The sequence below is a fragment of the Populus trichocarpa genome, chromosome 4 (genome assembly GCF_000002775.5).
Source record: "Populus trichocarpa isolate Nisqually-1 chromosome 4, P.trichocarpa_v4.1, whole genome shotgun sequence".
In the NCBI taxonomy this organism is placed as follows: domain Eukaryota; kingdom Viridiplantae; phylum Streptophyta; class Magnoliopsida; order Malpighiales; family Salicaceae; genus Populus; species Populus trichocarpa.
Window position 1 is genome coordinate 18,405,699 of NC_037288.2, and position 72,089 is coordinate 18,477,787.

The 72,089-nt window shown below is 35.5% G+C and overlaps 9 protein-coding genes across 9 annotated transcripts; all 9 read right to left on the reverse strand.

The window, feature by feature from the left end:
* Positions 1–972: 972 nt before the first annotated feature.
* LOC7477848 (auxin-responsive protein SAUR50) lies at positions 973–1,722 on the reverse strand. The gene has a single exon (XM_002306111.4). It carries the CDS (start codon positions 1,609–1,611, stop codon positions 1,297–1,299), a length of 315 nt encoding a protein of 104 aa, XP_002306147.1. The 5' UTR covers positions 1,612–1,722; the 3' UTR covers positions 973–1,296.
* A 4,912-nt stretch (positions 1,723–6,634) lies between these two features.
* On the reverse strand, positions 6,635–10,512 carry LOC7453610 (transcription initiation factor TFIID subunit 14b). Its single transcript, XM_006384472.3, has 6 exons — positions 10,278–10,512; positions 9,261–9,349; positions 8,953–9,174; positions 8,069–8,256; positions 7,866–7,987; positions 6,635–6,972 (listed from the first exon to the last, which is right to left on the reverse strand). The coding sequence occupies exons 1-6, from the start codon at positions 10,398–10,400 to the stop codon at positions 6,886–6,888; spliced, it is 831 nt and encodes a 276-aa protein (XP_006384534.1). The 5' UTR covers positions 10,401–10,512; the 3' UTR covers positions 6,635–6,885.
* Positions 10,513–17,122: 6,610 nt separating this feature from the next.
* Positions 17,123–17,419, reverse strand: LOC7453611 (auxin-responsive protein SAUR21). Its single transcript, XM_002306113.3, has one exon. It carries the CDS (start codon positions 17,417–17,419, stop codon positions 17,123–17,125), a length of 297 nt encoding a protein of 98 aa, XP_002306149.1.
* An 8,684-nt stretch (positions 17,420–26,103) lies between these two features.
* On the reverse strand, positions 26,104–26,619 carry LOC7477849 (auxin-responsive protein SAUR21). The gene has a single exon (XM_002306114.4). It carries the CDS (start codon positions 26,517–26,519, stop codon positions 26,229–26,231), a length of 291 nt encoding a protein of 96 aa, XP_002306150.3. The 5' UTR covers positions 26,520–26,619; the 3' UTR covers positions 26,104–26,228.
* Positions 26,620–35,248: 8,629 nt separating this feature from the next.
* On the reverse strand, positions 35,249–35,806 carry LOC7477850 (auxin-responsive protein SAUR23). The gene has a single exon (XM_002306116.3). The coding sequence runs from the start codon at positions 35,703–35,705 to the stop codon at positions 35,406–35,408; it is 300 nt and encodes a 99-aa protein (XP_002306152.1). The 5' UTR covers positions 35,706–35,806; the 3' UTR covers positions 35,249–35,405.
* Positions 35,807–42,419: 6,613 nt separating this feature from the next.
* Positions 42,420–42,825, reverse strand: LOC18097894 (auxin-responsive protein SAUR24). The gene has a single exon (XM_006384476.3). The coding sequence runs from the start codon at positions 42,823–42,825 to the stop codon at positions 42,541–42,543; it is 285 nt and encodes a 94-aa protein (XP_006384538.2). The 3' UTR covers positions 42,420–42,540.
* A 3,222-nt stretch (positions 42,826–46,047) lies between these two features.
* Positions 46,048–46,780, reverse strand: LOC7453616 (auxin-induced protein 15A). The gene has a single exon (XM_052452135.1). It carries the CDS (start codon positions 46,541–46,543, stop codon positions 46,271–46,273), a length of 273 nt encoding a protein of 90 aa, XP_052308095.1. The 5' UTR covers positions 46,544–46,780; the 3' UTR covers positions 46,048–46,270.
* A 13,082-nt stretch (positions 46,781–59,862) lies between these two features.
* On the reverse strand, positions 59,863–60,285 carry LOC127905200 (auxin-responsive protein SAUR24-like). The gene has a single exon (XM_052452134.1). The coding sequence runs from the start codon at positions 60,265–60,267 to the stop codon at positions 59,983–59,985; it is 285 nt and encodes a 94-aa protein (XP_052308094.1). The 5' UTR covers positions 60,268–60,285; the 3' UTR covers positions 59,863–59,982.
* Positions 60,286–67,064: 6,779 nt separating this feature from the next.
* On the reverse strand, positions 67,065–67,745 carry LOC7477851 (auxin-induced protein 15A). The gene has a single exon (XM_002306120.3). The coding sequence runs from the start codon at positions 67,589–67,591 to the stop codon at positions 67,298–67,300; it is 294 nt and encodes a 97-aa protein (XP_002306156.1). The 5' UTR covers positions 67,592–67,745; the 3' UTR covers positions 67,065–67,297.
* Between the last annotated feature and the right edge of the window lie 4,344 nt (positions 67,746–72,089).

A 72,089-nucleotide genomic window follows, 5' to 3' on the forward strand; every position in this document is an offset into this window, starting at 1 on the left:
ATGAACCAATGTAACCTCCTCTAGCGAGCAAGTTCAGTTTTTCTCTACTACGAATGACACACACACACACATGACTTTTTTCTAAAAGAAAACTACTTTTTTTTATATGATATTGATTTAATTATCAGAGAGTTCTTAAACTCGAAGGAAGGTATTTTTTCTACGCATCGAACATGATCTATCAACTATTTTGTCAAGAAAAGATGAACTAAATTATTAAAATAATGATATTAACAGTCTTATCCTACACATCTTGTCCTTTAAACCCATGGGATAGAATTGAGTTTCATCATAAGTTTTCTAGGAATAGTTTTTGATGAAATGATTTTTTATCTTGTATCTCTATTATTTTTAAATTTTTTTTATTATAAGATAGTAAATAAATTAACTTCGCATTCGAGATAGTCTCCAAAACAACTTTTAGAATTCCAAGGGCTTCTCCAATGGGAAAGCCATACGAAGAGCTAAAAAAAACTATAAAAGTAGCTCTTTATTTATTAATTTTAGATCTTTAAAGTAATAAACTATACGGGATGCTATTTTTTTGGTAACAATAAATAGTCATTCTTATATATAAAATAAAGGAAAAATTTAAACTAACTTTTCTCTTTAAACTTCACTTGTGTTTTCCTAGCTCATTCCATGCAAAATATAAAATAGTTTACTAAAATGCTTTTTTCCTTTGGACCACTAACAATGTTTGTTTATTTACCATGATATTAAATTATTTTCAAGAACAAGCTTGCTTCGTGAAGTGTGTCTTAAAATTCAAACCTCAACAGTAAAGCGATGATCCGTACATGCCAATGTACCCCCACATTCTCTGACAAAATTATGCTGTTGGAGTGTGCTAATGGATGCAGTTTTCTAAAGTCATACATGTACTTGATGTTATTTGACAGAATGTCTTTCTCTACCCCTATGTTTTTCAAGCCATGCACAGATCTTAACTAGCAGAGAGGAAGAGAGAAATTTGTGCAGCTAAACAGGCAAATCACCCTTTGCATTAATCCTTGCTTCTCTCACAGTGGTGTTAACAACTAACATCTGTGAGGAAAACCAGACTTTTTACATCTCAAACCCATGCATTCTTTTCATGGGTTCTAAGTTAGTAATTAATTAGACATAAGAACCCAGCAGGGTTTCAAAGAGAGAATACATGAAAAAAAAACAGGATCACGAATCACAATTGAGAAGATGTTAAAAAAAGAGAAGCTAAATATAGTGTAGCTTCATCTTAAGCCATCTTCTCCAAGCAAACATGCACCGCCATCACCCTACTGATCATCGATCTTTTCATCTGAGCATTGATGTTAGAGATCGAAAAACTACTTCTTCACAAGGGATAGTAAGGCCCATATCATGATCAAAGCCAAATTCCTCTTCTGCTCTTTGAAGCAAGGATTGAAACTCAGGGTGGCTCAAAAATGAGATTGGAACAATGTATCTACTTCTGTTTTCACCAACATACACAGCAAAGTGCCCTTTTGGCACGTCAAGAGGGAGGCCATCATCATCATAGCCATGTTTCTTGCCTAAACTGGAGCATCTCTTGAGGATTTGCTTGAGGACTGCTGTTTGAGGTAGTTTGTGTGATTTTCTAATAGCCATTTGGAGTTTGAGAGAAGATGTGGTGAGAAAGGGTAAGTTTGAAGAGAGATAAGAGTGTTTACTTGTAGTAAAAGGTGATGGTGGTGATGGTGGGATTGCGGGTGATGGGGGTATTTATGAAGAAGTCAGGGGGGAGAGAAAAAGAGAGATGGTGTGAGATAGATAGGGAGAGGGGTCATGTGGAGTGTGGGGGATAAGGACATGCCACGGGTGTTTTGGGGTATGTGTATGTGAGGCAAGGACATGGTGGGAGCAAGCTTACTGGGTTTGCAATTCTATGTTGGCCTTCCTAATGACACTATGGACCCCCCCCTCGCTCTCAGCTTTAATTTTCAACTTGCCTTGTTGAAAAAAGGAAAAAAAATATAAAAACTTGCACTTAATTAGATGGAAGACGTTTAATCTGCTTGTGCTTCTCTTATTTTCATATTTTTCAGCATTTTCAATCACGGTTCAAGTTCGAAGTTCAATCCTTCATGCAAATTGCTAGCAACCCTTTCAACTCACCTCCACTTCGCAATTGATTGCCATCTTTTACACTCTTTCAAGTTCACAAAAACCCAGCTCATTTTGCCTCGTAGTTTTCATTTCCATTTCTAGTGAGAACTCACATATATCATCTTCGAGGAATCTCCGTACGTCTTCTCAACTGCTTTGTCCACAATACCTTGGTCTTATGTCCTTGGTTCACTTAAGACAAGATAATGTATCGAGAATAGGGCTCCTCGGTTTTTCAATCTCTACCTATAAGAGTCTTCACTCTCAATCTTCCCTACATATATAAAACCATAAAAAGACATCTCTACCTATAAGATTAATGTTTATTAATCTCTCTCTCTCTCTCTCTCTCACACACACACACACACACACACACACACATGAAATCACGTACACACAATAAGTGTACTGGAGAGTACAAGCCTGTTGACGCTTTGGTTTCTTGTGGTTGTAGGGCTTGTGATTCTGTGGAGCGTGGACTAAAACAACAGCTCCTACACAGTACAGTTCGTGCGTCCAAATATTCGAAAACCCATGTGTATATCATCACCGCAAGCTATTCAGTTTTTTTGATCTTTGCATCTTTACCCGCATATTGTAGCATAACACCTGTAAAGGGGTTAAACTTGTAACGGGGTATGCGGATGAAAACAATGCTGGAACGATACAGTGGACAATGATATATAGCTCGTCGAACAATGTCAAACTCGGTAGTATTGACGAAATCGATATCTTCGACAGAATTAATAACAGGGTTAACAATAAGTATGTACGATGGATAGTTCAAGACTTAACGAAAACACTACTAGCATGAATAACAATATATATAAATAGTGACAGTGTGCATGAGCAGTGGTGAATTCAGTAACAGTGTATGTTTAATGATTCGACAGAACATGGGTTAATGTTCGTTGTAAATTTTGACTTGAACTACAGAGAGTCCAAGGCATGCAGACACATCTATTCTTGCAACTTGTGAGTTGGCACAATGAACAACTAGTTTGTTAGGTGGCAGGCCAGGGTGAGAAGCAACAATTGGGGAAGTTTTTGGCAGTTGATTGTTTTGGGAAAAACTGATCAGGTGTGTTCTAAGTCTTGGGGGATGATTTTTGTTATAATTTTCCATGTTATTACTCTTTAAATTAGCTACATATAAGTGTGTGGCATGTAATTTTTGTGTGTAGGTAGAACCATTGTGCATAGCACACATACGGATTGGTATATTTCTTTTGTTGAGATTAATAAAAGGTTATTATGGTTTCTGTATTTAAGTGTGTTAAACTATGCATATCCTCTCTACTTGTGTATTTCTGCTAGTGTGAGAGAAATTTTTTGATGAAGAGAAATACTTAGTTAATAGACAAACACAGGTAGATTAATAAAAAAAGGGTTAACAGGGAGCTGGGCTGCCGCATAGAAGTTGAGATTTTGATGAGAAAATCGACCCTGTGACAACACCCCTTTATTCTTGAGTATTCGATCTGTTAGTAATCTAATCTCCATATGATTATGAGAAAGGTCATTAGCTGAACTTTCATAAAATATTGGCAAGTACAACTGGCTTCTCTGAATCCTATATAATTGCAAAGAAATGATTTGTCGGGCATGGAACTGCAGCGGAACAAGAGTTGAACTGTCGACGTTCCATCATATGTTAGATACTAAAGCAGCAGGACATAAGCTTTGGTTTCTGAAAGATCCACCATGCGTACTTAAGCTTGTTTTCCATGATAATCACGATTGTTGCAAAGGGAATGAAGAAGCCAAGGCGGGCTCTAGATGGCCTGATAATAATGGAAGTAATTGTGCCTTCTTGCTAAATTTGCAAACCTATCTATTAGATTATCCAGAACAGAAGTACGTACTGTAATGCTTGTAGAAAAAAACAAGGGCTAATATCTCAACAATAGAAGGCTTCCTACATGGTCCAGCACAAACCACCATCACTAGAATAGGAGGTATGTATAAATCTACTTAAAATCTGTACCACTGGTTTTTTCCTAGCCTGGCTCCATTTCAGAAAAGTTGTGTCTCCATGTTCTAAGGCTGAGAAAGCGATCTGCAAAGAACTAAGTTTAATGCACAATACGGAAATGTCCAGTATATCTGTCACTCTCTCGTTGTTTTCTGAACCTCCCAATGTCCATGACAGTGTCTTAACTCTCAATTCACCAACTAGAACTTTATCGTCGTTCGAATCCCATACTTGGAAGTTAGAACCATCAAAATTTCAAAAAGTTCTCACACAAAAAAAAGAAGGAAAATCAACCAAAAAGTTGGAAGTCAAAACTCAAAAGGTAATAACCAGGGAATAACATTTACCACTGTCCATTAGTAACGTGAAGGCCGAAACCAGCATGAAATTTTTTCCTCTGAATGGACCACTTGAAATAAATCATAAATACCCACATAGAAATAACAGGCGTGCACAGTACACCGCATGCATACTATATATGTGTGACACATACTGTACAAATATAATATACACGAGTGAGACGGAAAAATTGTTGTACAACCAAACCAACTAATTAAGAGAGGGAAAAAAAAAAAAATTACCCTTAACGTCGCCGTCTTTGAGAGAAGCTCTCCCATGTTCTGTGAATGAGATTGATTGAGAGAATGGACAATGGAAATATGCGACTGCAAAGGCCTACCATTCTCACTGAAATGCGGTGCCCCGCTAAACCAAGAGACTAATGTATTTTCTTTATAGTTGATAATGACCTTGCCTTTTTAGGAGCACATGAAGGCCATGTTACTCTTGCCCCCAAACTCCTGTAAAGACAACATAGTAAGGTCTTTTGACATCATTTCAACTGCTGCACACGGCTACTTTACCAAGCAAATCATGTCTCAAACTGTAACTGCCTAGTGCCCACTTGGGATCTTTTATGAACAAACCCAAGTTACGTTAATTCCTTTGTTAGTTGCATCAGTCCTCTCTACTAGCTATTGCCAGAAATTTGGCAAGACCTGGAGTCATGACAGTAAGAGAAACAACTATATAAGATGAAACTGTTCATCTCCACATCCACATGTTATTGGCATCTGATAGCAAGTAGCATAAGAATCGAATGGCATTACATCAGTTTGCCATCAAGATGTGAAAAAGGGGAAAACAACTGACCCTGATATGGAATGGAAGAAAATGCGATTATAAACTTGAATAATCATGTCAGCACGCTCAGGATGGTTCTTTAGTAGAAATTTTATTTAACACAGCAAGTTAACCTGGTTCATAAGAACAACAATATCAGCTGAAAAATTTCTGTGTTGTCCTCTTCTTTCACGTACTCTATGGTCAGGAAACCGATGGTGATGCAATGGAAACGTCAACACGCAAAACTAATTACAGTCACATGGGTTGTAAGGAAAGTAGTCAGAAACAAAGGGCCCAAGAATTAACGCAGACGTGCAAGTAATACCCAGCTAAGATTATCAATCAGATACATATTGAGATATTGATCGGTGAAAGCTAAGGACTTCAAATATGACAACCAATTAAAAAACGATTGAGCAAGCATTAATAATTAGATTAGGCCCTTGACTGCAGAAACCTAGATAGAGATGGAACGTATGGGTTTAGGTGAGGAGAATATTATTTAGCCGGGTCCGCTTCAGAAGAATTGAAAACAATTGCAAGAATTAAGGATATGCTTGTACCTGGTATGCTAAACCAAGGTGAGAGTGACAATGGAATTGAAATCACCACGACACCGTATGTACGATCAACCCAAAAGCCAAAATGGATGCCCATTTTCACATGCCTTGCATAATAAAGCATCAAAAGGACAGATAGAGGTGGTTTTGATTAATGCTTGGGAAGGGCTCTCAGCTTCATTAATATGCATTATACAATTCATTTGAGAAGAGTTTCAGCACAAGAATACTCTGAACAAATCCGATAATCATTGAAGTCTCAAAGCCAAATTCAGCCAAGTACCTCATTGTTGTCAGGTTGATGTATTCAGTGGTAAACATCCCAAGGAACAGTGTGATACAAACACAAATCAAACATGAGGAACAGTGCTTGAAAGTAACATCAAGCTGATAATTTGATAACAAAATAGTTGCAAGGCCAGAGATAACCTAATCAGCATACCCTTGCTGTTACCCAAAATCTGACAGTATAAGAAAAGGAATATCAGACATCGGCAGGAGATAATCTAAAAGCTGTTCAAACAGCAAAAAACGTCGTTCTTTTCTCTATATTAATTTAAGAAAGATAAAAAAATGATTGTGTATCTCATTACAGCTAGTAATTTACTCGCCAATATGCTGTTCTAAGCATATGTATTAAATCATAAATTCTAATCCTATATATGCCTTCTGTGCACCACAAATCTGATGAATCGAAAGGCATCTATAAAAATCTAGCTCATGTTCTCAAATCTAAAAAAGCAGAAAAGTTTCATGCCTGTTGGAGTTCCTGCATATTGCTTGGAACAAATAAGCACTAGTCAATGTGTTAACGTACACATATCAAATACACTTCTGAAAGCACTTAATGCAGACAACAGATATCTGGAGTTAACTTAATTCTTAATAAAATTTAATCAATTGATACATCATTTTTGTTACATTTTCATGTATAAGCACAAAAAGGGGGAAGATGGTAAGAAAATACAAAAAAGAAGAAGGGGGGGGGGGGGGGGGGGCGTGTGTGTACAAAACTACCCTCTGCAACAATAAATATCATTGCTACATGCCTATGCCACTGTGTGCTTCAGCCTAAGCCAATGTGAAGTAGAAATCTCAAAACTCTGCAAAGTGCATTCACTGGTCGGAGGGAGATTTCAACTGTTGATTCTGCCCATCTATCAAGCTTATCTGTCGTCGGAGTTTTGCTATATGAGCTTGCACCTAACACATTGAATCCAAACTGTCAAAGAATAGCTTTACAGTTTTCCATGCAAAATGTGACTCATTGGGAATTAGTGAAATTAAAAAACACGCTGCTAATGCAAAAAAGAACATAGAATTCAACAGCTCTTAAATGTTCAAACATAAAACCCATCCATCAATGATGGAAAAAGTTGGGGTTCAATCCACAATCAATTCCAATTTATTTTTTAATTCAATTTTAAATAAACAAAAAAGGACAGCAGTTCAGCACAATTGAATAAGAAATTGTAGAGTGAGAAAGCAATGGATGGCAAGAAATATTCTCTATATGTTTGCTTCAAGGACTAGTTTCTGATCCGCAGAAAAAAGGTTATTAATTAGCTTAGTGAAAATTGTCTGTGACTGAGAAACTATAGAGGTCATCAAATAAATTTACTATTGCTCGCCAACTACTTAGAAGTTCAGGAAATTGTTAGAACTTTTAAGACAACCATATATCTGAATTATGCTTTCTTTTCCACTAATTCCCAGCTCCTACAAGATCAAAATTTCCATGAGGTATTGATCTACCAGTTTAATGTATTTACTCTGTAGTAGAGAGAGCCATTATTGCAGGAAATAGTGCCCTTGTACTGTTTTTTTTCATTCCTTCTGTCCCAGCTGACAGTTTATTACTAGTTCAAATCCTTCAAACAGGCTAGTCCATTAATATGGCATGTCTTACACCAAGCCACTGTTGAACAAGCATCAAAGGAAGTGATACTTCGAAAATATTACCACCAAGACATTTTTTTATTCATACATAACAAGCCCGAAAGCTAGTTCACATACCCCTGCTTGCATTATTATATTCTTCCTTTCTAATTATTTTTTATATATAAGAAAAGAGAGAGAAAGAAATTCTTTCTGACCTGCTGACGAGCTGCGGCAAGCTGTAGTAGCTCGTCTGCTTCAGAGAAATTCATAAACCACTGGGATAGAGGATGATCTTTAGTGTCACCTCGCTTCCTTTTACTTGTATCTTCAACTGGCACTGTAAGAAAACAGAAGTTAATTTATTCATCCAAAGCAAGGTGAAGAGCATTTACTGGCAGAAAACAGCTAAAATACAGACCAGGTGGAGGCAAAGTAAAACCAGAAGGTAATCTGGGCAAGTTTACGGCTGGATGACTCTGTATGCGAGCTAAGAAACCTTCTGAAGGCTCAGGGAATACAATCTCATCGTATGATTCTACAACAACTGGCTTCTTCATTGACAAGGAGCCAGATTCATCTTCTGGGTACAACTTCAAGTGATGATATCTGTAAAAAGCTTAAACCCTTCAACAATGCAATTCTAAAATTTGACCAATTTTAAACTTTTCATTATATTAGAAAGCACAATATTTTTTGGTTCTGACTGACTAGAATTCATTCAATTGAATCACCACCAAAATAGACTGTCTCACCACATATTTCCACTATCAGCAGCCATCACAGTCATTAAACTGGAAATCAATTCAGTTTAGATGTTCGGTCAACTATTTGATTATTCCCAAACAAGTGATTGGAGAAAGGAACATTTGGTTTAAGCTACATGCCACTAATACCTTGCAGCTGATCAATCGACCATGTCCAAGGAGACAAACACACACACTTTCGGTCTAAATTCCCACATTTCAATCTGAACTGCTTGGTCAGAAATTTCATATCTTTTGACATGTAACTGAGCAATCTCCCTCATATGGCAATGCTCTCTCTCTCTCTCTCCACACACACACACACACACACTTAAATATGTTATGGTGAAAAAGGGAGGTGCCAAATATGAAGCTGAGGGGGAGTTAATACATTATATATGGCTCTATCATACCTTTCCATAATTTTACAGCAGTTCATTTTAGCTATGTACTCCAATGACACACAGAATGTCTTGTTACAAAATCATTTGGCCAGGTCACTAGCTTCTGAAAACATTTTATACAGAAATCAGAACCACATAAAGACAAAGGAACTTACAAGTTCAAAGGCTTATCACAAACATCACTGTGGAAATACAGAGTAATGGCAATCTCAAATTCACCCCAGCCTGCTTCTGATAACTCAAAAGGTGGTGCCTCGATGACTCTTGTAGGATTATTGAAGCTAGAATGAAGCTGAAAAACAGCTCGTTTTATTACTACACCAAGATCCTCATTTGTGGCCCCACGTACATATACAGTCCACTTATGAGATTGATACCTGATTAACAGAATATTAAAATCATGATCCAAGCACACAACAGGCAAAAGAATGGGCATTATCCTGAAGATTATTTAACAACTTACTCGTTTGCCTTTTTGCCAAGCCAGAATGCTATGTTGCCGTAAACTATTGGAACGCTAATCTCAACATCTTTGAGCTTCTTATTCAAAATCTGTGCCAGACCATATACAATAACACAAAGAAAGTAACAGAACTAACAAAGTAATGCCTCATGATTCCTAGTTTATCATTACAAGTATAATGATAAACAACACATCAAGCATGCACTCGAAACCAAATACCATTAGCATAAACCACCCAAAATTCACGACCATACACAACACCCAATTGAGATAAAAGTTAAAACAACAAAGTTCAAGGCTGGGATAAAAAAACAGCCTTTGGTTTCTAAGTAAGATCATTAATTTAAGAATAAGCAACCTGTCATTTCACATATGCAATAAAATTTGACACTAACATCTCCTATCAACACTCAACCAGTCATGGAAAACAGAGCTTTTTACAGAGTTCCAAAAACCTGCTTTCTAAGAAAACAAATTTTACCTTTCTAGGAAATTAAGTAACGGGAAACAAAGAATTCACATTCAATCACTACACAAACCCCATTAACACTAAATTAAGCATCAGTCACAAAACAGTGTTCTTTTCAATTTGGTTAAAAAACTACAAAACAAACAATTTTGAGCTTTTTTTTTCGCAACAACTGCAATAAAATTTACACTAACAAATCCTGGCCACACTAAAAAACCAATCATTAAAAAACAGAGCTTTATTTTTTTTATGGAGTTTCAATATAGAGCTTTCATAAAAACAAGTTTTACCTTTCTGGGCTCAATTATTTTACTAATTACAGTAACTATAACTATCCAAATCAAAATCAAAAAAAAAAAAAAATCACATTCGATCATGACGAAAGGCTAAACCCTAATTAAGCAAATCAGAAAACAAAATCTTTCAATTGGGTTACTAAAAAACTGCATCAAGAAACGATTCTGAGCATCCGGGCATCATTATTTCATTGATTCGAGAGATGGATGGTTGTCAAAATTGGAAAAGAAGATCACAAAAAAAGTTAGTACCTTCTTTTCAGTGTTCTCTTCAGTTTTGCTCATTTTGATTCTCTGTGATTTTGGTATGGGTCCACTAATTTCAACAGGATGATCTTGACCGTTCTTTTTTGATGACGATGAACTGTTTGTCATGCCCCTTTAACACCACCTTCTTGTTACTAATTTCAACATTGGTGTTGTTGGTTCAATAAAATTAGGGTTTTGTTTTCGGCTCAGTTACAGTGATCGATTGGTTGAAGAAATAAGATTGCCTACTGCAGGTTTTAATTATAGATCTATTCCCAGCAAATCAGATGGAGAGGTATGATGTTAGTGAGGGGTAATTATGTCAATCAAGGAGACATTATTAAGTAAAGTTACTAACGAGCCCTTCTTCTAAAGTCGTGGCAAGTTTGATCTGGTGGTTTTTACAACTGTATGTTAATGTAGTGTATCTGATTCTTAAGTCTTGTTTGGCTTGTTGGATCGGGGAGACAAAATGAGGAGGATTTGTTTCCAACCCTGAACAGAATTTTTGAGCATGGTGACATCATAAACTGATTTAATAATATTTAATTTTCTATATGTCTAACTCCACTCAAAGTTATAGCATAGTAATTGATTTGAACAAATATTATTACTAATATTATCTTAATCTAATCTTATTTTATGTGTATTTTTTTATTAACGTGGGTGTCCGGACCAGCTTGTGTGTACCTCGACTAATCCTACGGGCTCTAAAGTTAACGATCATTTAAGCCTCTAGTGATCCTAAAGTTTACAGTACTCAAACTAGTGATCTCTAGAAAATAAATTTAGAATTTCACCAATTAAATTACACACCTCAAGTTTTTTTTTTTTTCCGTGTACTTGTATCACATGTTAGTAGCTTGATTTAACTGTTTTTGTTTATTTATTTAGGAGAAGAATCTTGTATATCCTGATTTTGGAATGCATATCATTTCTTTTTCTTTTTCTTTTTTATTCGCGAGAGCTTCCCAGTCTATTCCTCGTTTTATGAACTGTATTTATTGGGTTTGTTGTATATATTTGTTTTTAACTATAGCTATGCTATTATAAAAGGTTTTGGATTATAAATTTTGATATGTACATTCTTGTTTTAGGATACAGGCATGCAAAAAACAAAATACACAACTCAAAAGAATAAAATAAAATAAAAAATAAAACACACAAGAATTTACATAGTTTACTCAAATTTAGCTATTTTTACAGACAAGTATAGAAAGATTTTACTAAGTAATATAGGAATTATAATCACTCTCTATTAATTAGAGAACAATTAAAAATCTCTATATTAATAGGAATAAACACCTCACACTCTCTGTTACAAATACCTTATAATTTAGTGAGATTCCTCTCCTTTCCTTTACATTTTTTCTCTCACACATTTGTGTTTTTCTCTGGTATGGCATATAGAAAGGCTTTGGATGCAGCCTATTTATAGGCTGAACATCCTAGACTCTCCTTATTTAAAAATAAGGATAAAAGAAAGTAGTGCACTGAAATTTATCAATTATTAGGTAGCTTTTGATGCCAACCATTTAATTGGGATGACATTTAATAGGATGGCAAACTCCATATTTTTCCACTTGATGACTTTGATTTTAATCATGTCATCACACCTGATCATCTGTAATTTTTCTATTCTTTTTATACTTGTCATCTTCATGTTGTATGCATTCTTACTAAGCCATATGAGGATCTACACCATATATACATATCATTGTTGATTGGTTTGGTCAAAACATTTGCGAGGTTCTTTTTGGTGTGAATCTTTTGAAAATCCACACTTTCATCTTTCACCACTTCATGAACAAAATGATACTGAACATCTATGTGTTTTGTTCTTGAATGAAATGTTGAATTCCTTGCAATATGCAAGGTACTCTAATTATCACAATACACGATAATCTCTTCTTAGCCATATTGCTTCTTTACAAGCTTGGGTAACTACTATGAACTCAATTTTTATTGTGAATAAAGCTACAATAATTTGTAGTTTAGAGACCCACTCACAACTTCTCTATAATTATGACATAACCTGAAATTGATTTTTTTTTCTCAAGGTCACCTGTAAAATCTGAATCAACGTAACCTCTAACTGTCAATTCTGATCCTCCATAATATAATGCAACATCCGAGGTACCCTTGATGTATATCAAGATCCTCTTAATAATGTTCTAATGCTCTTTACCAGGATTTACCAAGTATTGACTAACTGTTCTCATTACTTGTGCAATGTCCGTCTTGTATATATCATGACAAACATTAAACTTCTCACTAAAGATATATACAGTACTCGATACATCTCTATCCTCTCTGCTAATGACTACCTTATGGGTAGTGAGATCTAACAAACAATACCCCTTCATTCCCTTAACATATTCCAAGAATATACATTTTCTGGATTTTGAATCCAATTTGATAACTTCTTGTGTATTGCACATCACATACACAAGAATTCCAAATATATGCAATTAAGAATAACTAAGTGGTTTTCTAATCCACATCTTTATTGGTGTCTTCAAATCAATCGCGGTTAATGGAGATTGGCTGATCACATGACATATGGTTTTGACTACTTCTGGCCAGTATGGCTTTCCTAAGAATGCAGCCTTTAACATTGCTCTTGTTATTTCTAAATGAATTTTGTTCATTTGTTCTGCCACTCTATTTTGTTGTGGAGTGTATGTTGTTGTGAACTGTCTTTTAATACCTATTTGTTGACAAAAGTTATCAAATTCATCACTGGTATATTTTCCTGCATTATCTATAATCAGAAACTTGATCTTTTTTTTTTTTTTTCAGATTCAAGTTCTAACCACGCTTTAAAGGTTTTAAAGACTGAAAGCACACATGCCTTGCTTTTGATTGGATACACCTAACATCTCTTAAAGAAGTCATTTGAGAATGATACAAAGTATCTTGCTCCTCCTATAGATATAACCAATGCTCGTCAAACATCAAAATGAATTAGGTCTAAGATATAATTACTTTTAGCCGTTCATATGCAAAACTTCAACTTGTGTTGTTTACTTGTAATACAATGCTCATAAAAGGTAAATAAATCTTTGTAAGCCCATGAAGTAACTTCTGATCAAAAAGAATTTTCATGCCTTTCTCTAACATGTGGCCTAACTTTTGATGCCACATCATTGTCTTATCTTTTATAGAATTGGCTGATGCAATTGATGCATCTGCCTTATGATATGTTTCTCCTATTAACATAAACAAGTTTGCAGCTATCTTTCTTGCCTTTAATACCACCAACATCCCTCTAACAATTTTGATGATGCCATTGTCTGTATGAATCTTACAACAAAGACTATCAAATTGTCCTACCGATAAACAAAATTTCTTTAAGCCTTTCACATATTGTATTTCTTGAATGGTACAAATTGAGCCATTGTGCATTTTTAGTTTCATGGTGCTAATGCCAACAATCTCTAAGGCATGATCATTACCCATAAATACCAAGCCTCCAAAGATGTGTTCATATGTATAAAACAAATCCTAACGAGGAGTCATATGCCATGTTGCTCCTGAATCCATCAACCAAACCTAAGTGAGCTTTATTCTATCTTTAAAGACTGTAGCTATGATAAAATTTCTCCATCATCTGAAGTGTTTGCAACACGTTCTTGAGGTTTTGATGACTGAGTATTGTTCTCCATACCTTTTTTATGCCAACAGTCCCTTTTATAATGCCTTTTTTTTGCCACCATTGTAGCATTTCATAGTCTTTTTACTTCTTGATTTGGAACTTCCTTGCCTTTGACTTCATCTGGAGCTGCTTGATGCGAATTATTAATTCTGTCTTCTTTATTCTTGTGCCTACTTTCTTCTTCCAATATAGCGACTGCAATATCATTGAAGACTAGATAGTCTGTGAGGATGTTATTGGTCAAGTTAATAATGAGTTTATCCTATGAATAAAGAAAAATTCAAAGTAGAAGCTCTACATGTTCATTTTCCTATATTTGCTGACCTAACGTAGTGAGTTATGAAAATAAAATTCTTATTGTGTTAACGTGGTTAGTCACCAATGTGGTTTCTGCCATTTATAGAGTATAAAGTCTCTTTTTTAAGAACTTATTATGCAGAGACTTAGACTTGTATAACTTTGTCGGAGTATCCCAAATCTCCTTCGCAATTTTCTTCTTTGCCATACTTGTAATACTTTGTCAGTTAATGCTAAATGTATGTTAGCAATAACATTGTCATCCATCTCAATCCACTTGGCATTATCAATGATTTACATGGGCCTATCTCTAATTGCTGCAGGCAATTGTCTTTTCTTAAAATTGCCTTCATTCTCATTTTTTCATAATGAGAAATTGTTCTTCTTGAACTTTTCAATCTCGTACTTTGTTGCCATTTTATTCACTATGATCTATTCAACTATCATTGTTTCACTTACGAACTGCAACATATATGGAAATAGAATTGTATAAATAATACTTCTATTAAGTAAGTTCCCATAAAAGATTGGAGAGATCACAAACATCCCGCTTAAAACTCAATCTTCTTAGACAAAACTTTCTAGACGGTATTTATTCACCACATTGACTTTCCCTATATATAGACAATAATGTATATGTGAACAGTGCTGTATATAAACAAAAACAACCAGGCTACTCTGATACCACTGTTAGGATCCCAACATGCAAAACAAATTACACAACTCAAGAGAATAGGAAAAATGAGAAATGAGACACATAAGAATTTATGTGATTTACCTAAATTTGTCTACATCCACAGGCAAGCATAGAAGGGTTTTACCAAGTAATGTCGAAATTACAACCATTCTTTATTAATAAAAGAACAATTGAAAATCTCTATAATAATAGAAGTAAAAACCTCACACACACTCTTACAAATACCTCACAATTTAGTGATATTTATCTCTTTCCCTCTCCCTCTCATTCTCTCACACTCTTGTCTTTTTCTCTTGTATGTCATATATGTTGTAAATAATAAAGACTAATTCAAAAGATTTTTATTTCACATTGGAAAAACACGACTAACTTCTTATGAACATAGAGTATATATAGAGCTTTCTATTCCACATAAAAAAATAAGACCTTCATCTAGTGTTTATATAGTAAACTTTGAAATGAGATAATAATCAACAAGGAAATGATAGTGGGCTGGCGCACATAAGGTTGAGCCGAGTAAGAGAAAAACCTCTGATTGTCCCCCCTGCGTGCAAGACAATACTTATACTTTCTGAACCTTTTGTTTCTAGTAATAATTTTTTTTGGCCCTTAAACCAAAACCGTAATTTTTAAACATAATTTTATGGCCAAGAATCATCAGCAGGGCTTTCCTTCAGACATAGTTCATGTAATATCACATGGTTCTGTCTTCCAACTACTTGATGAATATAGAAATTTTTTATAAAAACAACTTGCCCTACATGTACAGAGTTAGGCTAATCGAGGACTACCTAAAAAATGGAAATAGACAGTTGGATTTAGATATCAATGCTGATATAAAAGCAAAAACTAAGTGACCCCATTGGATATGGACATGTTTGAGACGATCAGCCTGTGAGATAACAAGTTAGTCTCTCTAGGATTAGGGACATGCTTTGGACAACTGAACAAGGGTGTGCTCTCAGAAGAAGGAAGAAAAATCAAGCAATTGGATGTGATGCACAAACTGGCCGGCATATACACGGTTTTTTTTTTTTAAAATTCTTTTCCAAGTTATTTCCTATTTAGTTTTGATTTATGATCTGATCCTAACAAATTACAAAGTTTTATATCCTCTCAAAATTTTCTTTCTCATTTTACAGCTTAAACATGGCATAGAATATAAAAATAGTTCCGACATCTCAAAAGTCAGAGTTGGAGGATCTCTAAGGGAAAATTTTACGCAAAACCGTCACATTATCAATCCCCCAATTCTCCTTGTACAGTGAGGATTTTCACGACCAAGTGATTAGTAATGAGGTGTATGAGAAGTGATAATAATTATTTTTTAAAATATATTTTAATTACAAATATATTAAAATAATATATATTTTTAATTTTTAAAAGTTATTTTTGATATTTTCATATCAAAATAATAAAAAAATAAAAAAATTAATTTTAAACAAATAAATTAATTTTTATTGAAATTCTAGTATAAAGGCAACACCAAGTGGGGTCTAGTCTAGCAATACAAAGTAAAGCGAAACCTGAACCGAGTATTTTTAATTTGAAGATTTGACAGGAAGATTGGAAAAAAGTATTAATTTCTATTCTTAATTTCCCAAACCATCTCTGCCTCTGCCATAAGTTCCAGCAGACATTGCACATTAATTTACAAAATTGTCAGGACTTGTCAAATTTAGGTTGGTGTATTATGATCCCCTCAACTGGGATATAATATTAATGAAGATATCTTCTCTGCAAGGAAGTGTAATCGTGTAACACCGCCCACTGGATTAAACCCAAATTCTTCCTCAGCATTTTCTCCACTATATATATGGAGATGGAGTGAAGGATCTCTAATATCCAGATTGATCATACAACTTGAAATTAAAGCAGAACTTCTTTCTTTTCTTCTTTTAACAGATATATATATATATATATAACTGAACAGGTATAAGAATATTCTATTTAGAACACTATAAGACTGCAATTTAATTAGGGATTAAGAACAAGTTTTTTCATAGGAGGGGAATAGGAAACTAAATAGGTCATTCACTTTGTGACAGAGCATTGCAGAATATGAGAGTTGAAGCAACAACTTCTGTGTAAAAATATTTTTCATTTGGTAATATGTAGTCAAAAAATATTTACACTGAATCGGCAATTCCTGCCTATACAGATTTTTTTTTCTTTGGTTAGTTTTGTTGCATCTTATTATCTACTCAAGCTAGTAGTGACATCAAGGAAAGTATCTTCTGCGCGGGGAATCGTCAATCCTCCCATTGGATGATCAAAGCCGAACTCCTCTTCAGCTCCATGTAGCAAATCTTGAAATGAAGGCTGTTTCAAATAGGATGTGGGAACCACAAATCGCTTCTTCTCAGGTTCCCCAACGTAAACTGCCAGGAAACCTTTTGGAACATCTAAGGACCTTGAAGCAGCTTTATAGGCGCCGGAAACAGACCGAGGGAGACTTTGTTTAGCAGGAGCAATGGGCAAACGAATAGCCATTGTCGCTTTGTTGACGTATCTAAGGAAGAAGAAACTTGCTGCAACCTGCTTGATTCTGCGATTAGAGACATGCTTGCAACAATTAATTTATAGCTCGTAATCAGATGGGACGCAGATTAGAGAAACTAGATGTAAGATGTTGCTATAGAACCTAGTAGTTGTACAAGCAAAAATTAGCAAGAGGAAAAAGGTTGAATTGCTAGAAGTTGTAGCATATAGTATTGTGATCCAATTGAATGGAAATAAGCTTTCAACCTGTCAAAATAAGTCCAAAACGGAATGCATCATTAGCAGAGCTTTCTTTTGACCAAATAATTACTAGGTTCAAGGAAATGATCAGCCTGTCACCAATGTCCCTCTCCCCAAAGCTAAAATTAACCTTTTTGTTCAATCATTTAATTCCCTACTGGAATTAATGCAGAATAACGTCTTGTTTCTCCACTTGGAATAATTTGAATCCCTATGAACAAAGATTCTAGTTTTCAAACATTGACAGATATTCATTTTGAGAAATTAACTCGGACCGAAATTACCAAGAAGAGAATCTTCAACAGGAACAAAAGTCACCAGCTTACATATCATAAATTTAAGTACGAGAATGAACAATTGGCTAATGACATTTGTCTATAAAAAAGCAAAGCATTAGCAAACATTAAAAATACAGCAATCCTTCTGACGGCATATGAACTTCAAGTCTGTGCATGTTTGTACATCTTGCATGTTATAATACAGATCAACAAGGGCGATAATTATCATCATAACTATTATAGTGGATCATGGGATTAACCGGATGCGATGGTGGAGCTGGCAATGACGTCCCATATGGGGGCAACATCGGTGGCCTTGGCATATGCATAGGATAAGGAGGTACAGGTTCCATACATCGATGGTATAAGGAAGTGACCTCCATTAAATGGCCTCATGTATCCAAATCCATTCATAACCACTTGGCTTCCATAAAATGGCATCGATGATCCAAATTCTTGCATAGCTAATTGGTTTCCATAAATTGGCTTATTTTATGACCCGAATTCATTCACAGGTGTCCTTGGAAACTGCCACTTATTGTCAACAGGAGCTTTTCGAGCCAGAGATATCTAGGCCTCTGCTTGTTTCCAAGAAGTTTTTTACCAAGCCAACTGCACCAGTTACCCTTCTTGTTGTCTCTTGGGACGTACTTATTAGAGTTATAATCCAGAAACCCGTTGGCGGGTGCGCCGCGATCTGAATCTCTCTTCCTATAATAATTTTTATTCAAAACAGTGTTATCCTCGTCGTCACTCTCCATGAATTCTTTTCGGGAGGATAGAAGTTCTGCCCTTTTGCCCCACTTAGTAAACTTCTCTAGAATTACCTAAGGCTCTACGCTGCCCGAAAGCATTACCAAATCTTTTGCGGTGTCGATGGTAATAGAATCCACCCCTGGCAAGTATTAGAGACAATTTTTAAAAAGGGAAATTTTGCAAAAATATTTTTATGAATTACTGATAAAAATGTTGAAAGTTAAGCTGGTTACTTGTCTTTAAAGCTTCAGAAGTAAATCCTGAAGTTATAACGTGAAGAAAGAAGAATGAAGTAATGGAAGAAGTTTCTGTTTGAAGCAGTTACAGCAGTTAAAGAAAACAGTTAAAGCAGTTATAGCAGTTATAGCAGTTTTTTCTGTTAATTTCTGTTACAAACCGATTCTTACATGTGTAAGAATTGTAGCCCTCAATTGATGAAAGGTTGAGATGAATTGATTCCTAAAATCTAGGAGTCTGTTATTAATTACATGTAACGTGTATAAAAGCAGGATTCCTGCATTGGAAAATTAAGAGAAAAATAACTACAAGAATTTCTTCTCATCTTCTCTGCAAAACTCCTCTACAAACTCTTCTAGAGAAACATGAAAATCAAACATGGTATCAGAGCTGTTGAAAACTGATTCCTAAGAGGGGCGTAAACTGTGAAAACAGCTTGATTAAACTGTTGCTTACTCAAAATGGTAGGATCAAACTCTGCTGGAGGAGATCTAAGAACTCCACAGTTCAATGGCACAAATTATGATTTTTGGGCTGTAAAAATGGAGACAATCCTCATAGCATTCGATCTATGGGACGTAATAGAAGGTGGACTACAATCTCATCAATCACCCGAAGTTGCAACTGGATCAGGCGATGAAGAGAGTGAAGCAGAGCAAACTACATTGCCAACATCCACTATCTCCAGAGAAAACAAAATCAAGAATGCAAAGGCATTAAGCCTCATACAAGGAGCATTAACAGATGACCTTTTCCCACGCATAAGAAACGAGAAGACTGCAAAAGGAGCTTGGGACATTTTGAGCAGAGAATTCAGAGGAGATAAAAAGGTTAGAGCTGTGAAACTTCAAGCAATTAGAGCAGATTTTGAATACATAAGAATGTCAGAAGGTGAAAGTTTAGATGGTTATCTAACAAAATTCTTTGCAACTGTGAATAATCTGAAATCATTAGGAGAAGATGTATCAGAAACCAAAATTGTGCAAAAATTGCTGATGAGTTTAAGTAGAAGATATAAGTCCATTGTGTCTATTATTGAAGAGACACGAGACCTTGATGTTCTAAGAGCAGAAGAGGTCATTGCGTCTGTCAAAGTCTATGATAAGAGGGAGGATTTGCATGATGAAAGGGACAAGTTAACAGGAACAGAAAAAGCCTTTAGCAGTCTAAAGGTTGGAAGCTATCAAGTCTACAGCTCACATAAGGGCTTCCAAGGCAGATCTACTCAAAAATGGCAATCACAAGACAGGAGGGGATCAAATTGGACTCCAAACAGAAACCTGAACAGCTATAACAACACAAGCTGGAATAACAATACTGGGGGGGCAGTCAAGCAGGTGTGAAACCACAGTGTCAGGTATGCCAGAAGCATCATTTTGGATTGTGCAGGCACAAAGGAAAACCAAGATGTGGAAGATGCAATCGATTTGGCCATATTGCAAAGGACTGTGATAGTCACAGTCACAAACAATTAGCCAACTATGCAAAGGAAGAAGGAGTAACCACAGGAACCATGTTCTATGCTTGTCATTCTGCAAGTCTGCAAGATAGAAATATATGGTTTGTGGACAGTGCCTGCAACAACCATATGACATATCAAGAATCTGAACTTATCAACATTGATAGAACTGTAACCTGCAAAGTAAAGATGGGCTCTGGAGACCTTGTGCAAGCAACTGGAAAAGGCACACTTGTGGTGAAGACTCAGCATGGAAAGAGATACATACAAGAGGTGCTACTTGTTCCAGGATTGGATGAAAACTTATTGAGTGTAGGCCAGATGATGGAGCATGGGTATTATATCCTGTTTGGAGGGAACAAAGCAGTGATATTTGATGATGAAAGCCTCAATAATATTGTAGCAATAGTAACCATGGGAGGAAATCGCTGCTTTCCCCTTTCACTTGAGTCTATGACACCTGCAGCAAGGAAAGCATCAGTGATTGAAGATTCCTGGATATGGCATAGAAGACTGGGACATTTGAACTTTGCTAGCATGAAAAAGATGCAGCAGAAGGAGATGGTATGTGGACTTCCTGTGTTGACAGAAGTGGAAGATGTGTGTGCAGGCTGTGCTTCAGGAAAACATCACAGGGAGAAATTCAACAAAGAACAAACATGGAGAGCAAGCTATCCACTGGAGCTGATGCACACAGACCTGTGTGGACCAATGCAGAACGAATCAGTTGGGGGGAACAGATACTTCATCACATTCATTGACGACTACTCAAGAATGTGCTGGGTATACTTCCTCCGAAATAAATCTGAGACACTTAATGTGTTCAAGAAATTTAAAGCTCTTGTTGAATTGCAAAGTGGGTATAAACTAAAGAAGTTGAGGAGTGACAGAGGTGGTGAATATACCTCAAATGAGTTTCAAGAATTCTGTGTAAAACAAGGAATGGAGAGGCAGCTGACAATTGCATACTCTCCTCAACAGAATGGAGTTGCAGAGAGGAGAAACAGGACAATCTGTGAGATGGCAAGGTCCATGTTGATAAAGAAAGAAATGCCAGTAAGATTCTGGGCAGAAGCTTTGAGTACAGCCGTGTATCTTCAAAACAGATGTTATACAACATCAGTTATGGAAAAAACACCATTTGAAGCCTTCACAGGAAGAAAGCCAGGAGTCAAGCACCTGAAAGTGTTCGGATATTTATGTTACACACATATCCCATCATCCCTAAGGCAGAAATGGGATAGCAAAGCTGGAAAAGGAGTCTTTGTTGGATATGGCAGTTGTGAAAAGCGATATAGAGTGTATGATCTGAAATCTGAGAAGATTGTACTCTCAAGAAGTGTGATTTTCAGTGAGGACAAGTCATGGAATTGAGGAAGAAATCAGATGAATCAAATGCAAATGCCTCTCAACCTTGAAGGAGATGAAGCTGAAGGTGAAAATCCTGAAGAACATTCTACTGCAATTCAACCCGATAATGTTGAATGTTCTTATCCAAACTCTACAGTTGAAGAGTTAGTTGAGAATACTGACAGTGATAACAGTCAACAATCAACACCTAGCTCTACTCCAGTAAAGTTAAAATCCTTGGAAGATATATATGCTAGGTGCCACATGTGCATCATAGAACCTGAGAGCTATCAAGAAGCAGCTGGAGATAAAGCCTGGCAGGAGGCTATGAAGGAAGAACTGGAAATGATAGAAAAGAACAATACTTGGGAATTGGTGGAGAGACCGACTGATAAACCTGTGATAGGAGTGAAATGGGTGTACAAAACCAAGCTTCATCTTGGTGGAACAGTACAGAAACACAAGGCTCGCCTTGTAGCAAAAGGATATGCACAGAAATCCGGAATTGATTACAATGAAACTTTTGCACCAGTAGCAAGGCTGGACACAATCCGGACTCTCATTGCACTTGCAGCACAGAAGGGATGGAAGCTGTTTCAGCTGGATGTCAAGTCAGCATTCTTAAATGGTGTGCTTAAAGAAGATGTGTATGTAGAGCAGCCTGAGGGGTTTGAAGTAAAGAATGCTGGACACAAAATCTACAAACTCAGGAAGGCTTTATATGGATTAAAGCAGGCACCAAGGGCATGGTACAGTGAGATTGATGCGTACCTCTCCATGTGCAAATTCAAAAGGAGCACAAGTGAAGCTACTTTGTATACAAGGTTTGATCGTGAAGGTAATTTGATCATTGTCTCAATTTATGTTGATGACATTGTATACACTGGTAGTAGTGAGAGGATGCTGAGTGAGTTCAAAAGAGAAATGATGCAGAGATATGAGATGACTGATCTTGGACTTCTTCACCATTTTCTTGGCATGGGAATACTGCAAACCGATCAAGGAGTATTCATTCATCAAAGCAAGTATGCCAAATCCTTGCTTAGCAGGTTTGGACTTGAAGACTGCAAACCAGTCTCTATCCCTTTGGCCACTGGTGAGAAATTGAAGAAGGTGGATGGGAGTGAGTTGGCTGATGAAGGTCTTTACAGAAAAATAGTAGGAAGTTTACTATATTTGACAGCAACAAGACCTGATCTGATGTATGCTACAAGTTTGCTGTCACGGTTCATGAATGGACCTACCAAAATTCATATGGGAGCTGCAAAAAGGGTTCAAAGATATGTGCAAGGAACTCTCAGCTATGGCATTGAATATGTGAGAAACCAGTCAACAACTCTTATTGGATTTTGTGATGCAGATTGGGCAGGAAGTGAAGATGACAGCAGAAGCACCTCTGGTTATGCATTCAGTTTTGGAAGTGGAGCATTCTCTTGGGCTTCTGTGAAACAGAACACAGTAGCATTATCAACTGCAGAAGCTGAGTATGTCTCAGCATCTGAAGCAACAGCTCAGGCAATTTGGCTAAGATTTGTTCTTGATGATTTTGGTGAAATGCAAGCTGAAGCAACACCTTTGTTCTGTGATAATATGTCAGCAATTTCAATGGCCAAGAATCCTGTTTTTCATCAAAGAACAAGACACATAAACAGGAAGTATCATTTCATAAGAGAAGCTCTGCAAGAGGGAGTGATAAATATGAAATTCTGCAGAAGTGAAGAGCAACTTGCAGACATCTTCAAGAAAGCATTGCCCAAAGACAGATTCAAGCAACTAAGATTGAATCTTGGAGTTAAACCAGTAAGCAGCTTAGGAGAGGCTGTTGAAAGTTAAGCTGGTTACTTGTCTTTAAAGCTTCAGAAGTAAATCCTGAAGTTATAACGTGAAGAAAGAAGAATGAAGTAATGGAAGAAGTTTCTGTTTGAAGCAGTTACAGCAGTTAAAGAAAACAGTTAAAGCAGTTATAGCAGTTATAGCAGTTTTTTCTGTTAATTTCTGTTACAAACCGAATCGTAGCCCTCAATTGATGAAAGGTTGAGATGAATTGATTCCTAAAATCTAGGAGTCTGTTATTAATTACATGTAACGTGTATAAAAGCAGGATTCCTGCATTGGAAAATTAAGAGAAAAATAACTACAAGAATTTCTTCTCATCTTCTCTGCAAAACTCCTCTACAAACTCTTCTAGAGAAACATGAAAATCAAACAAAAAAGCCATGCAACTGTAACAAAACAAAACAAAATATAACCTTTGATTTTCTGCAGCTGTTCCTGGGTTCTCGACGGCCATTGTGAACAACAACTTATATGCACTTTCACGTTGAATATCAATGTTTATAATGATTTGAAACTAAGTGATAATAAAATGCTCAGGATAATTAGTTGATGCTCTCACCTCTTAGAGTCTATTTGTTTTTGCATTCTAAAAATATTTTAAAAAAATAATTTTTTTTTCAAATTAATTTTTTTGTGTTTTAAGATCGTTTTGATACGATGATGTCAAAAATAAAATTTAAAAAATAAAAAAAATATTATTTCAATATATTTTCAAACAAAAAATACTTTAAAAACAATTATTACCAAACGTGATCTTAATCTATATGACTCTTTGTTTGAAGGATATGCTGTGATTGGTGTTCTCACACTCTTCCGCCGTCTTCCTAGATACATCATTGTGTCCTCTTTTATTTGGAGTGGTGTGTGGCAGCTTATGGTGATTGGATTGTCGCCGATGATCATTTGATTTTCTTTTCTCTCTCCTAACAGGTAATGTATACCATTGTCTTCTTTGTTTTTTACTTTTCAATTTCAGTTCTCATTTTATTAATTTCTTATTTCATTCATTTTCCATTTATGGAAGTTTTTATTATTTTCAATTTATTCATTTGATTGCAATTTCTGATCATATGTTTGGTTTTTCATTTCGATCCTTATTTTTTTTTAATTTTTAATTTTTTCTTTGGCACTTTTGTTGAAGTTTTTTTTCTTTCAATTTTATCATTCAATCAATTTTTTTGTTATTTTTTTTCAGTTTGATTGTCATTCTTTTGATTTTTTTCTTTTATTAAAGCTATTTTTTAATTCAATTAAACCCTCCAATTGAAAATTTTTATCTATCAAATTAGTACTTTTTCTCACCCTCGTTTTTTTCAATCCTTTTGTGTAATTTTTTTTCTTATTTCATCTTTCAACATTTAATTTATTAGGAATTCAACTTCGTATGATCTTATTGTTCAACATTAGTTTTTTTTAATATTGGTTTTGTGATTATTTTCAAGTTTTTTCTATAAGTTTATCCTGGTCTCATGACCTAGGTCACAATTTTTGCATGCCTTTTTTTAATATAAGTTTTTTTTAGTTTTTCCATTTCTATTTCATTTTTCAAGGTATTATTCTAATTCATCTATAATTTTTTTTAATACAAATGAAGTTTATTTTTTTTTTAAATTAAAAATATTCATTTTTAAATTATATTGCTGATGTGTTCGGCCTTGTGTAATATTTTTTATGGCATGAGTTTATCCAGTTAGTTTTATTTGCATTTATTTTTTAAGTCGTGAGTTTTTTTAGGGTGTGAAATGTGAATTTATCTTTTATTTATTTAAATAAATAAGTTCAGTAAACACAATCGGATACATGTCTCATTTTATGTTATGGAATATCTTGATCTTGCTTGCATAACCTTTTCAATTTACACTTTGAATTTTTTATGTAAAAAAAACATTAAAGCAACCTACATACCCGTTATTTGTTTTTTAAAAATTTATAACTTGCAGTAAAGCGTGGGTTAAATGACTAGTAAAGATATAAGAGGTGTGTACAAAACACTATCCACTTGCATTGTTTAACCTCTCACATTTTATTATGGATTCACTATTCAACTTTTTTTTTTTTAAATAGTGAATCCATAGTAAAATATAAAAGCTGAGGGTCGATCCTCCACCCTCAGTTTTAAGGGGCATAATATAGACTATATATATCTATGAAATATTATTGGATTAATCTAGTGATGTAATCTCAAGATTAACCATTGTATATTGTCCTACATGTATAAATTAATAAGAAATGTTGGCTAACTAATATGTGAAGTTTTCAATTTCTCTTCAACTGGTAGTATTTATATTTCATATAAAATCATAAAATCTACCATAAAATCGTGGTTTTACCTGATTTTAAGTGAATTTATTTAACAATTTACTAATTACCGAGCAATTTTTATTCTAATGATGGATTATCCATTTGTTTTAATTTATGAGTGGTCTTATAGTTTTTTCAGCATAGGTATCAAGATTTTTAAGTCAGGATCATAGATCTTTGAGACAATTTTCTAATTTTGAATAATGATATTGAGAAAGTGAGAGCAACTCTGCAGATCTGTATTAATAAATTCTCTTATGGGTGGACATTTCCCATCCCATTTGTCTCTACCAAAAGTAAATGATGTACAAAAGTTTTGAAGCAAATTAATTCCTGCTCTGTGTTATGATAAATTCAAGCCTGAAATGATGTCAATAAAGGTATCTTCTCGGCAAGGAAGTGTAAGACCGCCCATCGGATGACTATATCCGAATTCTTCTTCGGCTTTTCTTAGCAATTCTTGGAATGAAGGTTGATTCAAGAATGAAATTGGAACTGTGAATCTTTTCTTTTGGCTCTCTCCAACATAGACCGCAAAGTAGCCTTTAGGAACTTCGGTTGCTTGGTTAGCAAGCAAATTTGATCGACGGAGAATTTGCTTAGCATTCATGATGCCCTTAAGAAGGATGGCCATTGTGTGCTCTGTGTTCTTCGGCTAGAAAAAGATGATCTTAGAGTAATGTGGAGGAGGATTTGCTTTCTATGAGAGAATGTGAGGACTTGATATGGTTGTGGGGAGATGCATTTATATATATAGATGGATTTAGTACGTGGAAAATCTATGAAGTGTGGATGAGAGGAGAAGCAGCCTAAGTGGGGTTTGCTTAGAGACATAAGCAGCTGAAGGATCACATGGTCCTGTCTTGCAACTCATCATCAAGAAAATTATAGTGAATTAAATCAGTATACTTTGTTGGTACACATTATGGCTAAGCAGTTATTGGAGACAATCATAAAAGAGTGCCCCACTTCAAATTCATAAATTGCAGAAAGAGGATTTTTTCTGTGGAAGAAATTAGAATGCAGGACATGCTTCAGACATCTAGTTTGTTATTGTTGGTAATGATGTGAAGGGGTCCCCTGGACCGAATTTGTCTTGTTAGAAATTTCCATTGAGATGTGTGGTTAAAAACAGAAAGGTTTGCCTTGATAAATCTGCAACCTTCACCAGCATTTATTGCTTTAGCAAAAACTCATACATGGATCACCAGAAAAACAAAAGGAAAAAAATAAAAACAAAATCTTGCTAGACAAGGCCTTGTGAAGAGCATGTGAAGCCGGTGGCAATGCCCCTTCCTTTTAGAACCTAACCCACATTTCAGAAATCTTGTTGGCGCTGCAGATGATTAAATTAATGCCGGTCATTGACAATATAATTGTTTCTAGCCATCAACTATCATAAAAAAAAAAAAGAAAAAAAGAAAAAAGAAATGTGGTTGCCACCAAGAGAGAAACTTTTTCCTGTATGTTGACAGAAAGCAACAACGCTAACCCCAGGAAGATTTATTTGGCCAAATATGTTGAGCCTTGTTGTGTATTCGTTGTGGTATTGGCCATATCTATTTAAACATGAACTTCTGAACAGTGTTAGAGAAAGACTAACCAAGGTTAAACAAACATAAATAAAAAAGGGCGTGAGTGTTGAAAGCTAAGCTGATTACTTGTGGCTGAAGCCTTGGAAGAAGACTACGCATACTGTAGCAAGAAGAATGAAGAAATGGAATAAATTCTGTTAAATCGGTTAAGGAGGCAGTTAAAACCATTATGGTAGTTATAGTTGTTTTTACTGTTACAAATCAGTTACAAACCGTTTCTTACATGTGTAAGAATCGTGACCCTCCATTATTGGATGGATGAGATGATTTTGATTCCTAAAATAATGGAATTAGTTACATGCAAATGTGTATAAAAGCAGAGTTTGCTGCATTAATGAAATATAGAAAAACCATAAGAATTTCTTCTCAATCTTCTCTGCAAACTTGAATACAATTTTCTTCTCAATACCTCCAGAAGACAAACATGGTATTAGAGCTCACAAACTGATTCCTAAGAGGGGCGTAAACTGTAAAAAACAGATTGATTAAACTGTTAATTACTCAAAAAATGGTAGGATCAAGCTTTGCTGGAGGAGATTTAAGAACTCCACAGTTCAATGGCACAAATTACGACTTTTGGGTTGTAAAGATGGAGACACTCCTCATAGCATTTGATCTATGGGACGTAATAGAAGTTGGAATACAATCTCATCAATCACCTGAGGTTGCAAATGGATCAGGCGATGAAGAGAGTGAAGCTGAGCAAACTACATTGCAAACACCCACTACATCCAGAGAAGACAAAATCAAGAATGCAAAGGCATTAAGCCTCATACAAGGAGAATTAACAGATGACCTTTTTCCACGTATAAGAAATGAGAAGACTGCAAAGGGAGCTTGGGACATTTTGAGCAGAGAATTCAGAGGAGATAAAAAGGTTAGAGCTGTATAACTTCAAGCAGTGAGAGCTGACTTTGAATACTTGAGAATGTCAAAAAGTGAAAGCTTAGATGGATAACTAGCTAAATTCTTTGCAACTGTGAATAACCTGAAATCGTTAGGAGAAGATGTGTCAGAAAACAGAATTGTACAGAAACTGCTAATGAGTCTAAGCAGAAGATATAAGTCCATTGTGTCAATCATTGAGGAGACACGAGATCTTGATGTTCTGAGAGCAGAAGAAGTCATTGCTTCTGTTAAAGTCTATGATAAGAGGGAGGATCTACATGATAATAGGGATAAGCTAACAGGAACAGAGAAAGCCTTTAGCAGTTTAAAGGTTGGAAACAATCAAGCCTACAACTCACACAAGGGTTTCCAAAGCAGACCTTCTTAAATATGACAATCACAAGACAGTAGGGGATCAAATTCATTTCCAAACAGAAACTTAAACAACTACAACAATTCAAACCGGAACAACACTGCTTGGGGAAGTAGTCAAGTGAGTGTAAAGCCACAGTGTCAAGTCTGCCAGAAGCAACACTTTGGATTGTGCAGACACAAAGGAAAACCAAGATGTGGAAGATGCAATCGGTTTGGCCATATTGCAAAAGACTGTGAAAGTCACAGTCACAAACAACTAGCAAATTATGCAAAAGAAGAGAGAGTATCCACTGGAACCATGTTTTATGCTTGCCATTCCGCAAGCTTGCAAGATAGAAAGATATGGTTTGTGGATAGTGCCTGCAGCAACCACATGACCTCTAAAGAATCTGAACTAATCAACATAGATAGAACAGTGACCTGCAAAGTAAAGATGGGCTCAGGAGATCTTGTGCAAGCAACTGGAAAAGGCACATTGGTTGTGGAAACTCAGCATGGAAAAAGATATATAAAAGAGGTATTGCTTGTTCCCAGATTGGATGAAAATCTATTGAGTGTAGGCCAGATGATGGAGCATGGTTATTATATCCTTTTTGGAGGTAACAAAGCAGTGATATTTGATGATGAAAGCCTCAACAATGTTATAGCAATAGTGATCATGGGAGGAAATCGATGCTTTCCACTTTCACTTGGGTCCATCACACCTGCAGCAAGGAAAGCTTCAGTGACTGAGGACTCCTGGATATGGCATAAAAGACTGGGACACCTGAACTTTGCTAGCATGAAGAAGATGCAGCAGAAAGAGATGATATGTGGACTTCCTGTTTTGACAGAAGTAGAAGATGTATGTGCAGGCTGTGCATCAGGCAAACATCACAGGGAGAAATTCAACAAAAAACAAGCGTGGAGAGCAAACTATCCACTGGAATTAATCCACACTGATCTGTGTGGACCAATGCAGAATGAATCTGTGGGAGGGAACATATACTTCATCACATTCATTGACGATTACTCAAGAATGTGCTGGGTATACTTCCTCAGAAACAAATCTGATGCACTCAATGTGTTCAAGAAATTTAAAGCATTTGTTGAGCTGCAAAGTGGATATAAATTGAAGAAGCTGAGAAGTGACAGGTGGTGAATATAGCTCAAATGAGTTTGAAGAATTCTGTGAAAAACAAGGAATGGAGAGGCAGCTGACAGTTGCATACTCCCCTCAACAAAATGGAGTTGCAGAGAGGAGAAACAGAAAAATTTGCGAAATGGCAAGGTCCATGCTGTTAGAGAAAGAAATGCCAATAATCTTCTGGGCAGAAGCTGTGAATACAGTTGTGTATATTCAGAACATATGTTATACAATATCAGTCATTGAAAAGACTCCATTTGAAGCCTTCACGGGAAGAAAGCTAGGAGTCAAGCATCTAAAGGTGTTCGGTTGCTTGTGCTACACTCACATCCCATCATCACTAAGGCAGAAATGGGATAACAAAGCTGGAAAGAGAGTGTTTGTTGGATACGGTAGCTGTGAGAAGGGGTATAAAGTATATGACCTGAAATCTGAGATGATTGTTCTCTCAAGAAGTGTGATTTTCAGTGAAGATAGAGCATGGAATTAAGAAAGAAATCTGATGAACCAAAACCACTTGTCTCTCAATCTTGAAGGAGGTGAAGTTGAACACTGCCATCAAAATTCTATAGTTGGAGAGTTAGTTGAGAATATTGACAGTGATAACAATCAACAATCTTCACCTAGCTCTACTCCAGTAAAATTAAAAACCTTGGAAGATATATATGCAAGGTTTCACATTTGCATCATAGAACCTGAGAACTATCAAGAAGCTTTTGGAGATAAAGCCTGGCAGGAGGCTATGAAGGAAGAATTGGAAGTGATAGAGAAGAACAATACTTGGGATTTGGTGGAGAGACCGATTGATAAACCTGTGATAGGAGTGAAATGGGTGTACAAAACTAAGCTTCATCTTGATGGAACAGTACAAAAACACAAGGCTCGCCTTGTAGTAAAAGGATATGCACAGAAATCCAGAATTGATTACAATGAAACCTTTGCACCAGTAGCAAGGCTGGACACAATTTGGACTCTCATTGCACTTGCAGCACAGAAGGGATGGAAGTTGTTTTAGTTGGATGTTAAGTCAACTTTCCTAAATGGTATCCTCAAAGAAGAAGTATATGTTGAGCAGCCTGAAGGGTTTGAAGTTAAAGAATGTAGGACACAAAGTTTACAAACTAAAGAAGGCCTTGTATGGACTAAAGCAGGCACCGAGGGCCTGGTACAGTGAAATTGATGCATACCTCTCTATGTGCAAATTCAAAAGGAGCACAAGTGAAGCTACTTTGTATACAAGGTCAGACCTGGAAGGTAATTTGATCATTGTCTCAATCTATGTTGATGACATTGTGTACACTGACAACACTGAAAGGCTGCTTAGTGAATTTAAAATAGAAATGATGCAGAGGTATGAGATGTCTGATCTTGGGCTCCTTCATCATTTTCTTGGCATGGGAATACTGTAAACCGATCAAGGGGTATTTATTCATCAAGGCAAATATGCCAAATCCTTGCTTAGTAAGTTTGGACTTGGTGACTGCAAACCAGTCTCCATTCCCTTGGCCACTGGTGAGAAACTGAAGAAGGTGGATGGGAGTGAGTTGGCTGATGAAGGACTTTATAGAAAAATAGTAGGAAGTTTACTATATTTGACAACAACAAGACCTGATCTAATGTATGCTGCAAGCTTACTATCATGGTTCATGATTGGACCTACCAAGATTCACATGGGAGCTGCAAAAAGAGTCCTAAGATATGTGCAAGGAACTCTCAACTATGAGATTGAATACGTAAAGGATCAATCAACAACTCTTATTGGATTTTGTGATGCAGATTGGGCAGGAAGTGAAGATGATAGCAGGAGCATTTCGGGCTATGCATTCAGCTTTGGAAGTGGAGCATTCTCCTGGTCCTCTGTGAAACAGAACACAGTAGCATTATCAACTGCAGAAGCTGAGTATGTCTCAGCATCTGAAGCAACTGCTGAGGCCATTTGGTTACGGTTTGTTCTTGATGATTTTGGTGAAATGCAAGCTGAGGCAACACCCTTGTTTTGTGATAACATATCAGCAATTTCAATGGCCAAAAATCCTGTTTTCCATCAAAGAACAAGACACATAAACAGGAAGTATCATTTCATAAGGGAGGCTCTGCAAGAAGGAGTAATTAATGTGAATTTCTGCAGAAGTGAAGAACAACTTGCAGACATCTTCACAAAAGCACTGCCTAAAGATAGATTCAAGCAACTAAGGCTGAAGCTTGGAGTTAAACCAGTAAATAGCTTAGGAGAGGCTGTTGAAAGCTAAGCTGATTACTTGTGGCTGAAGCCTTGGAAGAAGACTACGCAGACTGTAGCAAGAAGAATGAAGAAATGGAAGAAATTCTGTTAAATCGGTTAAGGAGGCAGTTAAAACCGTTATGGTAGTTATAGTTGTTTTTACTGTTACAAATCAGTTACAAACCGTTTCTTACATGTGTAAGAATTGTGACCCTCCATTATTGGATAGATGAGATGATTTTGATTCCTAAAATAATGGAATCAGTTACATGCAATGTGTATAAAAGCAGAGTTTGCTGCATTAATGAAATATAGAAAAACCATAAGAATTTCTTCTCAATCTTCTCTGCAAACTTGAATACAATTTTCTTCTCAATACCTTCAGAAGACAAACAGTGAGAAGGGCAAGGCAGAGTTTAAACAGTCAATGGCGACATGGAATCTTATAGGTCAAACCAAATAAATATTTGATTTAATATTTTCGGGCCATTTCTATCAGTTAATGCAATCGTCATATTGATAACATTCAATGATATTGGATTGATGGTGTATATAAGTTCTATTAAAAGAAACTGGGGAATCAAAGAAGGTTTCTCATTTGTTGTTGATTCTATAACAGAAAGTATTTAAATCAAATTGGCAATTTATGCCATACAAATTTGTTCTATCTGGTTAGTATGATTGCCTCTATTTATGATCTGCTCAAGCTGGAAAGGACATCAATGAATTTATCTTCTCTGCAAGGAATTGTCAAACCACCCATTGGATGATTAAAACCAAACTCCTCTTCAGCTTTAGTAAGCAAATCTTGAAATGAAGGCTCATTCAGATAGGACACTGGAACTACAAATCGCTTCTTCTCTCTTTCGCCAATGTAGACAGCTAAGAAACCTTTCGGTACATCTAAAGATCTTGAAGCTGGTTTACTCGCATTCCATACAGATCGGCGTAGAATTTGTTTGGCTAGAGCAGCAGCCAGATGTCTAGTCATGGTGTTACTGTTGATGTATGTTTTCAGAAAAGAACTTAAGAGAGTCTGTCACTTGAGGAAAAGATATCAGTGGAGAATGTGATGACTTGGTTGAGACACCATTACGTATCTAGGTATATATAGAAGAAATAGCATGAATAAAAAAAAAATCCTTCAGCATTTGTAGTGGCTAGAAATCATTTGCTAGGGTCTGCTTAGGACATCTCATGAGGGATCATGTGACCTTGCCTTCTAATTAATCAACAACAATAGGGTAGTGAGGATTCATCTCTCTCCTACTATGTCTACACGTCTAAACACCAGAATGCCCTACGACCACATAGATAAGCCTGATTGAGGTCCAGGCTAAAGATTGTAAATTGGATGGTGGGACATTAAATGCTGACACAACGCAAAACTGACTTTTGGAATAGGGACATATGCTTGAGAGACATGTTCAGGACATTCAATGAATGAATGATATGTGTAGAAATAAAGATTATAGACGAGCCGTAGTCAAGCAAGATACAGCCTACACGGAGAAGGAAAACTCCTTAAATGAATAGGATGAGTTTATATTGGTTCAATATAACGTGGGAGACAGTGAAAAAAGCAATGGTTGTGACTTGTCATGTACTAACTAGTAGTCCACAGCTTGTCTGATAATCGAAGGGTTAATTGATTTACCAAACTTCAACTAATTGTATCCAGATACCTAATCTGAGATCACTTGGTTTTGCATCTCAGTCAGCATTAAATACCCTTTCCGGTCCCAGTTTAGTTTTTTGGAGGTCATCTTGCTTCCCAACAATACGTCGGAACAATATTGACGGTATGAATCACTATCGGTCCCTATATTTCTTGACCAGTTGGAAGACCAGACCATGTGATGCTCTTAAGCTATATCATGAGCAGCCCCCGGCAAATGATTACTGTGTACTCGCCATATTATTTACAGGATTTTGTACAAAAGTTTTCCTCTATATATATACCAGCACATTTTATCACAACAGCTCAAGCATTCGCATTGTATATTGATATCAATTCCCTAACTCTTACATAGTTACGTTTCTTCTGAAAAAATACCTCAGCAAGAAGACCATGGGTGTTCGCTTGCCTACTGTTACCGCTAAGCGAGTTCCTTGACAATCTACAGCTTCCACATCATTGGATGTTCCAAAAGGTTCCTTGACAGTTTATGTTGGAGAGTCCAAGAAGAAGCCATTTGTTGTTCCCATATCCTACTTGAACCAGCCTTTGTTTCAAGATTTACCAAGTAAAGCAGAAGAAGAGTTCGGTTTTGACCATTCAATGGGTGGTTTGACCCTTCCTTGCAATGAAGAAACTTCTAGCTTCAGGAAATAATAACCGAAAACAATTTTGTAGGCCAGACATTGCCAGTCCCATGTAAATATATATACTTTCGTTATGGAGAACAAAACAAGTTTGCTAAATGAAAAATCATTTCATGCGAACAATTTTTTTTGTGGTCACTAGACAAAGCATTGCTTCAGTTTCCTCTCAATATTTAACTGAATACCACTATTACTGTACTTCTCTGATGATTGTATCAAATGATTGGATGGACAATCTGAATCACATCAAATTTTTCCAAACATAATAAAATATTCATATTCAGACAATGATAGCAATTTTTAAATTGAGCAAGAAGAATCTAGGATTAGGATCCGGATCATTTATATGAATGAATCAATTAATTTAATAATATGATTATAAAAAAGCCAATAATATTAAAAAATAATAATGACTAATCAAAAAATAAATAAATACTTGTCAATATTATAAAAAAATACCTCTAAATATTCATACAAAATGCTTGACTCTCCAATTATTCAAATATAGACATATACAACACCGACCTTAGGAATGCATGTAGTAGGTTAGCATTAATTCTTATACTGCCGACTATAACAAAAGAGTTGCTACGATACAAGTAGCACCCTCTAATAGATTCAATCCACATCATAACAGATGTTTTAGCTGAATATGTTGGTTTAAATGGAATTATCCTGCTAATTGCTATTGTACTTTTTATTTTTTACTTACATCGTAGTAACACTATGAATTGCGCATAAGAGAAAGGGTAAAATTAGTTTGCTTAGATTATAGTATGATAATGCTGTTGAATTGAAAAAAAAAAAAAAAAAAACAGCTTCATAAAAAAGAGTGGGGAAAACTACAGAGTATTGCTTGCATGTGTAAGAAGATTTTTCGTTTGCTGAAACTGTTCGATATTATAACAGAGAAGAGAAATATTTACATTCAATTGGCAGTTTTGGCCATACAAAATTGTTTTCTCAGATTAATATGGTTGTGAAGTCGACTTATGATCTACTCAAGCTAGAAAGAATGTCAATGAAAGTATCTTCTCTGCAGGGAATTGTCAAACCACCCATTGGATGATTAAAACCGAACTCCTCTTCAGCTTTACTTAGCAAATCTTGAAATGAAGGCTCATTCAGATAGGATACTGGAACTACAAATCGTTTCTTATCCATTTCGCCAACGTATACAGCTAAGAAACCTTTTGGTACATCTGAAGATCTTGAAGCTGATTTATTTGTAATCCACACAGATCGGCATAGAATTTGTTTGGCAAGAATAGCATGAAAATGTCTGGCCATGGTGTTTATGTTGAGTGTTGTTGTATCTCTGTTGAAGATGATTAATAGAAAGAAAAGATATTTTGTTACTTAAGGAAAGGATACGAGTGAGAATGAGCTGACTTATGTTGGTTGTGCCTTGTGATTCCAATAACTTGATATATATAGAAGAATAGCAGGTAGAAAAGAAATCCTGTACTATTTGAAGTGAGTGGCCAAAATCCATTCGCTGAGGTCTGCTTAGGACATCTCAGATTCTCAGTAGAGAATCATGTGGCCTTACCTTCTAACTAATCAGCAAATGTAAGGTAGTGAGGATTCATATCCCCTCCTACCATGTCTACTTGTCTAAGCGCTAGCATTCCCTATGACCACATAAAAGATAGTAAGTTGAAAGGTTGGAAAATTCAATCTTGAGACACATGGAAAACTGATTTTTGGATTAGGTACATGCTCGAGGGACATGCTAGGGACAGCCAATGTTTGATATATTCAATTAAAGCTTAGTTAGTCACTTGTTTTTGTAAGACCCATGTTTTGGCATATCAGACCTAAATCCAAGTGTAGCCTAAATCTAAGAACCCAACCTAGCCTATGTGTATTGAAAGATAATTTTGCCAGATAACTGATTTTCCCTTCTCCTTTTCCCTCCCCTATCGTAACTTTTCTCCCAAATATACTAAAGAATTCAGCTTTATCTAAACTTAAGCTTTTGGGTTTTAAGAAGGTTTGAAGAAACAAGTATCATGACTCCCTCTTTTATTGTTTTTGAATAGTGATTAAACATTATATATTTAGTAGCTTTTGAGTAGGTAAATAATCAGTATATGGATGATAACATGTGGGTTAAAGACAATCTGAATCGATTCATAAGAAGCATGTTCTAGGATGATTTTGATAGTTTGTGGATTAAAAAAGTGTTTTGGGATTTTATGATGTTTAATATGTTAATTTGATAATTGGATGGTTTGAGATATTTAATTAATGTTTTAGGGTGTTAATTTATCTTAAAAGAAACTAATATTAGAACTGGAGTTATGAGTTTTGGAGGAAAAGATTGAATTTTAAGGGTTTGCATTTTGGAAAACTAATATATCAAGATTCTGAAATCCTGATCAGTCAGTCAACTGGTTTGTTTGAACCGATCAATTGGTTGACCTGATGGTATCGGTTGAGTGGTTGGTCAATTTCGGTCAACTAGTTGACCAAACAGTGGAGATTGATCGGTTCTTTTAGGTTTGTTCAGTTTGGAAAATGTTTGGGATCGATTTGATGGATATGTTTTGGTTTTATAATTATGTTTTGGTCTCTAGTCTTAGATTGTAATCTTTTATGTTATCTATTTCGAGTTTTTTTTTAGTATTTTATGCATTCGTTATAGGTTTTGCTGACATTTCTTCTAGCGATCCTTAGTAGTCTCCAATTCTACATCTATTTGTCTTATGCCTTTATTTTTTAGGTGAGTGAGATAATTTTTAATATGCATGTAATATAAATAATTTATAAATGTTGATTATATGATGAGTACATATGACATTCTTGAATATCCATATATGTTGGTTTATTTTCCAGGTACTCATTATTTTCTTGAATTTGTATTTGTATTTTGTCGATTTAATTTTATTCGGTGCATTGTTTGTGTGCTTTGATATACATATATATTCGAATATCTATTATGTCTGGATATCAGGATAAGTTGAGAATAATTAGGAGGTTTAACCTATTGGTTAGCCAACCCTTTTTATATATATGTGTAGGGCAATATACAATAGTAATGGTAGAGATTACCACACAAGAGTATGACTATAATATTTCGTATATAGTTATATTCTAAAATAGGATACGTGTTAGAAACTCCATACTAACAGAGAGTAGTTAGTTAATATGCACATAATAGTTTATATACCTTGTTGGTGAAAGAGACACCAACCTGTAAAGACTGAACCTTAAGGTTTTTTTTTTTTTGTTACTTGAGCCTATGACTTAGTCTGATGTCTAACATGTATACCACTACCATACTACTGTTATACTTAATTTATGTGCGTGTGTATTTCAGTTCTTATACTTCTATTACATCATAATTTATGGCTTATAACTTATAAATATATATAATGTATATTAAATGATATTTCATCATTAAGTTGGTTAAACCCACCCCTCCATTCTAACATTATTTTCAGGTTCTTAGCTTTTATTAATAAGTTGACCTTCGCTTGAGAGTTTTTGCTACTTTATTTGTTTCTCAATAATGTATATTAAATGATATTTCCTCACTGATTTGGTTGAACTCACCCCTCCATCAAAATTGGATGCACTACTTGAATGGGGAGAACTTTTCATGAATTACTCTTAAGATTTGGAGGCACTACTTGCATAGGGAGACATGAGAGATATTTTCAGATCATAAGAGTCTCCAGTATATCTTCCAGCAGTAGGATCTGAATTTGAGACAAAGAAGGTAGATAGAACTGTTAAGTGATTATGATTGCTCGATTTAGTATCACCTGAACAAGGTGCATGTTGTTGCCGATGCCTTAAACAAAACATTTATGGGTAGTTTGGCTCATATTAAAGAGGTAAGGAGACCTTTAATTAGAGAGTTACACGAGTTGTTGGATGAAAATGTCAATTTTGATATGGGTGAATCATAAGCATTGTTGGTTCACTTTCAAACTATATCAGACTTGATAGACCAAATTAAAGTAGCTTAGATGAAAAATGAGTCACTATGCAAGATTCAAGATGAGTTGGAATTAAGAAAAACATCTAGTTTTGTTGTTAGTAAGGATAATGTGTTGAGATTGGTTCTAGGCTATGTGTGTCTGAGGTGGATGATCTGAAAAGAGATATGTGATAGAAGCACACCAAATTGCCTATACCATACATCCTAGTTCTAACAAGATGTGGACTTGAGAGGGTGTTACTGGTGGAATGGAATAGAGAAAGACATTATAGAGTTTGTATTTCGATGCTTGACCTGTTAAAGGATTAAAGGTGAGTATCAGAAGCCACCAAGGATTTTGCAGTCATTATAGATTCCTACCTGGAAATAGGAGAGGATCACTATCAATTTTATGTCAAGATTACCACAAAGTTAGGAGGGTTATGATTCGGCTTGGATGATAATTGATCTGACTAAGTCAACTCATTTCTTTCCAATAAAGATAACACATGGGTTTGCAAAAATATATGTTAATGAGATTATGAGGTTATATGATGTGTTGATCTCCACTGTGTCTGATATAGGTCTATAGTTCACTTCTCGATTTTGGGTGAACTTTCATGAAGCAATGAGGATTAAGGTTAAGTTAAGCACTGCTTTTCATCATCAGACCAATGAACAGTCTGATACGACTATACAAATTTTTGAGGATATGCTGAGAGCTTGTGTGGTTGATTTTAAGGTCGGATGGAGCAAGTATTTGTCTGTGGTAGAGTTTGCATATAACAATAGTTATCACATAAGTATTGATATGGCTTTATATGAGGCTTTGTATGGTCGAAAGTCTAGATCACTCATATATTGGTATAAGGTTGGTGAGAAAAGATTGATGGATCCTGAGTTAATACAAATTACTTTGGATAAGATCAAGGTGATCTGAGATAAACTTTGAATAGCTTAGAGTATGCAAATTACATGGGTTGGAGGAGGTATAATTTAGAGTTTTCAGTGGGTGACAATGTGTTCCTGAAAGTCTTTTCCAACAAAAAGAATATTCAGATTTTGGAATAAAGAAAAATTAATTCCTCGTCTTATAGGGCCCTTTGAGATTTTGGAAAGAGTAGGGGCAATGGCATACATACTGTTTTCTCTCTCCTAATTTGTCCTTCATACATCCGGTGTTCCATGTTTCGATGTTGAGGGAGTAATTGCAAGATCCATCTCATGTTCCAGAAGTTCAACTAGTTTAGGTGAGGAAGGATATGTCATATGAAGTACAATCAATAGGAGTAGTGGATCAACAAGTTAGAAAGCTTTGGTAGAAGGAAATTGCATCATTTAAGGTTGTGTGAAACGAAATTCCATGCAAAGAGGCAACGTGGGAGCTTGAGTAGGAAATGAGTGGCAAGTATTCGTACTTGTTCGATCATGATGGGAAGATTTTTGCTCTTAAAGTTTAAATTCAAGGATGAGTTTTGTATAACGGAGGGGATGTTGTAAAACCCATGTTTTAGCCCATTAAACCTAAACCCAAGAACCCAACCTGACCTATATATTTTAAGAGATTTTTGTTTCTAGAGAATTGGTTTTCCCTTCTTCTCTTTTTCTCTCCCTTGCGATAACTTTTCTCCCAAATATACTAAAGAATTCAACTATATCTAAACTTAAAGTTTTTGGTTTTAAGAAGGATTTGAAGAAACAAGTATCATGACTCACTATTCTGTTGTTTTTGAATGGTGATTAAACATCATATCTCCAGTAGCTCTTGAATGAGTGAATAATCAGAATATGGATGATAGCATAGGGGTTAAAGGCAATCTGAATCGATTCATAAGAAACATGTTCTAGGGTGATTTTAATAGTTTGTGGATTAAAGAAGTGTTTTCGGATATGTTGATTTGGTAATTTGATGATTTAAGATGTTTAATTAATATTTTAGGGTATTAATTTGGCTTAAAGCGAACTGATTTGAGGACTGGAGTTATGGGTTTTTGAGGAACACGTTGAGTTTTAAGGATTTACAATTTTGAAAGACTAACAAATCAGGATTTTGAAATCCTGATCGACCAGTCAACCTGTATGTTCGAATTGATTGACCAATTGGCCTGATGATATCGGTTGAGTGGTTGATAAATTTTGGTTGACCGGTTGACCAAGCAGTGAGAGTTGATTTGTTCTTTTAGGTTTGGTTAGTTTGGGAAATGTTTGGGATTGATTAGGTGGATCTGTTTTGGTTTTATAATTACATTTTGGTTTCTAATCTTATAATGGTTTCTAATCTTATAATTATAATTTGTTGTGTTATCTGTTTCAAGTTGTTTTAAGTATTTTCTGTATTCGTTATAGGTTCTATTGACATTCTCCCTAGTAATCTTTAGTAATCTCCAGTTTTACATTTGTTTGTCTCTTGCTTCTGTTTTCCAGGCGAGTGAGATAATTTTTAATAGGCATGTAATATAAAAAATTTATATATGTTGATTATATGATGAGTACAAATGACATTCTTAAATGTCTATATAAGTTGATTTATTTTCTAGGTACAAATTTGTATTCGCATTCTATTGATTGAATTCTATTTGGTATATTATTCGTTTGCTTTGATATACATATATATGTGAATATTTGTTTTATCTGAATATCGGGATACTTGTTAGAAATTTCATACTAATGGAGAGTAGTTAGTCTATATACACTTAATAGTTTGTATATCTAGTTAGTGAGAGAGACACCAGACTGTAATGATTAATCATCCCATAGTTATCGAGATCGTAAACCTTTTCTGATATAAATATATGTTTCGGTTCTTATACTTCTATTATATCACAATTTATGGTCTCTAACTTATAAATATCTATAATATATATTAAATGATATTTCTTCACCGAGTTGGTTAAACTCACCCCTCTATTCTAATATTATTTTCAGATTCTTACCTTTTGTTAGCAGGTTGATTTTTAGATGAGAGTTCCTGCTACTTTATTTATTGGTATGCCTTATTTGCTTATGGGAGGCATTTCTTTTTATTTCTTTTGATTTGATGTCTTAGACACTCTATTATTACACTGTTTTTATTCAAGTTTGGACTTTTATTTCAAAGATTGAAATTTATTTAATGCAATAATACTTATTATGAATTTTTATTTTGTTTCCATTAATGATGAGAAATTTTGATGTTTTTATCTAAAAAGATATATAACAAGACAAAGAGCGCTTCAATTAGCCATTAGTGCAGTTTTGTCTAGCGAGTAGGCATTGCCGATTCAATCTAAATAAATTTTGTACTAATATAAAAAAGATTGATGATAAAAATCATTTCATGTGAACTGTTTTTTCATTCTTTCATCACATCAAAGCAAAGGATAAATCAAGAAGATAATAAAGGTGACAAAGAAAATCAAATTCTATAGATTTAATATTTATTAAATATTTGATTGCTCCATAATTATTCTTAATAGTTGATATTTTATCCTCTAGATTATTCAAAAGGTTCCATAATCTTTTCCTCATATTATCTAATATACTCTTAAGATCGAATTGAATGAATTGAATATTGCTCATTAGAATGACAATGATGCGGGAAAAGAAATCCTGGGTGATGTGGTATTTTTATGATTTAATTTAGATCAATTACTTTATTGTGTTGTATTTTATTTAACATGCTCAAAATATGAATTTTTTTGTAAGAACGCATTTTTGTAAGAAGTCAAATATTGCTTTTAATCAAAAGAAATCATTTATGAATCATGTAGTCAGTGGGTTGCCTTCGTGAGTGAACCTGGTGGTGTCAGTGAAAACCATCACCGTCACTACGGAAGTTTCATCATAATGGGGGAGGCTGCAGTGTCGGCGCAGAGGTGGATGCGGTGGTGGACGTGGAAGCGGCAAAAGTTAATTTTTGCCCACATATGTTAATGACCCATGATACAAGTGCTTGGCAGTGTTTTCTTTGAACTTATTTTCTTTTTTTCTTCGGTGATAATCTTTAAAGCTGTAAATTTAATTTCTTGATATATAGTAAGCTTAGCCATGAAATCGTGGAAACTAAATGAAACAAATCGAAGAAAATGAAAAGATTTGTGAAAGTTTAAAAGATTTCATAATAAATAATCTCTTGAGACACTGCTTACAATCTGTACATGATATGTAAAGTATGCTACAAAATTGTTTTCTCTAATATATGTTAATCTGTCGCTTTTATGACGCATTTAAGCGAGAAGTGAGATCGATGAAGATGTCTTCCCGACAAGGAATTGTGAGACCACCCATTTGATGATCAAATCCATATTCCTCTTCAGCTTTACTTAGCAGCTCTTGAAATGAAGGCTGGTTCAAGTGTGATACTGGAATCACAAATCTTTTCTTCTCTTCTTCTCCAACATATACTGCAATATAGCCTTTTCGAACATCCCTAGCTGGAGATGATCCTCGAAGAAGATGTTGCTTAGCTTGAAGAATACGAGGCAAGCGAATAGCCATCATTTTGCTTGGATGTAAATGTAAGAACAACAAGAAGATTGTTAGGATTTTATTAAAGAACTGAGAACTCTGATTCTTGATGAGAATGTGAAGGCTTGAGTTGGATTGACAAGGTAATTGTGTGCTGTATATATAGAGGAAAGATCACAAAAACAAAAGAAGAGCACCATTGTGGATAATGGATCTACTGGTGTATGGTCATTTGGATGGGGTCTAATGAGAGACATGAAGTAGTGAAGGATCACATGGTATTGTCTCAAAAGCAAGACTGATAACATAATGTCCCCAGCATTTTTTGAGAAAAACAATCTACTCAGGACCCACTTGAAATTCAAGGAGTTAGCTATTAGGAAGTCTATCTTAAGTTGTGACCACTTGAACACTGCAGACAACCTTGAGACATCTACCCTCTTGAATTAGAGTTGTACGATATAGAAGGATCATTTCTGTGGACGACCTCTTAGAGTTCAGGGCATGCTTCAGACGTCTAACTTCTTTTTTTTGTTGTTGTAATGATGGGTAGAGGTCTTATGGACCACATTTGTCTTGTAAATTATAAAGCTTTTCTAAATCAGCAGTATGAACATGGCTTATCAGCATTTATTGCTCTAGCAATATATTCGAACATGTATCACCAGGAAAAGTAAAAGGGACAAAAACTTGCTAGACAAAACCATGTGAAGTGCATATGAAGTGCGTGACACTGCTTCACCCTTTTTAGAACCTATCCTGCATTTCAGAATATCTTGATGCAACTGCAAATGACGAAGTTAATGTCGGTAATTGTTTCCAGCCCTTGAATTTGAAATGTGGGTGCCACAGGAACAGAAAAAGAGCATCAATGCTATCCTCAGGAAGATTTCAACCTGTGAGGCCAAATATGTTGCGAGGCCTTTTATTTATTCACTTTGGCAAAGCAAAATCTCCATTTATTTTATGCATTTCGTGAACAGTGTTAAAGAAAAATCAACCAAGGTGAAAAAAACATAAAGTGAAAGAAGGAATGAAAAGGGCGAGGCGTGTATGCTCAGCTGAAAAAAATAAATGAAAGAAGAATATTCATTTGCAACCTTATAGTTGAATAGACCATGATTGCAGTATTTTATATGCTGGAAAAACAGCAGTTTGGCAGCTGATGTTTTAGCTAAACTTGCAGGTATTCACAACGAAGTGGTTCCAATGGAATATCCTGATATCTACTTTCTTTTCTTGTAGTCATAGAACACAGTGACTTACTGTACATAGGAGATAAGGTGAAATCAATTTCATTTGATGATTTTGGCCACTGAAATCAGTCAATTAAATTATTACTGGGATATCTGTTGATTTTAAAACTGCGCAGGTAAAAATTTCCCAGCAAAGAGGCTTTTTGGAACTAATTTTGATCATTTCAGATACTGAATACAAGTGTGTATATATATAGAGCTAGAAATACTAGAAGTTTCATGGAGATACACTTCACCTAAACTCACCTAATACATACATCCTACCCCTCAACTTATGTCAGTACACAACCCATAATTTCTGCAGAAAATCACTGCAACAAAATCTCAGCAGCTTATACACAATACAGAGGAACTACATTTTTGGAGTGTCTAGCAACAGTGTCGTTGCATCAACTATATCATAATAATGATACTGTATTGAAAATTCAGGTTCAATAAAAAGGAGGAAACTACACTCTAAAAGGAATGGTCAAACCACCCATTGGATGAACAAAAACCAAACTCCTCTTCAGCTTTACTTAGCCTAGCTTGAGATATTGAAAGCTTGCTCGGATAGGACACTGAGACTAAAATTGCTTTGCCCTCGAAAAAGTCCTTGAAGCAGTAAATTTCTTGATGTTGAGTTTTTGCCACGACATTGTAACAAAACAAATATAACAAATCCTGTTTTATCTATGCATATAATTAATATCTATGAAAACTTCAGTAATTTGCTTATGTAATGCGACCAAATTGAGAGAGAATAAATTCTGTACATGTTGGGTAATGTATGCTACAAAATTGTTTCTTCTAATATATTTAATCCATCCCTTATATCATAACTCATTTATGGGTTACTCCAAATTCATCTTTTTTCTTTTCAAAATAAAAAAAAATCAAAATATAAAATAAAGATTGATATTTTAGCAAAAGCAAGCTGGGAGGATTTCACATATGGAAAAAATCAAGCTGCAATTTTGAATGGAATCAGAAGCCTAATTGTACTCCATTTTACCCAAAACTAGAGAGACAAAATAAATTCAAGGTCAAGTTACATGATTATTGGACGAATATGCATAAAAATTAAGCCTAGGGACATAATTACATTTTTAATAGATCAATTTGATTTAATCATGGGCCAAATTAAAGTTTAATTATGTTTAAGAATTTTTTTTGGTCCAATTAAATGGTTTAATTAGGTGCAAGGACTTAATTATACTTTAAATGGGTTAAATTAATTTTATTAGGGGCTTAATTGGTGAAAAATTAAGTTTGGGGCCCAATTTGGGCTTAATTGAGAAGATTGAAATTTTAGGAGACCAAATTTATTTTTTACCAAGTTAATTGGTTCAAATGAGGGGTAAAATTGCAAGAAAATCAAAATTTTGAGGTTATTTAAGGGTTAAATTGAAGAAATTCATAATCACGAATCATTTTACAAAAAAATTTCAAAAAATTTAGAAATAAAGTCGAAATATAAATTAGAAAGAATATTAAGATACCTTAATCGGATCGAGATGTTTTCAAAGAACCTGAATTGGTAATTGGTCAAAAGTCCAAAACTCTGAATGAGATTAAGATATTTAACTGAAAATGTTGAAGACTGGAAGTTCATGTTTAAGCACATCATGTGCCTTGGCAATGATCATCATAGCAGATGATCGTTTTCAAGTAATTAGCCTCAACATCTTTTCTATAAGAATTGTAACAACTGGAGGAACAGAGATTTACAGCTACTCTTTCCCTGACAGTAAATTTTCCTTACTTGGTTTTGAACTATACAGGGATGGACGCAAGTTTTTGATTTTTAACATTATACAAGCAAAAAAGAACTTGACTTATCTAGGCCTTTGTCTATGATGAGCTGATGCTGACACCATAAAAGATGCTTACTAATTAGTTGTTAATTAAAATCCATTTTCAGATGAAGAATTTCCATTTCTGGTGCTGGAGGAACACAATTCGAGTAATGATCATGGCGTAGCGCATTTAACAAAAGTAAGAACTCACAAGCGAAGTTTCTAAGAGGAAAGTATATAATATATGAGAAAAAGTACTCATTGATTAATGCTTGTGCTTTCTAAATTGAAATACAATTTGACAAAACAGCAATAATGCTGTGAAGCATGTTCATTTCCTTGAAGGAAAAAGGTATCCGAGAAAAGGTCTGTACATGGTACTCATAAGTGTCTTCTTTACAGAACTGTGTTAGAGTTGATCTATCTTACTCTCTGCTTTTATGATTAACTTAAGCAAGAAATGACATCCATGAAAATCTCTTCTCTGCATGGAATAGTGAGACCGCCCATTGGATGATCATAGCCGAATTTTTCTTCAGCTTGACTTAGCAAGTCTTGAAATATAGCTTGGTTCAAGTATGATACTGGAATTACAAATCTCTTCTTTTGTGTTTCTCCAACATAAACTGCCAGGCAGCCCTTTGGCACACTTGAAGCTGATGGTGATAGCTGGAGCATTTGCTTAGCACGTACAATAGCAGACAAACGGAAACCCATTATTTCAAATGGATATGAGCAAGGAAAAGAAATCTAAGCAGACTTATTGCACAGAGGAATTTTGATTCTCAAGGATGTGAAGGTTTGAGTTGCTTGTGAACCTAAACATGTTGGTATTTATATATGTGAAGATTTACAAGATAGAAATCCCCTTATGCAAGAAGCCGGTCGTCAAGAAGCCCTTGGATGTGGTCTAGTCAAGAAATGAGCTCGAGCCATCACATGGTTCTGTCTTCAACCTAATTATCAAGAATACAGGCCTGACTGACCATTATTAATTTCTATGAAACATTATGACCCCACTGCTCTATTAACTATAAAGTTGTAGTTAAATTTGAAGTTATTTAAAGAGGATAACACTAATTATCCAAATCACAATAGACTGATAGTTTTTTTTTTTTTTTGTCATATCAGAGACCTGCTTAAGTCATCTGCTATTTCTTTTATAATATTCAGACAACATGTCCACTGAATTTCTTCTATTCATATTATCACATATTTATCAAATTCAAAGATGTGAGATAAGCCTGTAAAAAAAAAAAAAATTAAAGTAAAATTTCGTGGAAATTAGCTGACATCCTCAATTCACAGTCTATACAACCAAGTCAGGTTTCCTGCAATAAGTGATATAGAACCAGAAAGTGATAGCTAAGAACCTTTTCTACAGGTAAGAGAAAATTCATCTATAGCAGAACTTGTGTAGCAACTTACAACCATATCATATCTGACTCACTAATTTTCATATCAATGAATAGACTTGCTGGACCGGACACCATGAAGTTCACATGGCCTCGCCCTACTGCCAGTACTGATGATTAGCCACCTCAATATATCATCGTACGGACATGCTTTTACTTTGAGGAGCGGACTTGCTCGACCGGACACCATGAAGTTCACATGACCTTGCCCTACTGCCAGTAATGATGAATAGCCACCTCAATATATCATCGTACGGAGATGCTTTTCCTTTGAGGAGCAATCACCAACAACAGTCTCTATATATGATAGATGAGTGATCATTTTCAAGAGGTTTCCTTTTACTGTTGTTCCAAATGTGATCACTTACGTCCCATAGGATTGCCTAGAACTAACAATCAGCCAAGACTGGCTTCGTGGTCATAGTTGTATGAGTTTCAATTTGTGATCATCAGTTCTGCAGTATTTCTCTTTTCATGAACAAACAATTTGTGTGCGAAGCTGAAATGAATGCGAGCTGAAATGCTTAACAGGATGAAGATAAAGGAAATATGAAATTTGATACTCCATTCATTACATTTGACATGTCAATTCTACAATAAGAAATGACATTTCACTTTCTTCGTTTTATGTTAATTGAATGCGTCAACTTTCCAGACTAGATTTTCCCTACTCAAGTCTCCATCACCACTTTCTTTGCACGACTAATGTACGAAGCAGTCTCACTGTAAAATTATCAGTTGTCAAAACAAATTTGAGTGGCAAGCAATAATTTCAGGGGACCATTGTTGAACAGTTGCTGTAGATGCTCTCCTTACTAAATGACCCATCTATATCAGATGTTACTAAAATATTGGACCTGCTTTAGCCTGGTGGTCTTACACGACCTATTTTGTGCCACATATTTAGATGGGGATAAGATGAAGACTTCCATGAGAGCAGTTTAAAGCAGAATCTGTTCCTTTAGGCATAAGTAATGGGTTCAGACTAAGTTGATGCTTACAATAATAGAAGAGACAGTATTTTCCAATACAATCTGTATGTTTTGATCATGTATGATAAGTATGATTAAACAAAATCTATAAAAGTAATCCTTAACAAACATTACAACATGTTATCTAGAGAAGTATGGTTGAAGATGGCACCAGAGTGATTCCAACCTTAGCATCATTTAAGTCTATCATCTCATTGGACAAGCCTCCTGAAGTTGTGTTCCCTACTTAAAGAGCATTTATCACCATTCACCTTCAGTGTGTGATGTGGGTAGACAACTCTTACCCCAAAGCAGTTTCAGTTAGCAGGTGATGGCAATTCTGTTGGAAGAAGGATAGGTATGGTAGAAGATAAAAAAAAGTGCAAAGTCAAAAACTCAAGAACAAAAAGAAGATTGATTGTTATTTTTCTAAACTTTCTTAAATATTCTCTCTTTGTATTGCTTAATAATGCTGAATTATAAGCTTTTTAATGGGCATAAAGTCCTAAAAAATCAAAGAATTAAACTAATATAAGAAAATCCTAATCTAAATAGGAATTGTTCTCTTCTTACTGAACCAGTCGATCGGGTCAACTATTTCCAGAAATCAGTTTACTTTCAATACCTCCCTTAAACTTGATTTCTTCATGACTCCTAACATATCTCTCATCTCGATAAAAACATCATATTTGAGTGGCTTTGTGAAGATATCCGCGAATTGGTCTTGTGTCTTCACATACTTGACTTCAATTTCCTTGTTTGCAATGCAATCTCATAGGTAATAAAATCTTGTGTTAATATGCTTACTTCTATAATGAAATACTAGATTATTTGCTAATGCAATGGCTGATGAGTTGTCCATATAAATTTCAGTAGGCATCTCTTGTGGCATTTACAATTCCTTCAATAATCTCCTTAGCCATATGCAATGACAAACATGATGTAGCAGCTACATATTCAGCTTCACATGTTGACAAAAAGACTATAGATTGCTTTTTTGAACTCCATGTGGATGTTGTGTTTCCTATATAGAAAACAAAACTCGTAGTGCTCTTTCTATCATCCATATCTCCAGCTCAATCATTATCACTATAACTCATAAGTTCAAAACTATTAGAATAATCGTAGAACAAGCTAAAATCAACAATACCTTTGATATACCAAAGAATTCGCTTCAATGCTTTGAAGTGTGTCATAGTTGGTGTCTCTATAAATCTACTCACAAGTCCTACTCCAAAAAGAATATCTGAACAAGTGCATGCCAAATATCTCAAACTCCTAACTAAGCTTTTAAATGTTGTGAAGTTTATCTTCTCTCCTTCATCATTCTTTGACATCTTTACTCCACACTCAACCAGAGTATTTAGTTTTGCACAATCCTTCATATTAAACTTCTTGAGAACATCCCTTGCAAACTTCTCTTAATTCACAAAGATTCATCTTCTTCTTGTTTGATCTCAATCCCCAAGTAGTAAGATATGAGACTAATATTTGTCATCTTAAACTCTTTGATTATTGCTTTCTTGAAGTCTTCAAACATCTTTGGATTATTTCCTGTAAAGATCAAGTCATCCATATACAAACATATAATAAGAGTATCACCACTCTCTTTGATCTTTACATATATAGTTTATTCATAGGGGCATTTAACAAATCCATTTTTTAAGAAATAGCCATCAATGTGATTACACCGCGCTCTTGGGCTTGCTTCAATCCATACAAGGCTTTGTTCACCTTTAATACCTCGTCTTTATGTCCCTTCACTTCATATCTCATAGGTTGCTCAATGTAGACCTTCTCTTCAAGGAATTGATTTAAAAAAAGGCTGATTTGACATCCATTTGATAGATTCTTTATCTATGTTTGGCAACAGTGGCAATTATTAATCGAATGGTCTCCAATCTAGCAATAGGAGCAAAATCCTTATCATAGTCAATCCCAAGCTTTTAACTATAGTCTTTTACCACTAACCTTGCCTTATATCTCTTCACCTCTCCTTTGGAATTCTTGTTTTCTTTATAGATCCACTTGGAACCTAATGACTTCTTTCCTCTTAGTCTAGGAACCAACTTTTATATGTCATTCTTCTTAATTGATGCAATCTCTTCATCCATAACAATTCTCCACTTTTTATCCTTTATATTTTCTTGAAACACTATAGGATCACATGTAGCAAGTTGACAATACAGTGTTACATCATCATCAATAGAATTAGTTACCTCATACAAGTTATCAATGCTCCTTATCTTTCTTGGTGGACGTGGGTTGCCACTACTAGAACTGCCACTAAAAGAAGAAGATAAATGTGAATTTGAGTTCATTGGTGATTATGGAGGTGTAACTATAGGTTCTAGATGATCTTTATATATCTTTTCCTCTTCATCAAGAATTGGTAGAAAATCATATTTCCTACTATCATCTACCTTTCAATTCAATGCATTTTTTTTAATTAAATTCAACAATTCTATTAATCACTATATTTCCTTCATTAGGAATGTAAAGCTTGTATCATTTAGACTTTTGATCATAGCCCACAAAATCTTTTTGCTCTTGTCATCTAACTTGATCCTTACTTGATCATCTACATACATATAGCCAATACTTTCAAGTGGGTAGCACTTGGCTTTCTTTCATTTCATGTCTTTTATAGAGTCATGCCATTCAAACCTTTAGTTAGAAACCTATTTGACAACTAGATAACACAATCTAAACTTCAGCCTAAAAATCCTTTGGCATATTCTTAGTTTTGAGCATGTTTCTCGCCATATTAAAGATGTTTTTATTCTCTCTCCACCACACCATTTTGTTATGGTGATCTAGGCACTATTAAGAGTCTTTTTATATCATGAACTTCACAAAACTCATTAAAATCATTACAAAACAAATTCACCCCCATTTGTCCTATATGATTTTATAGAATAACCACTTTTTTTTGTCAACTAATGCTTTAAACTTTTTAAAACAACTAAACACATTAGACTTTTCTTTTAAAAAGCATACCCAAGTTTTTCTACTATAATCATCAATAAAGAGTACAAAAAACAAATTTTAACCAAACAAACATGGTTTGATAGGACCACAAACATCTGTATGTATCTCTTAAAGAAGTTGAGTTGCTCTAGATGTAGACCCCTTTGGAAAGCTCTTGCGGAGTTGCTTGCCCACTAAAAATCATTCACATAACTAACTTGGATGTATAATAAATGGTAGTTCCTTCAACATCTCTTTTTATGCCATCATCTTCAAGTTATCATAGTTTACATGCCTAAGTCTCATATGTCAAAGCCAAGTTTCATCTTTCACACATGCCTTTAAGCATTTAGGCACATCCGTCTTTATGTTTAGCAAAAACATTTTGTTCTTTGTCATGGTTACATTTGCAATCATAGCTCCATGAGTATCAAGTAATGCAAAGGTACGATCTTTCATCTTAATCTCATAACTCTCCTCCAATAATTTTCCTAAACTCAATATATTGCTTTTTATAGTAAGGATATAATAGACATCATTAATAAATTGACGACTTCCATTTTTTAATTTTATGAGAATCGTACCTTTTTTTATGGGAACCTTTGAATGATCTGCAAAGATGACATTACCTTTAATTGATTTATCAAGCTCCATAAACTTGTCTCTATCTCCACACATGTGATTACTGACACCATTATCTAGATAACACATGTTCTATTTAGCTTGCATTCATTCATCATGGACTAATAATACAGTGGCTTCTTTCTCCACTTCTATAACAAGATTGACATTCTCCTCAACCTTTCTAGTTGGATTCCAACAATCCCTGATATAATGGCCTACCTTTTAACAATTATAGCATTTAACCTTTGTTTCATCAAACTTGGATTTTGGATTGCCATTGTCAGTGTAGCCGATCGACTAGTTTGCTTCATATGGTCGACCAGTTGACTTGTTGAGGCTGCCATGACCTTCTCTTCCAAATCTGCATTTTCCTCATCTTCTTCTACATTGTCCACGTCCTTTACCCTCTTGGGTATATCCAAGGTCATCTTGCTTTGAAAAAAGTGATTATGCATCCATATCTTATTGAATTTCATTGACTCTTTCCTCATGGGCTTGTAATTTTTGCATGAGACCTTGAATTGTAAGAAAATCCATATTTCGTGACTCCTCTATTGCAACTACAACATAATAAAACTTCTTTTTCAGCGAGCATAGAATCTTCTTTACCACACGTGTTTCTTCCATCTTCTCCCCATATCTTTTCATTTGATTGTATATAGCCAATACGCTAGTAAAGTAATTCTGAAATATTCTCTGATTCCAGCATATGTAATTGTTCAAAGTCACCTCATAACTTTTTATAGAAGTACATTTCTTACATTGTTAGCTCCTTATTTTGATTCTTGCAAAACTTCTTATGTTTGCTTGACGGTAGTTGCGTTGACCACTATCTCAAAAGTTGTATCATCCTGAAATTGGTGGATGATTATGAGTGCTTGTTGATCCTTTCTTCGTGCTTTTTGCATGGTGCTTAGATTCCCATAAAAAAATGGTGTGGCGGAGAGAAAAAATAGAAGCATCCCTAACATGGAAAAAAACATTCTCAGAACCAAGAAAATGACTAAAAAGTTTTGGGTTGAAGCTTTAGATTGTCCTATCTAGTTGCCAAATAGGTTTCCAACTAAAGGTTTGAATTGCAAGACTCCACAAGAGGTATGGAATGGAAGAAAGCCAAGTGCTACTCACTTGAAAGTATTTGGAAGCATTGGTTATATGCATGTAGATGATCAAGTAAGGACTAAACTAGATGACAAGAGCAAAAAGATAATCTTTGTGGGTTATGATCAAAATCCCAAAGGATACAAGTTTTACAATCCTAACGAAAAAAGACAGTGATTAGTAAAGATGTTGAATTTAATGAAGAAGTAACATAGATTGGAAGGTAGATGATGGATGAGAAATATGAATTTCTACAAGTTCTTGATGAAGACAAGAAGATATATAAAGATCATCTAGAACCTATAATTACACCTCCACAATCACCAATTAACTCAAATCTACCTTTATCTTCTTCTTCTTCTAGTGAAAGTTCTAGTAGTGGTAGCTCACTTAGTCCACCACGAAAGATAAGGAGCTTTGATGACTTGTATGAGGTACATAATCCTATTGATGATGATGTTACACTATATTGTCAACTTGCTACATGTGATCCTATAGTTTTTGAAGAAGTTGTAAAGGATAAAAAGTGGAGAATTATTATGGATAAGGAGATTGCATTAATTAAGAAGAATGACACATGGAAGTTGGTTCCTAGACCAAGAGGAAAAAAGCCAATAGATGTTAAGTAGATTTACAAAGAAAACAAGAATGCCAAAGGAGAGGTGAAGAGATACAAGGTAAGGTTAGTGGTAAAAAGCTATAGTCAAAAGCTTGGGATTGACTATGATGAGGTTTTTGCTCTCGTTGCTAGATTGGAGACCATTCGAGAAGTTTGCAAAGGATGTTCTCAAGAAGTTCAAAATGGAGGATTGTGTAAACGTAAATACTCAGGTTGAGTATGGAGTAAAGATGTTAAAGAATGATGAAGGACAGAAGATAAATTTTACAACATTTAAGAGCTTAGTTGGGAGTTTGAGATATTTGTCATGCACTCATCTAGATATTCTTTTTGGAGTAGAATTTGTGAATAGATTTATGAAGACACCAATTATGACACTTCAAAGCATTGCAGGGAATTCTTCGGTATATTAAAGCTATTATTGATTTTTGCTTGTTCTATGATTATTCTAGTAGCTTTGAACTTGTGGGTTATAGTGATAGTAATTGGGCTATAGATATGGATAATAGAAAGAGCACTACAAGTTTTATTCTCTATATGGGAGACACAACATTCACATGGAATTCATAAAAGTATCTACAATCACTTTGTCAACATGTGAAGCTGAACATGCAGCTACTACATTATTTGTTTGTCATTGCATATAGCTAAGGAGATTATTGAAGGAATTGTGAATGTCATAAGAGAAGCCTACTGAAATTTATATGAACTCATCAGTTATTGCATTAGCAAAGAATCCATTATTTCGTGATAGAAGTAAGTATATTAATACAAGATTTCATTACCTATGAGATTGCATTGCAAATACGAAAGTTGATGTCAAGCATGAGAAGACATAAGATCAAGTCACGAATATTTTCACAAAGCCACTCAAATATGATGTTTTTATCAAGATGAGAGACATGTAGGGAGTTATAAAGAAATCAAGTTTAAGGGGGGATGTTGAAAGTAAACCAGATTTTGGTTATGAAAAGTAGAGGAACCGGTCTACGTATTGGTTAAGAACCAGTCGACCGACTGGAATGAGTTGAATTAGTCAATTAGTTTAGTCGGCATAATACAATTCATGTTCATATAAGAATTTTCTTTTATTAGTTTAATTCTTTGATTATCTAGGACCTTATACCTATAAAAAGGCTTGTAATTCAATATTATAAAGAAGCATAAAAGAAAAAGAATATCTAAGAGAGCGTAGAGAAAAATACTTAATAAAAATATGTTTTTCTCTTCATTTTTTTTTATTCTTGAGTTTTAAACTTTGTATTATTATTTTTGAGATTCTACTGTACTCATCCTTTTTCCAACAAGGATCCAGTACCACTGATGAAAAATGATTTTCAGTTCTATTTTTTTCCCGCTGCATTAATATAGCGTTGAGCTGAGACTAATTATATTGAGATGTTACCGTTACAGACCTGCAGGTACATGCCTAGGTAAGTAACATACATCATAGTTGATATGGGCACTTAATAGAGTTTAGATAAAGTTCAGTATCATTTCTCTTTTCATAAGGCAACAAGGGACAATTAATGGTGTGTTTGCACTACATATCCATAAATTTTAAACTAAATGTACATGTATCTATAGATGCAAGGGTATTGCTAGGGATCCCGTACGTAAAGCAAGTAGCTAGTGGTGAAAGAGACAATGTGTAACAGTGTTAAACGTGCACGAGTTGCACACTTCAGCAGGCTGTCCAAAACAGGGCCTAAGGGTGCTGGCAGCTATGCAACAGTGGGAGAAATCGGCAGCGCAGATTTATGCGGCTGTAGGTTTGTCAAAGGAAAATCGGCAGCGCAGATTATTGATGAACATGGGCTTGACGATGGAATGTCCAAGCCAGGCAGGAAAACTCGTCAGGGGCAGAGGCTGACGAGAACAAGGGCTGTCGAGGAATTCGGTAGCGAAGACATTGGCAGCCTGCACGCAGATGTGAATTCGGCAGCGCAGGAATTGGCAGCCTGCACGCAGATGCGAATTCGACAGCGCGCAGCAGCTTGTGCATGTCAGGGGCTCGACTTGGCACGATTTGAAACTTGGACGAAGGACTGTCCAAGGCATGTGAGTGACTTAACAGATGACGCAGTAAGAGCTGGCAGAAGGGGCTGCCAGGTGGGCATGCAGAACGTGGGTAGTGGCAGTTATGGATATCCAAGATCATGGGATCATGAGGGCTGAACATGGGGGCTAACCAGGGGTTGCTCTCAACCCACTAAGATCATGGGGGATCATGAGGGGAAAACTTCCCACTACTTGGTAAATAATGGGGACACTATGTTCATGGGTGAACATGGGTGAGATAGTGTCCCACTACTTCCTTAAAAGTAGGAATGGGGGGTGTGCCTTGTAAATGCTTGTATATAAATACTTGTTGTAGCTTTGGTTGAGGGGGCGGCATGTATGGGAATGCAGCAGCATGCGTGGGGAATGTTCAGCATGTAGGGGCATGCAAGAACATGTAGAGCACTAGTTAGACGTAGCTTGGTGTAGCATGCAATCTTTGTGCATAGCACACATATGGATTTGTGTATAGTTCCCTTTGTTTACGAGATCAATAAAGGTTGGGAAAGAGTTCCTATAAAGCTTGTTGTGCACTTTGATTCTTATTCTTACTTGTGTATTCCGCTTGCTTAGTTACTAGGCAAACACGAGTGGGATTGGCAAGGGAAGGCTGAGTCTAGCGAGGGACTAGGCTGCCGCACGAGTTTATTCGCGGAGCGAAAAATTACCCCGTGAAAATTGGTATCAGAGCAATTGGTATCAGAGCGCGGTTGCTTTCTTGGCAGAACGACGAGAATGATTCTGTGGCCAAATCAACGGACTGATTTGGGAGGGCTACTGCTTCTGCCGATGGATAGGCAGATTTTAACGCAATGATCAGCGACGAGAATGCTGATGTTTCTCTAGACAAATCAAAGGGACTGATTTGGGAGAAGCATTGCTAGTGTCGATGGACAGGCAGAAACTTTGGAGCAGAGCGCGCTTCGCGTTCATGACAAAACGATGGGCTGTTTCGTAGCACAAACGATGGATAGTTCTGTGGGGCAGATCGAAGAGTTGATTTGTTCGAAGCCATTTAGGGAAAACTTGCTAGCTTTTTGGGCAGTATGGTGTTCAAAGGCCTGCGAAGTTTGGTGGCTTAACTAATCTATGGGCGACGCAAAATGATGACGAAGGGATCAGTTCAAAATGGGTGTTGATTCGGCCATCGAAACTGTCGATGGAATGGCAGACTTGAGAGCAGGGGCCAGCGAAGGGACTACTGGGAGTTTCTAAGTTTTTGTCGAAGCCTAAATGAGAAGGTTAGGGCGAAATAGAAGAAGCAATTCAGTGGGAGAGAGCCCAAACTTGCTGCTGACGATGGAAGGTCAGACGAGAAGGCAAATCGGTAAGGGTTCGAAACTGAAATTTACACTGTTTTTCTCTTGCGATGGAATTTCTTTGTGTGGGATTGTTGCCCAAGGATGGGAAACCTTGACGCTGTCAGTGTGGAAGATGGTGTCGGGGATATGGCATACGTAAATGTTATGCATTTGCTTGACGATCGAGATGGAATTCAGTCATCATGGGCCAGCATATCGGTGAGGATGTTGTCTGGCCTTGCTGCCTTGTGGGGGTAGAACTTGGGGAATTTTGTGCATCTTGACGAAGGAATGTTTACGGTGGTGGAAGCAAAATTCAGCGACGAAGTTGAGGAAGACTTGGTCGAATGGCCAGACGAATCTGCGAAGATTTGCTGTGGCTTTGCTGCCTTGGGGGAGGCAGAATTGCTATCTTCAGTGGAGACCTTGACGATGGACAGTGCAGGGCGAAGAAGACAGAACAGTGGCTGAGATGGACTCTAGTCATGTTGGGACCAGAATGGGGAGAGTTTCATAACTTTGATGATGGACAGATCATGGTTTAACTCTAGGCGTGAGGATGCGCCAATGAAAGCACACTGCATAGAATTCGACAGCGATGGACAGCGACAGAGGCGAATTCGGCGGGGAGAGTTGATTGCTGTACAATGGACAAGTAAGCAATATTTAAATTTTATTACTTGCAAATGGAATACGGAACAGTTGAGGAATTATGGGTTCGTTTGGGAGTTCATATGATTCTTTGATGGGGGTTTTTGTATGGCTATATTTTGTGAAGAAAGGGACGGATTCCTTGGGTGCTAGGGGTGACATCTAAACTTTGCGAAACAGGCTTGCGAGTATGATATGTTTGACATTTGTGGAAAACTAACGAGCCAAAAACAGAATATGTCACAGCTTGGCTTTGAAACAGGTTGACGAAGATTCGGTGGACTGAATTTGTTGTTGAATGTGGGCAAAGCTAGAGGTTTCGTGGGGAGAAACATGGAGTGTGACGAGGAACAGATGCGGTGCAAAGGTACTTCGAATCTGTCCGACGAGGGCATCAGGTTCTTTTGGTGGGGGTGGTTTGTAATAGTGTTAAACGTGCACGAGGTGCACACTTTGGCAGGCTGTCCAAAATAGGGCCTAAGGGTGCTGGCAGCCATGCCAACAGTGGGAGAAATCGGCAGCGCAGATTTATGCGGCTGTAGGTTTGTCAAAGGAAAATCGGCAGCGCAGATTGTTGACGAACATGGGCTTGACGATGGAATGTCCAAGCCAGGCAGGAAAACTCGTCAGGGGCAGAGGCTGACAAGAACAGGGGCTATCGAGGAATTCGGCAGCGAAGACATTGGCAGCCTGCACGCAGATGTGAATTCGACAGCGTAGGAATTGGCACCTGCACGTAGATGCGAATTCGGCAGTGCGCAGCAACTTGTGCAAGTCAGGGGCTCGACTTGGCACGATTTGAAACTTGGATGAAGGACTGTCTAAGGCATGTGAGTGACTCAACAGATGACGCAACAAGAGCTGGCAGAAGGGGCTGCCAGGTGGGCATGCAGAACATGGGTAGTGGCAGTTATGGATATCCAAGATCATGGGATCATGAGGGCTGAACATGGGGGCTGACCAGGGGTTGCTCTCAACCCACTAAGATCATGGGGGATCATGGGGGGAAAACTTCCCACTACTTGGTAGATAATGGGGCCACTATGTTCATGGGTGAACATGGGTGAGATAGTGTTCCACTACTTCCTTAAAAGTAGAAATGGGGGGTGTGCCTTGTAAATGCTTGTCTATAAATACTTGTTGTAGCTTTGGTTAAGGGGGCAGCATGTATGGGAATGCGACAGCATGCGTGGGGAATGTTCAGCATGTAGGGGCATGCAAGAACATGTAGAGCACTAGTTAGAGGTAGCTTGGTGTAGCATGCAATCTTTGTGCAAAGCACACATATGGATTTGTGTATAGTTCCCTTTGTTTACGAGATCAATAAAGGTTGGGAAAGAGTTCCTATAAAGCTTGTTGTGCACTTTGATTCTTATTCTTACTTGTGTATTCCGCTTGCTTAGTTACTAGGCAAACACGAGTGGGATTGGCAAGGGAAGGCTGAGTCTAGCGAGGGACTAGGCTGCCGCATGGGTTTATTCGCGGAGCGAAAAATTACCCCATGACACAATGCATGAGCCATGAGGTGTAGTCAAGAAATTAGCTTATGAGAAATAACATGCTAGATCTCCCTACAATTAGTAGGACCAGAAAGCAGTCACTCAGAAACTTGCACTACAGTAAATTAAAAAAGAAAATCATGATTACCAGGACTTGTTTTACACCTAGAAACACCGAGATTTAAAACTCTTTATCTTATCTAAGACTGATTTTCGGACGTGAATGAATGAACTTGCTGCACTGACACCGTGCTCACATGTTCATGCTATCACAACCCGCTCTCCGAATTCATGACGGGTACATAGACAAGTTTTCTCTCTAGGTTTTTTACCTCTATGAATCCAAACATACATACTATACATACTATAGATTTAATATTTATTAAATATTTGATTGCTTCATAATTATTCTTAATAGTTGATATTTATCTCTAGATTTATTCAAAAGGCTCCATAATCTTTTCCTCATATTATCTAATATAATCTTAAGATCGAATTGAATGAATTGAATATTGCTCAATATTAGACTGACAATGATGCGGGAAAAGAAATCCTGGATGATGTGGTATTTTTATGATTTAATTTAGATCAATTACTTTATTGTGCTGTATTTTATTTAACATGCTCAAAATTTGAAAATTTTTGTAAGAACGCATTTTTCTAAGAAGTCAAATATTGCTTGGAAGTGTTTTCTTTGAACTTATTTTCTTTTTTTCTTCGGTGATAATCTTTAAAGCTGTAAATTTAATTTCTTGATATATAGTAAGCTTAGCCATGAAATCGTGGAAACTAAATGAATAAACAAATCGAAGAAGATGAAAAGATTTGTGAAAGTTAAAGGATTTCATAATAAATAATCTCTTGAGACACTGCTTACAATCTGTACATGATATGTAAAGTATGCTACAAAATTGTTTTCTCTAATATATGTTAATCTGTCCCTTTTATGACGCATTTAAGCGAGAAGTGAGATCGATGAAGATGTCTTCCCGACAAGGAATTGTGAGACCACCCATTTGATGATCAAATCCAAATTCCTCTTCAGCTTTACTTAGCAGCTCTTGAAATGAAGGCTGGTTCAAGTGTGATACTGGAATCACAAATCTTTTCTTCTCTTCTTCTCCAACATATACTGCAATATAGCCTTTTCGAACATCCCTAGCTGGAGATGATCCTCGAAGAAGATTTTGCTTAGCTTGAAGAATACGAGGCAAGCGAATAGCCACCATTTTGCTTGGAGGTAAATGTAAGAACAACAAGAAGATTGTTAGGATTTTAGTAAAGAACAGAAAACTCTGATTCTTGATGACAATGTGAAGGCTTGAGTTGGATTGACAAGGTAATTGTGTGCTGTATATATAGAGGAAAGATCACAAAAACAAAAGAAGAGCACCATTGTGGATAATGGATCTACTGGTATGGTCATTCGGATGGGGTCTAATGAGAGACATGAAGTAGTGAAGGATCACATGGTATTGTCTCAAAAGCAAGACTGATAACATAATGTCCCCAGCATTTTTTGAGAAAAACAATCTACTCAGGACCCACTTGAAATTCAAGGAGTCAGCAATTATGAAGTCTATCTTAAGTTGTGACCACTTGAACACTGCAGACAACCTTGAGACATCTACCCTCTTGAATTAGAGTTCCACGATATAGAAAGATCATTTCTGTGGACGACCTCTTAGAGTTCAGGGCATGCTTCAGACGTCTAACTTCTTTTTTTTTTTGTAATGATGGGTGGGAGGTCTAATGGACCACATTTATCTTGTAAATTATAAGCTTTTCTAAATCAGCAGTATGAACATGGATTATCAGCATTTATTGCTCTAGCAATATATTCCAACATGAATCACCAGGAAAAGTAAAAGGGACAAAACTTGCTAGACAAAACCATGTGAAGTGCATATGAAGTGCGTGGCACTGCTTCACCCTTTTTAGAACCTATCCTGCATTTCAGAATATCTTGATGCAACTGCAAATGACGAAGTTAATGTCGGTAATTGTTTCCAGCCATTGAATTTGAAATGTGGGTGCCACCAGGAACAGAAAAAGAGCATCAATGCTATCCTCAGGAAGATTTCAACCTGTGAGGCCAAATATGTTGCGAGGCCTTTTATTTATTCACTTCGGTAAAGCAAAATCTCCATTTATTTTACGCATTTCTTGAACAGTGTTAAAAGAAAAATCAACCAAGGTGAAAAAAACATAAAGTGAAAGAAGGAATGAAAAGGGCGAGGCGTGTATGCTCTGCTGAAAAAAATTAATGAAAGAAGAATATTCATTTGCAACCTTATAGTTGAATAGACCATGATTGCAGTATTTTATATGCTGGAAAAACAGCAGTTTGGCAGCTGATGTACAAAAACAATATTCTAAAATGTAATTATATTCAAACTGTGCTATTTTCCAAGTACATTTTATTTTCAGTATGTGTCATTGTCCCAAAACTTTTAACAAACTATGCTATTTTTCAAAAATAAACAAATCCTTAAAGAGTGATCACAAACACATCTAGTATGATGCATGAGTAATAACTTTCAGGCACTTTTTCCCTTTGTACGAAATATAGCCGTATATGATCTACAGGATATTAAGCCGTTATCGACATATATAGACCTGCAGGTACATTCCAAGTACTTACAATGGTATGAAGGTAAACTGGTAATCACTAAAAGTTTTTAAGATAGAGTTCGGCAGAATCTCTTTTCATGAAAAAAAAACCAATTGGTGAGTGAAGCTGACATGAATTTGAGCAATAATGCTTAGCAGAAGATGATTAAGCTTATCAGATTTATTTGTAATTGAGTACCCTAAAGTACACCAAACTGAAACACATGTAACATGTCAATTCTGCAATGAAAAAGATCTATTTCAAATGGAATATCTGTAGAAACACCTAGTGCACCATCTTTCGTGACTCTGCTTATCCTACTTTTGGTCTCCATCACCACTTGCCTAAAGGAGTAAAGGACTATCGTACTAGGGACCCTTACGGTAATGAAATTATTAAAGTCATCGGTTGTGACAGCGAATTTTGAGTTATATCAGATGTTACAGGACCTGCTTTAACCTGGAGGTCACTCTTACAACTAGCATGTGCCAAGATTGAAAAAGAGATAGTCCAATTAAGTAATGATCCAGGCTTCGATGCTTCTGGATATTAATTTAACTTCTTTTTTTATGAATTAACCACAGTAGTCTAAACTTGAATTTGCGCCTTTTCGCTGAGGTAATGTCCAGACTGACTTAGTTAATGCTTCCAATGATAAAGGATTTACTATTTTCCAACATAATATGTATGTTTTGATCAGGGCTTTCCAGTATGTTGATAGATATTATGAACAAATTCAGCAAAGATCAGGATAACTAACGTAGAAGGGAAAAAAAGCAAGCTAGAAGGATGTATTTTATATATTGACGGAATAACTCCTTTTAAATAGAGTTTTAGTTTAACTGAAAATCAACAAAATCTGATAAATACATGGCATGAATAACAACTTCCTAATAACAAATCAATAAAATAAAACAGCATCTTATTCCTTGGTTTTCATTCATACGTAGAAATCTTCTAGTTGACCTACTCCTTAGCAACACTTCAGATCATGCACTACTTGTTTAGGTATTCTTTCAACACTCATCCTTGCCTTAATAGCTGCAGACACCTAGTTTGCTTCTTAAGGCTTCAAAACTGGATTTTGAAAAAGCTTTGATGAACACACCTGCCTGATCATTGGTTCTACAATAAAGCAGATTGACTTCACCTTCTTTCTACACTTTTCTTAAAAAATACAACTTAATCTTGTAGTGCTTAGTCTTTCCATGGAAGACATGGTTATTTGCAATTGAAATTGCAGTCTGATTGTCTATATAAATCTGTGTAGGCTCAAGTTGCTTCATATGTAAATATGTAAGTATCTTTCTTATCCAAATTGTTTGATTCACAACAGCAATGGCTGCTATATATTTAGCTCCTGTTGTGCTTTGAGCAACAACATCTTATTTCCTTAACACCATGAAAAAACTCTTGATCCAAATCTAAAACAATAACCTGTTGTACTTTTCATATCATAAATAGAACCTGCCTAGTTGAAGATGAGAATATCTGATACAATAATTCATTGTGTCTTTGATACATCTTACAACCCTTTTAGCAACTTGAAGATGTATTTCACTGGCACAATGCTTGAATCGTTAGAGTAAGCTTACTGTAAAAGTAATGTCTACTCTTGTTATTGTAAGATACATTAAACATCTAATTCACCTCCTGTAATAACCTTCATCAACTCTATTTATTCCATCATCCTTACTGAATTTCTCCTTCTGATTCATAAGAGTGCTTTTACTTTTATAGTTTTCCATGTGAAACTTTCTGAGTATTTCTCTTGCATCCTTCTTTTTTCATACGAAAATTCTATCATGATTTTTCTTCACTTCCATTTTTAGAAAGTAGGACATCAAACAAAGGTTTGTCATCTCAAATACTTTAAGCATTTCAACTTTAAGCTTTTTTGTTAGCTTCTCATCACTTCTTATTACAAGCACATTATCAATATAAATAGATACTATAATCAAATTAGCACCCATTCCTCTTACATATAATGTGACTTCACTTGGACTTTTAACAAAGCCAAGTATGTGAAGATGTTCATCAATGCTGTTTTGACGGGCCCTGAGAGCCTGTTTAAGACCATATAATTTCTTCTTTAACAAATAGATCTTCTCTTCTTTTCCCTTGACTTAAAAACCATTAGGTTGTTCTATAAAAATCTCCTCCTATAGATAACCATTTAAAAAATTAGATTTTACATCCACCTGGTAAATTTTTCATCCCTTATATGCTAATAATGCAAGTACCATTATGATTGTATCAAGTCGTGCTACAGGTACAAAAGTCTTTAAGAAATAGAATCTAAACACTTGAGCATAACCCTTCACAACTAATATAGCTTTATATTTGTTTATATAATCATCTATATTAAGTTTGGTTCTATAGACCCATTTAACTCCAATGACCTTTTTATGTTGAGGTTTGTTCATCAACACCCACGTATCATTCTTTTCAATCATTTAAGCTCCTCTTTTATTTCTTTAATCCACTTGTCATTCTCCACTACCTCCTCAAACTCTACATAATATCTAATAATAACCTTGTACCTCTAACTAGCTCATCATCTATATTGTTATTAGCATTTTGCCAAGCAGGTGATTTCTGCTTCTCTTCTACTTCCTCCCATTTACATTGTTTATCCTCCATAAAATTAACATCCCTGCTTACTAAAGTTTTCCCATTTTATGGTTGAAAAATTCAATAAGTTTTGGATGGGCTGACATATCCAATAAATACTTTAGCTTTTGTATTTCTATCTAGCTTGTCTTTTTTAACCTAAGGCACATAAGTGCAACAAAGGCAACCAAAGGTTTTAAAATGTTACAGGTCTGGTTTGTATCCAAACCAGGCTTCAAATGGAGTTCTTTTCTGCAAAGCTCTGGTTGGCAACCTATTCATCAGATAAACTAATGTGTTTGCAGCCTTAGCTTATAGTTTCTTTGGCAACTCCTTTTCATGCAGCATGCATCTAGTCATCTTCATGATGATCCTATTTTTTCTCTCACTCACACCATTTTGTTGTGGTGTGTATGGTGTTGTAAGTTTGCAGTTAATGCTAGCTTCAACACAGAACTACTGAAAGCTTTCATTGGTGTATTCCTTCCCAATATTAGATCTTATAATTTACATTTTGCAGCCTTTTTTATTTTCCATTTATGTTTTTTGCTTCCAGAATACCTTAGAAACTTCATATTTGAATTTAAGAAAATAAATCCAACATAATCTAGTATAATCATTAGTAAAGGCTATATAGTATGTATTATCATTTAGTGAAGTTGTTCTCTGAGGGCCTCCAATATTTGTGTGCACCAGTTGAAGTTTGTGGGATGCTTACCATAGAGTTTGAGGAAAAGGTTATCTAGATTGCTTTCCATATTGACATTCCATACAATATATTAACATGTTCTCCATCCATGAAACACCTCTCATTAGGTTGTGTCTCTACATGTATAGTAGTCCAGCATGATAAAAATGCTCGAGCCTTCTATGCCACAATTCTTCATTGCCTATATTGATAGAAAAAACTATTTTCTCCTCCTCTATTAGGTTTAGAGAAAATGAAAATTGAAATTCTATCGACCATATTTTTTTCATTTGACATTTGATCTCCTCCAACACTTTCTTTATAGGTGATTTTTTTTTAGTATGAACATGGTAGATATGATTCCTCATTGTTTCTATCATTTTCAGTTTTTTTGTTGTTCTTTTTCTTATTGATTCTCTTGTCTTTGCCTTTTCCTGAGTTTTGTGCCTTTGCTTGAAAAGCACCCTGCACAAATTACTCTTGTCTCATCAATCTTGTTTGCTCTTGTGCTTGTAATGCATTCACCAATTCTCATAAGGATATACTGGATAAATCTTTTGACTATTCTAATGATTAAATCTTTTTACCAAGCAATCTCACCTTGTTTATCATACTCAGCAACTTGTCAATATAGTCTTTGATGTTTTTTAACTCCTTCATCTTCTGCATTTTAAATTCTCTCATCAAATTGAGTACCTGCATATTTTTTGTTCTTTCATTTCTCTGGTATTCCTTTTTTAGATAGTCCCAAATGCCCTTTGCAGACTTCAGGTTCATGATTCTTATAAATATTGTACTCGACACGGCAACATATAAGCAGGCTTCAGCTTTGGACTTTCTCATATTCTTTTCCTTGTGAACCTTCAGTTGAGTCATCGTAGGATTTGCAAGCATTTTAGGAATGACATAATCTTCCTCTACATCCACAATTAGATTTAACAGTTTTACCAACATAATTTTTTATGTTGGTGTTTATCGATGAATACAAAGATGGAAATATTTGTCGATAAAGGTGACAACAATATACCGACAGAAAAATTTCATTGATGTTTATATTAGTATTTGTCAATTTTCTGGTAGTGAGCCTCCCAAAGATCTAATGCTTTAAGATCGATGGACTTTTATTCTAATAGCTCAGGCTTCATAGTTATCACCATAAAAAATTGGCGGTCAAACATGTGAGTTGGTTGTTTTGGTTATCATTGCTTGGTGTTTTTGTTTTTGTTTTTGTTTTTGTATTTGTGGTTTGGTTTGTGTTTATGGGTACTCTCAACTCACAAATCCCTAAAGATAAATGCTCTGATACCGATTTGTTTATAGAGATTATGAACAAATTGAGTAAAGAAGGATAACTAACATAGAAGAAAAGAAACTAGCTAGGATAAAACAACATCTTATTCCTAAAGACTTGGTCTTTATTCATACGTAGAAATCTTCTTGGTGACCTACTCCTTAACAACACTTCGGATCATGTACAACTTTTTTAGGCATTCTTTCACGGTATCATCAACCAAAAATATGAGATAAGCAAACTGTAGCGAACATTACAACCTGTTATGTACTAGCGAGCAGATTCCACTATTCCAGCCTTTCATAATCATTAATTGCGTCAACTTACAAGACAAGACCCCTGAAGTTCACATGACGCTCTCTAACTGTACCTGTCCCCATGACAACCAAACTTTTCAAGCTAGTGATAAGCAGTGCTGAAGCAGAAATCAAAACTTAATAACCTACAATTATTGTCTAGTGTATAGTTCTTAATTCATTTTTTGGAGGAGCAACGACCTGTATGGTGCAAATTTAGCTTCTGAAGTGTCCTCATTTGACAACTCTTGCCCAAATATAATTTTGAAATGGAAGTAGGCGAAAACAAATCGATACCGTAAGACATCACCAGGTCAGTTATCTTCAATGAATGCATATTTTTTTTTACTGTACACGGTCACAGCAGGCTGACTGTGTAATGCGGTGAATGGATTCAAAAGAAGAGAGATCTAGATTATTTTGTGGTGGAGAAACACAATTTAAGCAAGGACAAATAATATCATATTTGACAGAGGATCATGCACAATCGAACTGAAGTTGGTAATTTATAATAGAGCAGAAAATGAATAAAAAAATCATTGATTAATGCTTGTCAATTCCCTTTCCAAATTGGAAAACGGGTTTGACAAAACTGCAATAACACAGTTTTCAAAAACTGTGAAACATATTCATTTCCCTGAGGAAGAAAAAAGGTATGCACAGTAGTCTGTACATGATGCTCATAAATGTCTAATTCAACAGTGTTCTCACACGAAAAAAAAAAAGCGTTAAATTTGATCTTTGCCATTGACTGCTTTCACGACTGACTTAAGCAAGAAATGACAGCAAGGAAAATGTCTTCTCTGCAAGGAATTGTTAGACCACCCATAGGATGAACATATCCGAATTCTTCTTCAGCTTGACTTAGCAACTCTTGAAAATTAGGCTGGTTCAAGTATGATATTGGAATGACAAATCTCTTCTTTTGGATTTCTCCAACATAAACTGCTAGGCAGCCCTTTGGGACATTAGAAGCTGCTTGGCTTGTTGCGGATGGAGAAAGCTGAAGGACTTGCTTAGCACGCACAATTGCTGACAAACGGAAACCCATTATTTGATATGAATGAACAAGAAAACAAATCCTCAAAAGACTAGTTGAGCAAGAAAGTTATCAGAAACGTGAAGACTTGTGTTGCTTGTCAACCTAAATATACATGTATTTATAGATGCAAGGATACTACATTGCTAGAGGTTTCCCAATGCAATAAGCCAGTTGTGATGAGCCCTTCATGAAGTGTCGTCAAGAGATTAATTAGCTGATGAGACCATCACATGGTTTTGTCTTCAATCTAATAATCAAGAATACAGGTCTGATTGATCTCAAGTATGCGTTTCTGTGGAACATTATGCCCCACTGCTTCTAAGTACCACAGAGGTTCACTTAAATTTGAAGTTATTTCTGAGGATAACACTAATTATATAATACACAGATTTAAGGGTACGTACTACGTGTAGTTTTCTAGCATTTACTCTATAATGTTAATACAGTCTGTCGTATCTTCTATGAATTCTTCTATTCAGTTTGGCTTATGTTTCGTCAAACTCAAAGGTTTCAAGGCCTTAATATTTTCTTGAATGACTATATAGAATCAAATTAAATTGAATTAATCTGGTGCCCTCAATTTAAAGTCAACAAAGGCATGCCAGATCTCGCTGCATTAAGTAGCAAAGGACCAGAGAGCAGTAGCTAAGAACCTTGCACTACAGGAAATGGACAACAAAAGGGGTATTATGACTGGCATTGCAGCTAGAAACACAGTTTTCTTCTTGCCATTTTCGACGCTAGTTTTCCTAATTAGGGTATTAATGGATAAATTGGTCAAAGTAAACCAGATTTTGATTTTTCTGAAAAATAGAGGAATCGGTCGACTGGTTAAATTAAATGAATCAGTCAGCTGGTTAAGTCGATAGAATACGTTTACTTTCAGATTAGGATTTCCTTTGAAGTAGTTTAATTCCTTATTTGTCTAGGGCTTGAGACCTATAAATAAGCTTGTAATTAGAAGCATAATTCAATATGTGTAAAGAGGAATACACAAAAGAAAACACGTAATAAGATTGCTTTCCTCTCAAATCTTCTTCTTGTTCTTAGTTTGGTATCTTTTTTATCTTGTTATCCATGAACTCCTGCCATACCAATTTTCTTCCAACAAATGGTATCAGAGTTTGTTTTGATTGTTTGACATGACCAATACAAACTTCTCACTTCAATGTCCTCGTTTGACAAAGGACAATTATGAAATTTGGTATATTCGTGTGAAAACTTGGCTAGCTTCTCAAGATATGTGGGAAACGATTGAAAAAGGCTTTGAGGAGCCTATAGATGATAAAGCAACATTGACTCCAGCCCAAAGGGAGGCCGTGCAAAAAGCACAAAGAAATGATCAACAAGCACTCACAATCATCCATCAATGTCTGGATGATGTACTTTTGAGATAGTGGCTAATGCAACCACTGCCAAGCAATCATGAATATTTTTGCAACAATAAAACCAAAAAGCTGACAATGTCATAAAGGTATGCCTATAAAAGTTACAAGGTGACTTTGAAAAGATACATATGCTTGAATCGGAGAGTATTTCATATTATTTTGCTAGAGTATTGGCCATATACAATCAAATGAAGAGATATTGGGAGAAGATAGAGGAAACACGTGTGGTAGAAAAGATTTTATGCTCACTGTAAAAGAAGTTCCATTATGCGGTGGTCGTGATAAAGGCGTTATAGAATATGGATTTTCTTACAATTCAAGGACTCACGGGAAAACTACAAGCCCATAAAGAAAGAGTTAATGGCATTCAAGAAGACATAGGAGCACAAGCATTCTTTAAAGAAAAAAAAACATATTCAAGAGATAAGCAAGATGGTTATGGATATACCCAATGAAGTAGAGGACGTGGACAAGGCAGAGGAAGAGGAAGAGGCAGATTTGAAAGAGGAGACCAAGGTAGCTTCAACAGGTCAATCGGTCAACCAAATAAAGCAAACTAGTCAACTGGTTCATCTAACAGTGTGATAAGGGAAATTTTAGCATGTATATTTTCCACTATTCATGCTTGATTTTGAAATATTTTAGAGGTGTTGCACAAGTTAATTAGAATTTTGGATCCCTTTTTGAACTATTGACCTCGTGGGAAATTAATGTGTTTTCAAATTCTAGATTACTGAGTAGGCAGAATCCGACAGTAAAACCAAACATTGATTGATTTTGGTCTTGCAAAGAAAGTTATACAACTCAGTTTCAGGCGTTCATCACCATTTTTAAATATCTGAGATGAAGATCTACAAAACATATGAAGGGCATAGAACTCATTTTTGTTGTTTCGAAGCCCAAAGAGCTAGTCGAAAAACAGAGATTGAATCAAACCCGAACTTCCTGCACTCCAAATGATGTCTCAAGTTATGGCCCATATCTCAAGTCTAAGAGGTCCAACAATTTCAAGATAAGTTTCGTTGGAAAGAAGATTCGATTTTCTACAATTTCTCCAGAAATAAAGATCTTTGAATTCGCACGTTTCCTGCCTCAAATCTGGCCCGCAATATCCAGATTGGAAAGAAATCAAAACAGAGAAGGAAACTTTCTTCATTTAACAGGGGGTAAAAAAGCGAGAGTATAAGAGAAAGAGCGGAGATCAGCTAGGGCAACAAAAAAAACAAAGAGAGACCCTACAATACACATAAAAAAGAAAGAAAAGACGTGGCACAAAGTGGAGACTAAAATAGAGAAAAACAGGGGGACGGAAATCATAGAAGATTGGAGGACACCTATCTATTCTACTACCATTCTCTGCTTTTGAGTGATGATCATCGTATCAAGTTTGTTTCTCTTTAATTTAACTATTGAGTAGACTTTTATTTTGGAATTTTTTATGTAACCTTACTAAGAATATGTGAACAATTTCTTTGATTGAATCAATACATTAGTTGTTGAGTATTTCATTCTATGTTTAATGCTTGTGTATGTTTGTCCAACATTAGCATGATTTGTGATTCAATTTGAGACTAAGAAGAGATAATTGTTTTGAACAGTGTTTGAAATACCTTAAGAAATCTATAGGATAGAGATATCTTAGAAGTTTTTGTAATCATTAAAGGTTTTATGGTACTTAATAAATTTTGACAAGTTCAGAAATTTCATAGAGTATACGAAGTTTGCTTGTTGAAATAATTCATTGATACTCGAGAGAGATTAGTGTTTAAATTAGAAAAACCTGATTATCAACGCTTGGAATAATTAATTCAATTAATAAAGTTCATATAGAAATAGTTACGGTAAGTCAGAAATCCTAGAATCAGTAGAATTGAATTCAATAATATTCAATCAGTTGGTTGTTTTTTTTTAATCATTAATTTTTGTTTCGTAAACTATCTCATTCGATTCCTCAAGTAGATCATCATTTAAAAGATTTTGGTAATTAGTTGTAATTTTTACAAATCCTCATGGAACGATACTCTACTCATCATTTTATTACTTGTTACAATTCATGCACTTGCGAACTTAATCAACACAGTGGCAATCCAAGATTCAGGTTTGATAAAACAAAAGTTAAATGTTACAATTGTGAGAAGATGAGTCATTATGTTATGGATTGTTAGAATCCAACCAAAAGGGTTGAGGAAAATGCCAATCTTGTTGTAAAAGAGGACGAAAAAGCCACCCTATTACCAATCCATAATGAACGAATACAAGCTAAAAAGAACATATGGTATCTAAACAATGGTGCCAGTAATCAAATGTATGAAGAAAAAGACAAGTTTATGGAGCTTGATGAATTAATTAAAGGTAATGTCAACTTTGCAGATCATTCAAAGGTTTCTATCAAAGGAGAAGGTATAATTCTCATTAAATTGAAAATTGGTAGTCATCAATTTATTGGTGATGTTTATTACATTCCAACTATAGAAAGCAATCTATTGAGTTTGATATAATTATTGGAGAAGGGTTATGAGATTAAGATGAAAGATCGTACCTTGACATTACTTGATACTCATGGAACTATGATTGCAAAGGTAACAATGACAAATAACAAAAAAAAAATTATAAACATAGAGACGGATGTGACTAAATGCTTAAAGGCATGTTCGAAAGATGAAACTTGGCTTTGACATATAAGACTTAGGCATGTAAACTTTGATAGCTTAAATATGATGGCACAAAAAGAGATATTGAAGGGTCTATCATCTATTATACATCCAAATCAGTTGTGTAAAGGATGTTTAGTGGGAAAATAATTCTACAAGAGCTTTCCAAAGGAGTCTACTTCTAGAGCAAGTCAACCTCTACAAGAGATACATGCAAACGTATATGGTCCTATTCAACAATGCTCATTTGGTAAAAATTTGTATTTTCTACTTTTTATTAATGATTATAGTAGAAGAATATGGGTATACTTCTTAAAAGAAAAGTCAAATGTATTTAATTGTTTTAAGAAGTTTAAGGCATTAGTTGAAAAAAAATGGTTATTCCTTAAAATCACTTAAGACAAATAGGGGGTGAATTTTGTTCTAATGAATTTTGTGAAGATCATGGTATAAAGAGACACTAACATT

Coding starts and splice junctions, on each gene's coding strand:
- LOC7453610 (XM_006384472.3), bottom strand. CDS start 10,400: ATGACAAACAGTTCATCGTCATCAAAAAAGAACGGTCAAGATCATCCT. Junction 9,175..9,260: donor CTTGGCAAAAAGGCAAACGA/GTAAGTTGTTAA, acceptor TCTGTTAATCAG/GTATCAATCTCATAAGTGGA. Junction 8,257..8,952: donor TGTGATAAGCCTTTGAACTT/GTAAGTTCCTTT, acceptor AGCTTTTTACAG/ATATCATCACTTGAAGTTGT.
- LOC7477850 (XM_002306116.3), bottom strand. CDS start 35,705: ATGGCCAGACATTTTCATGCTATTCTTGCCAAACAAATTCTATGCCGA.
- LOC127905200 (XM_052452134.1), bottom strand. CDS start 60,267: ATGGTGGCTATTCGCTTGCCTCGTATTCTTCAAGCTAAGCAAAATCTT.
- LOC7453611 (XM_002306113.3), bottom strand. CDS start 17,419: ATGGCTATTCGTTTGCCCATTGCTCCTGCTAAACAAAGTCTCCCTCGG.
- LOC7453616 (XM_052452135.1), bottom strand. CDS start 46,543: ATGGGTTTCCGTTTGTCTGCTATTGTACGTGCTAAGCAAATGCTCCAG.
- LOC7477849 (XM_002306114.4), bottom strand. CDS start 26,519: ATGGCCATCCTTCTTAAGGGCATCATGAATGCTAAGCAAATTCTCCGT.
- LOC7477848 (XM_002306111.4), bottom strand. CDS start 1,611: ATGGCTATTAGAAAATCACACAAACTACCTCAAACAGCAGTCCTCAAG.
- LOC18097894 (XM_006384476.3), bottom strand. CDS start 42,825: ATGATGGCTATTCGCTTGCCTCGTATTCTTCAAGCTAAGCAACATCTT.
- LOC7477851 (XM_002306120.3), bottom strand. CDS start 67,591: ATGGGTTTCCGTTTGTCAGCAATTGTGCGTGCTAAGCAAGTCCTTCAG.